General features: G+C 36.6%; 2 protein-coding genes, 1 long non-coding RNA gene and 1 pseudogene across 7 annotated transcripts; 2 read left to right on the top strand and 2 right to left on the bottom strand.

Moving 5' to 3' along the window:
* Positions 1 to 22,177: 22,177 nt before the first annotated feature.
* On the top strand, positions 22,178 to 28,488 carry LOC145806777 (G-type lectin S-receptor-like serine/threonine-protein kinase RLK1; annotated as a pseudogene).
* Positions 28,489 to 29,634: 1,146 nt separating this feature from the next.
* Positions 29,635 to 33,063, bottom strand: LOC145807419 (aspartic proteinase 36-like). The gene is made up of 5 exons (XM_082905580.1): positions 32,969 to 33,063; positions 30,987 to 31,185; positions 30,294 to 30,456; positions 30,058 to 30,199; positions 29,635 to 29,898 (listed from the first exon to the last, which is right to left on the bottom strand). Exons 2-5 carry the CDS (start codon positions 31,019 to 31,021, stop codon positions 29,852 to 29,854), a joined length of 387 nt encoding a protein of 128 aa, XP_082761706.1. The 5' UTR covers positions 31,022 to 31,185; positions 32,969 to 33,063; the 3' UTR covers positions 29,635 to 29,851.
* A 402-nt stretch (positions 33,064 to 33,465) lies between these two features.
* On the bottom strand, positions 33,466 to 35,279 carry LOC114293857 (uncharacterized). The gene is made up of 4 exons (XR_014350488.1): positions 34,945 to 35,279; positions 34,662 to 34,773; positions 34,018 to 34,077; positions 33,466 to 33,652 (listed from the first exon to the last, which is right to left on the bottom strand). It is a non-coding gene; the product is annotated as an uncharacterized LOC114293857 (long non-coding RNA).
* Positions 35,280 to 45,331: 10,052 nt separating this feature from the next.
* On the top strand, positions 45,332 to 51,672 carry LOC145788717 (uncharacterized). Of its 5 annotated transcripts, none has more exons than XM_082904504.1 (5): positions 45,347 to 45,566; positions 48,833 to 48,979; positions 49,697 to 49,807; positions 49,942 to 50,325; positions 50,769 to 51,672. In XM_082904504.1, exons 3-5 carry the CDS (start codon positions 49,777 to 49,779, stop codon positions 51,485 to 51,487), a joined length of 1,134 nt encoding a protein of 377 aa, XP_082760630.1. In that variant the 5' UTR covers positions 45,347 to 45,566; positions 48,833 to 48,979; positions 49,697 to 49,776; the 3' UTR covers positions 51,488 to 51,672. The 5 variants fall into 5 exon arrangements, with proteins under 5 accessions (XP_082760629.1, XP_082760626.1, XP_082760630.1 ...); XM_082904502.1 differs by having other exon boundaries at positions 45,368 to 45,566; positions 49,710 to 49,807; XM_082904501.1 differs by having other exon boundaries at positions 45,398 to 45,566; positions 48,800 to 48,979; positions 49,710 to 49,807.
* The last annotated feature ends 20,417 nt before the right edge of the window (positions 51,673 to 72,089 follow it).

Consider the following 72,089-nt stretch of genomic DNA (forward strand, 5'->3'; position numbering starts at 1 on the left):
ACTGAAATTGCTTTTAATGGACTAATTATTCCTAAGTGGCCAAATTTATCATTTAACCCTTGTAAGCTCTAAATTCATTAAATAATCTAGAAAATCCATAAAAAAAATTAAACATTAAAATAATCATGAAAACATATTTATTATAAAAAAAAACTAGTGAGCGAAACTAGTTTGAAAAATATGAGAAAAATATCAAAACTCAACTAAATCACACCATCTTTTTAACTAGGTTATTTAGTCCCATAATTAGTCTAACTACATTATTTTTCTCAAATTTTCAACACTTGGAAGATTTTTTTTTTTTAAAAAAAAATCTAACGTTGTCCAAAAATTATGTTCTTCACATCAAAAGTCCTAGAATAAGGCATAAATTAAACTTTTTAAGGTTTAGCAAAAAGTCCCATGTCAGGACCAGGCCAATTTAAATTTTTTTATTATTATATTTGAGACCCTTTCTAGATGTTTGAAACTTTCATTAATGTCTTAAAGTGATGTTTAGGCAAGGTTGGACCAAAGGCCCCAAATTCGGATTTTTGTTTTTGACTAATCTTCACTCTTCAATTCTTTTCTCTCTCCACACTTTGAATTTTGATGTGAGGTTCAAACAATTAGAAAACTTACTTTCTGGACTTCAATTTAGACACAAATTTGACCTAATTCCAACTCTAGGAAAAAGAGATATGCCTATTTAAAGTTTACATAGTAAATTTGCTTAGGGCAATCCACACATGCAGAAGATTTGTTTTGCATGAACCTATTATGAAAGGTTGCGAGAAAAATTTATTGGACAAATCAGCATAAGTGGATTGTGTGGGATTAGAGTATTCTGAGCGACGTGGTAGCCTCATCCAAGTATTTGGAGCCTCATTTTCCATTTTAGTTGAGATTTCTCTCTGTAACACCCGTAAAATCTACAATCTAACACGCAATAAATAAATTCAAATAATGTTAACGTGGCATTAATAAGCATGATCAACTGAAGTCTCACTCATATAAATATGGATATAATAATCATTTGATACATTAGATCTTTAAGTACGTCACGAAATATAAAGCAATAACGATTAACTAGAATTAAATGCCCTTCGGCTTATATCAACAAAGGATAAGAGTGTAACCCTTTTAAAACACCTGACATTCCACCTACAAATAAAGGTCCCGTGGCCACAATTAAAGAAGCATTTCTAGCTTATCTCATCTCCCACGCTAACTTGTGGTCATGGTGCACTGTTGGTACTTGAAAAGATTTTAACGTGGGATGAATATATAGTCCAGTAGGCAAAAACTTTAATTTCAATTGATGTAATTTGATACATGTATATGATCATGATGCTCCACATTGTACATACATATATAATATTACATTTATCAATTTCATCCAAAAGACTCAAATATTTCCATAACTCCTTCATTTCCATTCCAAAACTTATATCCATATTATTCAACATGAGTCTACTCAACCATAATGCCTTCCAAACACTTACATGATTCATAACAATTTCCTCCCCACAATTCATAACTCACAAAATAATTTAATATACACATATATGCGTACAAACAATGAATCACAAACACTTGCACACATCTATGTCTTGCCAAGCCCCACATAAATAACCCCACTTTGCCGGTTACTAGCTGGAAGGAATGCCGTACCTCTATATACCAAGAATATGGTACCTATTTATAGCTCACCCCCACTTTACCAGTTGCTAACTGGAAGAAATGTGGTACCTACATATGGCACAACCCCACTTTACTGGGTGTTAACCGGAAGGAACTCAATACCTCTATGTAGCACAACACAAATCATAATACAAGTGTGCCTCTGTTTATTCGCAATTAACACCATTCCCACTACACAACATAACAAATCATCAAAATAAACTAGTTATCATCATATTAGTTTCCAAATCACGAAACAAATGGGTTTCAGTTGTTGAGATATTTCTACAACAATGCAATCTTCAACTGATTACTAACAACAATTATCTCTATCTAAATATTCCAAACAGGCAACATTAGAGCATAACTAACAACAATATATAATGATACTCAACGAGTTCAACAAGGTATAAAATGGAGCAATTTCAAATCATTATTCATCTAAATCAATTGTTCAAATTCTCATCATTTCATCGAATCACATTATACCTAAACTCCCAAACCGAGTTCTTTGGTCGCGGTGTATCTGTGGCCCATATTGGTAGAAGTCAAGATTTTCTAATTTTCCCAAAAAGATTAGATGGTGACTCCAGGTCTAGTGATACGGTCTTTATTTGGCATTTTGATAGATTAGTAAATTTTCTATGAATTTACCAAATTTAGACCCTCACTCGTTTCACATTGTACATTATGAACAAGTCGGGGGTGAATTGTCAGTGTAAACACCTCAATTTGACTAACCATAAAACTTAGTGTAGTTTGACGAAAGATTGTGTTTGGGCCACTATTGGGCTCGTTGAACCTCTTTTTATCCCCAAAAATCATTTTCCATCAAAACCTTCCATTTCAATATCTTTCAAAAAGAGAAGAAGGATAGAGGCCCAATTAAATTCAAGTTGACAAATTTTACAAATAAAAAACTATTTTCATGATCCAAAGCATCAATTAGAGTTTTATTGAGCTGTCTTGTGCAACTAGATAGTCCAAGAGTTAAAGCGTGGACCCACATGTCCAGTAGGCACGCATGTTTTTTAGCCTCTGTTGCATATCTTTGGTCCACCTGCACATCCCACTAAGGGTCACAAAACGGGTTCACAGTCGCAGTATGTATGTTCTGCAGTCATGCCACCATTATGCGGGCACATGCACGGAAATGCGGCCGCACAGGGATCTTTGCCTCAGTAGATTCAATTTTCGAAAGATCTTGTTACCTTATCGAGAGAGAGGCGCTTCGAGATGAAGTGTATAGACATTAGGTTTAGCACTAACATGAAAGTAACAATTAAATAGATATAAATAATAGTTAGCCAATAACATTTAAATAGTAATGGTTAAACTATAACTGTAAAACTCAAGGCTACTAGAGTCCACCAAAGAGACTTGTCCTCCCAACCATTAAGACTAGACATCAGACTATTTAGAACTCCCTCTTTTGTTATTTCGCAAATCTTACCACGGATGTCTACAATGATTATATACCGTGCAACGCCATCAGTAGACCTCAAAAGAGATGGTAAAAAATTCTATAAAGGCTAAATTACCAACATGTAGCAATTAACTAAAAGCCACGCTTTGTTTTTTACCTTCCATATTTAAAATTTTTCTCAATTTATTTAAAATTAGATTTTTTTTTTAAATTAGACAGAAAATGACACATTAATAGTCACATGATATAAAAATATTTTATTATATATAATTCACACCTCTGACATAAATTCAAATTTCAATGTAATAATATTTTTTTATGATATGTGGTAATTATTGTGATATTTTCTATCTAATTTTGAACAAAGTTAACTTTAGGAGTAAACTGGAAGAAAATTAAAATATGAAAGGCTAAAGTAGAAAAAAAATAAACTTTAAAGACCAAAATATAAAATCGACCAAATATAAAAGGGCAAATTGTAATTTACCTTTTACTGTCTATGACATTTTGTTCCAGGTGCTCGCTCGAGCGAAGAAAGTTGCGCTCGAGCGGAGAATTACAGCTCTCTGAATCTCACGAGTTTGCAGGTGAGTTGCTCAAGCGTAGAAAGTTGTGCTCGAGCGAAGAATGTTGGCTCCCAGTTGTTTCCCTGTAACTTTGCAAAACTTCTGGGACTTGTCATTTTACGCTCGAGCGAAAGAATTGTCGCTTGAGCAAGCCTTCCGAGTTTGTCTCTTACGCTCGAGCGTAGGAATTTGCTCTCGAGCGGACTGCACGATATCAGTAAATGAAAAGGACATTCCAAATAATTTCTTCACCTTTTTCATTTATATCTCCCTTCCTCTTCCCTCTTCTCCCCTCATTTCCAAAAACCCTTTATTCTCACTCTAAAATACCTTCCATTTCACTAAGATTTGGCCTAGAACACTTATCAAAAAGTAAAGAACACTCGAAGCTATCACTTTTCTACCGATTGAAAAGTTGATTTGTGAAGGATTCTCTTAGGAGCTTTGCTATCTTGCCTGATCATTGAGGTAGGGTTACCTTTAACCTTGTATTTCTTTGTTTTGAAGAAGATATTGTGGTATTGTTGTGGCTTAAGAGGAAATATTGTGTTTGGGGTGAAATAAACTCTTGATTCACATAAAATAGACTTTTCCTTCACTTTTAATTGAAATTTCCCAAACTCTTTTCATTAAACATGCATTTTATGGTAATGGAAACACGTATAAGTGAAGAAATGGAAAAAGCCCCAAATGTAGTAAAACCCTAATTTCAAATTTGAGTAGAGAATGTCATTTTAATTGAGGATTTCTTTAAGTACTAAGACATTATGAACAATAAGGAAATAAGATATATGGATATTGTTGTGATGATGGAATTGTGATTTGGGTGGTGATTCCCTTTGCATGTTATGTGATGTTGCTTGCTTGACCATGTAAGTGTTTGATAACTTAATGGAAATTTGATGAAGTGTTCCTTGAGCATGAGTTCGGGTAAGAGTCGGTTTTGTTATTGTGCTAGTTGTGTTGGTACCCACGTGGAGGAAAGTTAAAGGTGCCTAATTGCCCTGTCTAGGCTTATTGCTGGACGAATGTAGGAAAATGTTTTTGAGTGTCCACTGGTCCTGCCATATTGTAGTCGGCAAAGGTGGAAAAACGGATGATTTTGGGTGCCCACTCCCTACCATATAATAGTCAGCAAATGTGGGGGCGGTTTTTAAACAAGAGAAGCTTGTGTTTGGACTTGGACTCTCACATGGGACTCATGGGTTATTCTCTTTGATGTGATGATGAATGTTGTGGGGTGTAAATGTGATTGTTCAATTGTTATAGTGTTTACATGATTGACAATAATTACCTGTGTACCTAAACTCCTTAATGTGTTTTGTCTCAATGATGTCACATGCTTATTTGAATAATTAAATACTTGGTTAAATGTATTCCTACTGGGCATATAGCTTAACCCTATTTTATTTTTTAGGAGTTGATGATACACCACATCCTTGATGGGTTAGAGAAGACAAGTAATAGTTCATTTTGGGAAGGTTTTGTTGAAGAATATTATGTTGTTGATGTGGAAGACAGTGTACCTAAAATTTTGAATTTGTTTTGTTATTTTGTATGCCCTTGAGGCTTATTATTTTTGTAAGGCTATCTAGATTATTGAACTAGAAAGTGAAACCAGGATGTTTTGTAAATGTTGAATTGTAATCTCTAGTTCAATGAGAAAGATGACCTTTAGTTTATATTATGGTGTTTGTTTTGGTATGTTCATGTATGTTTTAAGCAATGAGTTACATTTTCTCTTTGTTTTCTGAGAAATTCTACTTATATCCCCAATTTAACTCCTTACACCCTCAAAATTTAACTTTTTTATTTTTATAATTTCTGTAATTCCTTTATTACCCTTGTCCCTAACCTTCCTCCTCATCCTTACACCCAAAACCTAAAAAGCCCAAATCCTAATTCTCTCCCACCATCACCTCCAACCACCATCTTTACCACCACAAGCCCTCCAACCACCTTATTTTTCTTCTGCCCCAAACCTAACCCTGATTTTGTTATTCGTTACCGTCTTCTGAAAGTGCCATCACTGACACCACCACGCAATCACCACTGTTAGGTTTTTGTTCTTGGAAATCCCGTTTGACAAAACTCCTTTTAGTTGTAATTTTATTCACTCTTTTATTTCAGTGAGGCTATGAGTTTTAGATGTGAATCCAACCCAAATTGTGCCTATGCAGAGAAGTTTGTCATTTGAATCTTGTCATGTTTGCCACTTCGCTGGCTTTGAGTTTTAAAAACAAAATTGTAGTCGAAATTGTTTTTTCGCTCGAGCGGTCATTCCTATGCTTGAGTGAAGATCGCGACCCTTCAGAAGTTTCACTTGCCTACAAAAGTACTGGGAGTTGTTTTTCTTTCGCTCAAGCAGCCATTCTTACGCTCGAGTGGAGATCACAGATCTGTTTGCTATAAAAGGTGCAGTTCAATCAGATTTTAGTGTACGGCTTCCAGATCTTCTTCTTGGGTATTAGGGCTTTTATCTGCAGACTTGTTTCCTTTGATATCTGTGAGAGTTCAATCATGAATTGAGTGGATTATTTCAAAGGGTTTGTTTAGTTTGTTTTATTCACAAAAGAGAGAGTTGTTCTTCGGTGGATTCCATGGAACTGGAGTCTGAAGCTTTGGTGGATTCTGGAGTGGCTCTTCGTCGTGGATTCGACATCGGCGCTGTGGATTCAACGTTGGGCAAGACAATTCTGAGGTGAAGACAGGACTGGAAGAGGCACATAGGGGTTGGTTCGATTCGGGCATGGATTCGCTAGGTAATTAAGAGTACACTTGTATAATTTCTTTGTGTCTTCTTAGTGGATTTTATTTTGTAGCTTTGGCCCGTGGTTTTTTATCACAATTGGAGGCGCTCCAATTATGGTTTTTCCACGTTAAAATCGTTGTGTCGATTTGTCTTGATTGTTTGATTGAGATAGTTATTTACTGCTTGAAATTGATACATAATCACAAATCAATATCGAGGAGTTTTCTAGATTTTTCAACCACCCTCTCACTGTCGCTGCCATCGTATAGAGTCGTTGTCAAAGAAAGTGCCACTACCACTTTTTGTCTCTATGATCTTCATGATGATGAGGATTTTTGGTATCAGAGCTAGGACTGGTGAAATCCATGGCAAAATTGTCTGTGATCTCTGTGGTGATTCTTCTATTGACCCAAAAGGTCATGTTTTACAAGGTATGTCCATCTCTCTCTCTCCCTCTCTCTCTCTCTCTCTCTCTCTCTCTTTATTTGTAGACATATGTATGTAATGGACTACAAAACTCATGGATTGTTTGTTCCTCAATCAAATTATTATCCATCAAAAAACCTGATTGAATTGAATTGAATTGAATTAATTGTGATGTTGCTTCGTGATAAGAAAAGTTGACCTTGATCTTGATGCTATCATTAATTCATTTCAACTTTATGGTTTTGGTTGCGATTTATGATAATCTTTATAAGTTACCTCCATGTCTATGTTGGGTAAGGTTGGGTTTTTCTTTACTTGTTGGGCTGTAATTGCAAAGAACTGATAAAATTAGGGTAGTGGAGTGGTGGAGTGGTGGCGCTGGTAATGGGCTAGTGGAGGTGGTTATGATGGAAGAGAATTAGGGTTAGGGTTTTTCAGGTTTGAGTGTAAGAACAAAGAGAAGGATGAGGGTTAGGGATAAAGGTAATAAAAGAATTATAGAAATTTAAAAAATATAAAATAAAATAAGAGGGATGCTATTAGCACCTGCGTAAATTCTTTGGACCCCTTATTTCTTTGAGCCCCCATCCTAAACCCTAAATTTCAATAAAATTTCTTTGAACACCCCACTTAATACCAAATTTACCCTTATTCGTACTATTTTCACACTTAAGACACACCCACCTAATTTTGCACACCCTCTCTCATTCTCCTTTTGATGACCGTCCATCTCCTATTGAAAAGAAAGCTGACGGTCACTACATCTATAAGCACCATTGCCTCAGTGAAGAGCATATTGCATCGACGGTCCATCATTGAAATTTCTATCAACTCTCAACGAAAGGAGAAATCGACTCGATGGTGTCCAAAGAATATCGTCGGAAAACTCATCGAAAATTCATGTCCACCATTGTAGAAAACTCATCGAAAATTCCTCTTAGGTAAATATTGACTTCCCATCTTATCAATAGCATTGCCTCTTATCTTTCTATCACATTTTGTTTTTTTTGGTTTATTTAAGCAAAAAAGGGATTTTTAGAGGGAATGTTAATATAAAATAGATAAACTTACCAATGGAACGCCAGCCTCGTCAGAATTGTTGTCATCATTCTTCATTGCTCTACAAGGTGAAATAACTAATGAAGACTAATATGTTGGACTTGAAAAGAACTTTCTGGTTCAGGGTTTCGAATGCAGGAGGGTTTATGATGGTGATGAAGAGGATATATTCAGGGTTTAAGATGGTTATGAAGAGTAACAGGTTTAAGGTTTATGTTGGTTGGTCATGAAGAGTAACAGGTTTAGGGTTTAGAAAGGTGGAATACATATAGCTGGAGATGGAGGTGGGGGTGGGTGTACAATATTGTATAGTGTTAGTTCTTATTTGATAGGTGAGTGTTCCATTAAATGATCTTTTTTTATGTAATTTGATTTTAGGGTATAATTATAATAAACAAAAAATTAGAAATGGGGGTGTCCAAAAAATTTAAGCATGTGTTAATAGCAGTACTCTAAAAAAAATTGAATTTTAAAGGTGGAAGGAATTAAATTGGTGATATAAGTAGAATTTTTCTTATTTTCTTGCACGGATCTTAATGAATTTTTTATATGTCGTGTCCCTTTAAGGAGAAATTACCGATAAATCCCAAATTAGAGAATGATGATCCATTTAGTCCTGTGTTTTTACTTATGAACCATTTGGTCCTATTTAATTGGTAAGGAATATTTTCCTTTGATTTGGCAAGGGTGGAGTTTACACATTTACCCTTGTTATGATTTTGGTGGAATCTTTTTTGCTCATTTGTGTGTAATGATTGAGAGGGTAAAGTTTTATATTTTCATTTTTGTGTGTTTGATTTTTGTAGAGTGATATACAGTGGATGGGTTTCAATTGATGATGTTGTTTTCTTGTAATGTGAGAATCAATTTTGTTTTTTCTAGAAAACATCACAACGTACCGCATCACACAACACGCATATTACAACATGTCCACCATAAATCACAAACATTACGAATTGAAATACCATACTGTAAGACACACACTTATAGTACACAACATATTTCCACATTGAACATATTGGTACGACACACAGGAAACATAACCACGTACCCTCCGATCTCACTCTAAAACCAACATACACAACTAATGTCGGGAAGCAAAACCTTGTTGCCTACATTGGATGGATGATGTTAACAACACCCACAAGTATAAATTACCACAACTATAGCGATCTCGGTTTTTACCTGACCTTTGTTGTATTCCGAACTTGGGTTTCGCGGTTTAATGTTGTTATCCATGTCTTATTTTCCTCCTTTAACTCTTTGAATTTCAGTTTTGAAACATATTGGGTGTGTTTGGAACAAGTTGGTTGTTAGTTGGTCTAGATTAGTGTTGCCCAGATTTTGGCCTCTTCGCTTGAGCGAGGCTTTTTGCGCTCGAGTGAGCCTTGTGAAACTTGCTTCTTCACTCGAGCGAGGTTTCTTGCACTCAAGCGAGATTTGAGAGTCTTTAAGTTTCTTTTCCAGACGCAGAATTTCTGGGAAGGTGAAGTTTTTCACTCGAGCGAGGTTTCTTGTGCTCGAGCGAGCGTGTGCGTCTGCAAAGCTTCTGAAGCTTTGCATTCTGCGCTCAAACGACTCTTCTTGCGCTAGAGCGGGGTCACTTGTTGTGACTGGTCACCCAAACGAAGGTCGCATATATCAGTTCACAGCTGAACAGTTTTATATCACTTTTTGATTTCCTTTTTGCTAAAAACCCTAATCCAACACTTTCTGTCTCTAAAACTCTCTCTCTCTCTCTCTCTCTCTCTCTCTCTCTGTGTAAATACTCCTTGATCCAAGCACCACTACCTTACTTCCTTTGAGAAAATGGTGGAGCATCCTGTGGGCTTCCATTCCATCCGAACCAAACTTGGTTTGGTGCACTTTTGAGGTTCTCCTTCATCTCCTTTGAGCTTCTACACTTGAGGTAAGGATATTCTACACCTTGTCATGGTTTTTAACCTAGGTATTTGTCATTTTGTATATGTGGTGGAAATTAGGAGGATTTAGGTGAAGTTAGGGTTTGAGTTCAAAATTTAAAATAGGGGTTTTATGTTGGGTTCCATGAATATATATATATATATATATATATATACATATAGGGTATTGAATATGAGATTATATGGGTTAAAATGATGAAATTTGGACTTGGGATTAATATTTGGAAAAAGGAGAAAATTGCCCTAATTTTTGTTAAATAATTGTTTTGTATAAATAATGAAATTGATATGGGAAATATGAAATTGGGAGGATGTGTGAATGAATGGTGTAGTTGGATTTGATAAATCACTCATCTATGAAAGATTTGATAAATTATCTGTTTGATAAAATTGTACATCTGTTTAGAAATATCAATTTTGGGCTATCGGTGGAGGACAAGTATGATTGTTGAAGAAACTGTATGAGGACTACGTGAATTGAAACTGGTCATTTGAATTATGTCATTGAATATGACGGTTTGATTAAACCATTGAATATGTGATTTGGATAGTCATTGTATATGACAACGCTTTTAAATACATTGTATATGTATCATTGTTTGTGAGGAGATAGGGGATGTACTCCATTTTAAATTAAGTTGGCCGGAGTGTCCAGGGTGAAAGTCCTGAAACCTTATATGTGTATATTTGGGTGCCGATTCCCTCGGACGAGAATCTGTAAAATGGCAAGACGATTGAAGTGTTTGAATAATGAATGTTATTGAATTGTGAATGAATGAGTTGTAGTCTTATTTGGGATTGTTTAGATGATAAGGAACTATACTTATGCATTGATTTGAAATGAATGAATGGAAATGGATTAAGATGTGATTATCAATATTGAATGTTAATGGGGAGAATGTCAGTTGGCCTTGAGCATTGAACATTTACTTGACATTTATATCTTAGTTAAACTTCATATATTGTGTTAGTTTATTTCTACTGGGCTTTGGCTCACCCTACTTGGGAAAACCATTTTCAGGTACAAGTAACATGCCTCCTCCAAAGGCGTAGCTTAGAAGGACTTAGGAGTTGGAGGTTTTGTTTTGCTACTTTTGTGTTTAAATATTAATTCAAGCCAAGGGCTTTACCTATATAGAGCTTAGGACTCTTTTGTTGTAACCAAGTCCTATCTTGGAAAGATGAAAACCCGTAGGGCATTTATTTTGTGAGTTATTAACTTTTATTACATGCTATAGATTCAGAATGAATGTTTGTGAATGTATAACACATGTAATACCTTTTTGTAATATAAACTCTGATGAATGAAGGTATATCATTTTCATTAAACCAATGGATCTTATTAATGGATTACTTATATTGTTTTTTTTTTTTTAGGGTGTTACAATAACAATAGAATGCATATCCTACATCTAAACAGGGCATTATTCTGACTATAAATACATACAACAATATCAGCATATCCCTTCTACCATAAACTAATAGATAACTCTAACTATTAACATTCAATACACAACACCATAACATTAAAACCATGCTAACAACACCTCTAATCATACACATTCGATGTGCGTAAATCATCATATATCAAAATCACAATGTTAAATTTACATGGAATCTCACATTGCCCATTACATCAACCAATTAGGGCATACAACAATGACTCAAACCACAAAACCAAAATCGAATACAAATAATGGGTAACAAATTGTAGTACAAATCAACAATTAAAGTGTCAAACATTACACACCTTCGCCTTTCATTGTCAACATTTGAAATTACGACAACGGTGTAATTGGCGCGTACGATGACGAACACTGTCCATTGTGTCTGCAAGTATGTCTCTGGAGACGATGATGTCAAACCCCATTCCGCCCCTAGTAGAATGGTGCCATGATGGCCAGTAATCCGAGATTACCGAAGGCCAACTTTCAAAATTCACACACAATCAGAGTATTACATATGGGGCTAACATGTGCGGAAGCAATATATACAAATCTAATTAGTCCATAAGAGTTGTGCATAAGTCAAATGAAATGGCATACATCTTTACATAATATTACCACTTGGATACAAATACAATAAAGTACAAAATACATTTTACATCTTGATCAAAAGGCTTCTTCAACCGACATGTGTAAATTACATGCATTATAAGCCGAGAAGCATAATTTTCGAGACTGCCGACGTGTATGCAAGTTAAGCCGACATAACAAAACCCAAAACAGCTTGCGAGTCACACTTAGGCGTCACCGCCTTCCTGCTCATCACCTACATATATATAGAGAGGGTGAGCTTGGATACTCAGTGAATGGTATAAGAAATAAAGGGGTTTGCATGACTGGTATTCCAAATCTTTATCAAACAATACATAACATATTGGTACAAGTCAAGGGATGAACCAAGTCCATCTTCCAAATCTGTCAAGTTCAAAGGATGCTTACTAACATCGTTATATTACAAGTGATGACATCTCGGCAACAAGACCCACGCGGTAAACCGTCCGTGGCAAACAAGACAAGACAAGGCAAGACAAGGGAGATACCTCAATTCAATGGTGTCGTTGCATTATAGTCCCCGGACACTAAGGACTTGTACTACTAATGCTTAAAGTCCCCTAGAACGTACGGACTTCCAAACTTTGTGCTACAAACGCTTATAGTCCCTTAGCACATACGGACTTCCAAACTTTGTGCTACAAACGCTTATAGTCCCTTAGCACGTACGGACTTCCAAACTTTGTGCTACACACGCTTATAGTCCCTTAGCACGTACGGACTTCCAAGAATGTCATCAAAACAAGAATATATATATATATATATATTTTTCAATTAGGACTAACCATTCATGCTTACAAATACTTTCTCAAAACAGAGCAAAGCGAGACTTTATCAAAACATTATAACATAGCTTTATTAAAAATACCACTCACTTAGTTCTTGAGACGTCGGGGTCAAGGCAAGTCCAAACCCTACAAACACATGGCAAAGTCGGTTGAATGCACTTTCAAACAAGTTTCACATGCATGCAGATGATCTCGGCATTTCCCCAAGACTAAGTCAAATCAAAACAAACACAATTCTTTATCTCGGGAAACATGCTGGGTGACTACCAGATCTAGGTCGAGGTCCCACACCTCCTTGCCGAGGTGTTGCCTCGATGGCCACATTCAGCGGAATGAAGTCGGGAAAAATCTGGGTTTCCCTTTCTTGATGAACATGAAGAACATGAACATGAGGGAGATGAATGCAAGGATCGTGATTTGTTATTACAAAATCTGGGATTTCATGCTATGAGCTCAAAAACATGAACCTGAGTACCCATATTCAAGGATCTTGTGAGAACGAACACAAAACATGAAACTTAAAAGCAACCTTCCAGATCAAACAAGACCTTTCTTTCAAGAATACGTGAACACCATTTTCTCTTTCCAAAACCAACTTTAAATCGATGCATGACATGCAAAACAGGTTCGATCATGCAATGCAGCTAGGTGATTAGTAAGAATGACAAGAGTAGATCAAGAATCTAACCTCAATACGCGAATCTAATGGTTTGATCTCTAGGAATCAAGCTCGAAACCCACTCTCTCACTCTAAACTTCTTCTTCTTCTTCTAGAGCTTCTCTCTCCTCACAACCAAAGACATATAGTAAAATGATTCATTTCTAAGTCTGTTGGCTGACTTAACCCTCTACAGAGGCACGTGGCAGCGGCTGGTTGGTGCTAAACAAAAAGGTGACTGAATGACAAGACAAAACTATGACAAAGTGTGTTCAACAAGAAAGACGGCATGGGCACTCTGGCGAGTAAGGACCTCGGCTAATATCAAGACATTGGCAAGTAGGGAATGATGACCTCGGCTAGGAAGGACAACACTTGACTAAGTTGTGCCACACCTTGGCCTAGATGTGCCACACCTCGGTCTAGGTCATACCACTCCGGGGCAAGATCACTTGGGTGCAAAGGTAACATCTCGGCCTAGATGATTCACACCTCGGCCAATATGTCAGGGCGAGGGTGGAGGTCAAACAAAGTGGTTCCAAGATAACTGAAAATGACCTCGGCTAAACTCACACCAAGCAAGATACAAAACATGCTGTAACATTTAAACGAACAAGGACAAGACTCGAAATGCAAGATTACAAGACGGAATCACATGAATGCATATGAGTATGGTTAGGATAGCATGAGGGTTATTACATCCTACCCCCCTTAAAGAAGTTTGGTCCCCAAACTTGAGTTACCTTGGTTCGAGAATAACTCCGGGTATCGGACTTTCATTTCCTCATCCATTTTCCACGTAGCATCCTTGCCGTAATGCTCTTTCCATTCAATCTTCACCATCGATATTACCTTATTTCTCAAACACCTTACTTGCCTATCGATGATACGTATCGGTTCTTCTTCATAGCTTAGGCCTTCATCAACCACAATCCTGAAATGATCGATCACGTGTAGTGAATCCCGTATATACTTCCTCAACATCGAGATATGAAACACATCATGAACTTGACTTAATCTCAGTGGTAAAGCTAGTCTGTAGGCAACCGGGTTAACTTTCTCAAGAATTTCAAACGGTCCAATGTAACGGGGTGCCAATTTACCCTTCTTCCCAAATCTTGAAACTCCTTTCATCGGCGAGGTTTTCAGGAACACATGATCCCCTACTTCGAATTCTAACTCCTTCCTTCTCTAGTCGGCGTAACTCTTTTGTTGGCTCTGAGCGGTTCTAATTCTCTGTTGGATAAGCTTAATCTTTTCGGTTGTTCTTTGAACTAAATCCGGGCCGATCAAAGCTTTATCTCCTACTTCGGTCAAACATATCGGCGATCTGCACTTTCTCCCATACAAGGCTTCATACAGCACCATGCCAATGCTAGCTTGGTAGCTGTTGTTGTAAGAGAACTCTACTAACGGCAAGTGCACTTCCCAGCTTCCCTTGAAGTCCAATACACACAGTCTAAGCATATCTTCAAGTGTTTGAATGGTTCTCTCTGTTTGGCCATCGGTCTGCGGATGAAAAGCTGTTCTAAACCTCAATTCGGTCCCCAAAGCCCTTTGTAAACTCTGCCAAAATCTAGAAACAAATTTTGGATCTCGGTCTGACACGATGGACATCGGCACACCATGAAGTCTAACGATCTCATTCATATACAACACAGCAAGTCGGTCGGTATTGAACAAAGTCCTAACCGGCAAGAAATGCGCTAACTTAGTTAACCTGTCGATTATAACCCAAATCGAATCCATTCCTTTCTGTGTCTTCGGCAGCCCAATCACGAAGTCCATGGAGATGTCTTCCCATTTCCACTCAGGAATCGGCAAAGGTTGGAGAAGTCCTGCTGGCCTCTGATGTTTCGCTTTCACCTGTTGACAATACAAACACTGAGACACGAACTCGGCTATCTCTCTTTTCATATTCGGCCACCAAAAGGTTTGTTTCACATCCTGATACATCTTGGTGTTCCCTGGGTGAACTGCAAATCTGGATCCATGAGAGTCTTGTAAAATCCTTCTTTTCAATTCCGGGACGTCGGCCACGCACAATCTTCCTTCAAACTTAAGCACTCCATTCTCAAGGGTGTAACCCGACCTCGGCTTGGTGGTAATCTCGTTAGCTACCTTCTTCAGGAATCCCTCCTCCATTTGTCTTGCCTTTACCTCCCCAATAGTAGTCGGCTCCACTGGAATCATGGCTAGGCACGCCAAACTTCCCGCTGACTTCCTACTCAATGCGTCGGCTACCGAGTTTGCTTTACCTGGGTGATACTGAATCTGCATGTCATAATCCTTCAATAGTTCAAGCCATCTTCTCTGCCTCAAATTCAGTTCCTTCTGGGTGAACAAATACTTCAAACTCTTATGATCTGTAAAAACTTGGCAAGAGGCTCCATACAGGTAGTGGCGTCAAATCTTCAAAGCAAACACCACGGCCGCTAGCTCTAGATCATGGGTTGGATAGTTCTTTTCATGAAGCTTCAACTGACGAGATGCATAAGCTATGACTCTGCCCCCTTGCATTAATACACAACCCAAACTCTTATGCGAAGCATCGCTGAAGATCTGAAATTCCTCATTACCCGATGGGAGTATAAGAACTGGTGCCGTAACCAACCTCGTCTTCAACTCTTGGAAGGCTAATTCTCTATCATCAGTCCATTCATATGTTGTTCCTTTCTTAGTTAGTTGTGTCCATGGTACTGCTATCCTTGAGAAATCCTTCACAAACTTTCTGTAATAACCTGCCAAGCCCAGAAAACTACAAACCTCGGACACGTTGGTCGGCGTCGGCCAATTCACAATGGCCTCAATCTTGCTCGGATCAACTGATATGCCTTCTTCATCGATCACATGCCCTAAAAATGAGATACTGGAAAGCCAAAACTCGCACTTGCTCAACTTGGCGTACAGCTTCTTGCCTCTCAAGATTTGTAGGGCAAGCTTCAAATGGTTCTCGTGCTCAATTGTGCTCTTGGAATAGATCAGTATGTCGTCAATAAAAACAACTACGAACTCATCCAGATACGGCTTAAAGACTCTGTTCATCAAGTCCATGAACGCTGCAGGAGCATTGGTCACTCCGAAAGGCATTACTAAAAATTCATAGTGGCCATACCTTGTCCGAAAGGCAGTCTTCTCAATGTCCTCGGCTTTAACTTTCAGCTGGTGGTAGCCCGACCTAAGGTCAATCTTGGAAAAGACTCGTGCCCCTTGTAACTGATCGAGTAAATCGTCAATCCTAGGCAATGGGTACTTGTTCTTGATGGTTACCTTATTAAGTTCTCTGTAATCAATGCAAAGGCGAGGCGTGCCATCCTTCTTCTTAACAAATAAAACAGGTGCTCCCCACGGTGAAGTGCTCGGCCTGATGAATCCCTTATCCAACAATTCTTGTAACTGTAGTTTCGGTTCTCTAAGTTCAGCTGGGGCCATCCTATAGGGTGTTTTGGAGATAGGTTGCGTTCCCGACACGAGGTCCACAGTAAACTCTATTTCTCTATCGACTAAGTGGCCAGGCAGCTCATTTGGAAAAACGTCGGGAAATTCCCTAACAACTGGTATGTCGGCTAACTCAACACTTCCGTTCAAATCACTTAGTATACTGCACAAATAACCCTGACACCCTTTTTGGATCAACTTATAGGCTTTCATGGATGAGATTAAGTAAGGTGGGGGTACTACTCCCTTACCTTGGAAAAAGACCTCGATTTTGTTTGGGGTCTTCAATATAACGCTCTTAGTAACACAATTAATGAATGCATGATGCGCTACTAACCAATCCATTCCCAATATGACATCAAAAGAAGTCATGCTAAATGGCATCAAATCAGCTAATAATTCTATATCCTCAATCATCACAACACACGCCCTATATATGGATGCAATAAGTATAGTTCCCCCAGATGGAGTAGATACAGATAGCACATAATCAAGGGGTTCTAACGGCCTGTTCAACTTCTCGGCAAACTTAACAGATACAAAGGAATGCGTAGAGCCCGAATCAATCAAGACGTATGCAACTTGGGAGCAAATTGAGAGTGTACCTGACACTACCGTTTCAGCATTCTAGGTGTCTCCTGGCACTAAAGCAAAAACTCTGCCCTGTCTCATCTGTGTCCTTCCAACTTTGCTTCCTTGTGCAGAGCCTGAGGTGTTCCCACTTTTCTTACCATCACCAGCTCTTGCCTTTGGACAGTCCTTCACGCGGTGGCCTATCTCGCCACATTCAAAGCAAGCTCCTGTCGCCCAGCGGCAAACCCCGGTATGCAGCTTCCCACAACTCGCACACGTTGGCTTAGCATTCCCATCCCGATCTGAGTTGCTGGAACTGCCCAGATTCGCCTTCTTCTTGGCATTAAACGGTATCCGACGACCCTCATAATTCTGTCTCTTCCTCTGACTCTCTCCTGAACTTTGATATCGGTTTAGGTTAGCTTCCGCCAAGATGGCCTTGTCTAACACCTCGGCGTAAGTCGGCATATTGAGCATGTTGACCCGATCATGGATTGGTCCTCGTAGTCCACTTTCAAACTTCCTGGCCTTCCTATACTCATCACTGACCATATGAGGCGCATATCTCGCCAATTCGGTGAAGGCACGGTCGTACTCCGCCACTGTTCTGCTGCCTTGTGTCAGAGTCTAGAACTCTGTGGTCTTGCGATTGCGGACGCTAAGCGGAAAATGCTTGTTGTAAAACAGTTCCAAAAATCTGGCCCAAGTTAAACCAGGGTTAGCCTCCCGGATCATCATCCACCACCTTCGAGCGTCATCGTCTAATGTGAATGCTGCTAATGTCACCTTCTGAGTGTCGGTGCTAGGGAAGATCTCGAACAGCTTTTCCATTTCCAAAACCCACGCCTCGGCCTTCATCGGCTCTATGCCTCCTGCGAATCTTGGTGGGTTCATCTTCTTGAACTCATTAATCAAAGTCATCATCCCTTCCCCATACAAGGCTGGCTGTAGAGGCACTTGGGGCACTGGAAGAGGTGGAGCTGCATGTCGGCCATCCGTCTGTTCGGCCGGGGTTGATGTAGCACTTGCATTCTGTTGCCTCATCTGCCTCAACTCGTGAGTTAAACCTTCAACTAGTCTCTCTAGTCTGTCCAATCTATCCTCTGGTTGATCTCGGCCAACTAATGGTCTACCTCTCCTCATTATGCTATGAGTAGTCAAAATGCAACCTTAAAACAAACTGAACCAAGAAGCATGTATGCAAATAACAAATGGTTATGCCGAGATGATGCACACCTTGTCAAGCAACAAGCAATATGATGCAATCCTAAAATTATTCTAAAGGACATCCTATGCTCTTTAGGACTCGAAGTGTGTGAATAACGTACTACAAGGAATGCGTGCTCTGATACCATTCTGTCACGACCCCATTCCGCCCCTAGTAGAATGGTGCCGTGATGGCCAATAATCCGAGATTACCGAAGGCCAACTTTCATAATTCACACACAATCAGAGTATTACATATGGGGCTAACATGTGTGGAAGCAATATATACAAATCTAATTAGTCCATAAGAGCTGTGCATAAATCAAATGAAATGGCATACATCTTTACATAATATTACCACTTGGATACAAATACAATAAAGTACAAAATACATTTTACATCTTGATCAAAAGGCTTCTTCAGCCGACATGTGTAAATTACAAGCATTATAAGCCGAGAAGCATAATTTTCATGACTGCCGACATGTATGCAAGTTAAGCCGACATAACAAAACCCAAAACAGCTTGCGAGTCACACTTAGGCGTCACCGCCTTCCTGCTCATCACCTACATATATATAGAGAGGGTGAGCTTGGATACTCAGTGAATGGTATAAGAAATAAAGGGGTTTGCATGACTGGTATTCCAAATCTTTATCAAACAATACATAACATATTGGTACAAGTCAAGGGATGAACCAAGTCCATCTTCCAAATCTGTCAAGTTCAAAGGATGCTTACTAACATCGTTATATTACAAGTGATGACATCTCAGCAACAAGACCCACGCGGTAAACCATCCGTGGCAAACAAGACAAGACAAGTCAAGACAAGGGAGATATCTCAATTCAATGGTGTCGTTGCGTTATAGTCCCCGGACACTAAGGACTTGTGCTACTAATGCTTAGAGTCCCCTAGCACGTACGGACTTCCAAACTTTGTGCTACAAATGCTTATAGTCCCTTAGCACATACGGACTTCCAAACTTTGTGCTACAAACGCTTATAGTCCCTTAGCACGTACGGACTTCCAAACTTTGTGCTACACACGCTTATAGTCCCTTAGCACGTACAGACTTCCAAGAATGTCATCAAAACAAGAATATATATATATATATATATTTTTTCCAATTAGGAATAACCATTCATGCTTACAAATACTTTCTCAAAACGGAGCAAAATGAGACTTTATCAAAACATTATAACATAGCTTTATTAAAAATACCACTCACTTAGTTCTTGAGACGTCGGGGTCAAGGCAAGTCCAAACCCTACAAACACATGGCAAAGTCGGTTGAATGCACTTTCAAACAAGTTTCACATGCATGTAGATGGTCTCGGCATTTCCCCAAGACTAAGTCAAATCAGAACAAACACAATTCTTTATCTCGGGAAACATGCTGGGTGACTACCAGGTCTAGGCTGAGGTCCCACACCTCCTTGCCGAGGTGTTGCCTCGATGGCCACATTCAGCGGAATGAAGTCGGGAAAAATCTGGGTTTCCCTTTCTTGAAGAACATGATGAACATGAAGAACATGAACATGAGGGAGATGAATGCAAGGATCGTGATTTGTTATTACAAAATCTGGGATTTCATGCTATGAGCTCAAAAACATGGACCTGGGTACCCATATTCAAGGATCTTGTAAGAACGAACACAAAACATGAAACCTAAATGCAACCTTCCAGATCAAACAAGACCTTTCTTTCAAGAATACATGAACACCATTTTCTCTTTCCAAAACCAACTTTAAATCGATGCATGACATGCAAAACAGGTTCGATCATGCAATGCAGCTAGGTGATTAGTAAGAATGACAAGAGTAGATCAAGAATCTAACCTCAATATGTGAATCTAATGGTTTGATCTCTAGGAATCAAGCTCGAAACCCACTCTCTCACTCTAAACTTCTTCTTCTTCTTCTAGAGCTTCTCTCTCCTCACAACCAAAGACATATAGTAAAATGATTCATTTCTAAGTCTGTTAGCTGACTTAACCCTCTACAGAGGCACGTGGCAGTGGCTGGTTGGTGCTAAACAAAAAGGTGACTGAGTGACAAGACAAAACTATGACAAAGTGTGTTCAACAAGCAAGACGACATGGACACTCTGGCGAGTAAGGACCTCGGCTAATATCAAGACATCGGCAAGTAGGGAATGATGACCTCGGCTAGGAAGGACAATTCTTGACTAAGCTGTGCCACACCTTGGCCTAGATGTGCCACACCTCGGTCTAGGTCATACCACTCCGGGGCAAGATCACTTGGGTGCAAAGGTAACATCTCGGCCTAGATGATTCACACCTCGGCCAATATGTTAGGGCGAAGGTGGAGGTCAAACAAAGTGGTTCCAAGATAACTGAAAATGACCTCGGCTAAACTCACACCAAGCAAGATACAAAACATGCTGTAACATTTAAACGAACAGGAACAAGACTCGAAATGCAAGTTTACAAGACGGAATCACATGAATGCATATGAGTATGGTTAGGATAGAATGAGGGTTATTGCAACGTGCATGGAAGAGGACAGATGTGTCAATTTGGTTGTTTTAGGACCTGTTGGTTTAACAAAAAAAAAAAAAAGGCAAGACTAACTAGTGCACAAGTTCAAAAACTTGGATTTATTAGTGCTTCACCCATACAAAAAAGCTAAAAACTATGTGGGCTATTTCAATTTTGAACTTACGAAACCGTGTGGACTATTCAACGAACACAAGGTTTTGTTGGTAAAGGTGTCAAAATCAAATGATCAAAAACGGTGCAATGTGCCCATCAAATGTTGAGAATTCCAGAAATAATCAAATGTTGAGAATTCACTAATAAAAATTTTAAAAAAAAAAACACTTTTAATACTTATCAATTTGAAGATTTAACTAATATATGATGTAAATATAAAGTAAAACAATTTTAATACTTGATTAGCGCACTTAAGAATGCGTGACTAACCGGATACATATGAGAGCACGGCAAATATTTATTTATTTATTTATTTTGCAAGATATTTAATGATTTAAGAAAATATAGGCTTGAATCTTATTTTCAAATTTTTCCCACGTCTAAAAAGTTAATCCTCCCCACTTAGTACATGTGTATTGATCTGTTCACCATACTAATTGATTCATAGCCCAGTTAATACCTAATTCACTATAGATATGATGAATTCACAATCAATACGATTATTATAAAAGTTCTTTTCTCATTAATTCTTTAAAATTACAAGCTAACCAATTTTTATTTTTATTAATTGTCATTCCATTAAAACTCGTCCTTTTTGTATTGGGCGTATCATGTGAGGTGAAAATAAGTCCAACATTATGACAACTATCGGTATTTTATTTTATGGACTTTTAATGGTCCGGGCAGCTATATATGTGGCTCTGATAGAGTCATTAAAGAATGGTGATCAAAGACCAATAATGCTATGGATGTAGAAGTCTTTGCTGAAAGGTACAGGTTGACTTCAAAGTCTTTTCCTTTGCCTAAAAAAACACTTTGATCTTTCTTTTTTTATTCTTTCATTTCCATCTACCCAATTCGAGCTTGATCTATCAATCAATGGCTTATGCTCTACCTCATCATCCACTCTTCCACTTCTTGTTACTCTTCCTCCTGTAATTTTCTATTGTTGCTCAGACTAATGGTACCATGGTTGTGGGTACATCTATCACTGTAAATAACAAGGACACCCCATGGCTATCACCCTCTAGTGTTTTTGCATTTGGGTTTAAACCACTTGAGCAAAAGAATCTCTTCTTGCTTTCCATATGGTATTACAAAATACCAGACCAAACCATTGTCTGGTATGGGCATAATGGCGTCCCTGTCTCAATTGGATCCAAACTGGGCCTAACTATTGACAGAGGGCTAGTTCTCAATGACCCTCAAGGCAAAGAATTGTGGAACTCTCAGCTTATTCTCAACACTAATGTTGCTCATGGTTTTATGAATGATACTGGCAACTTTGTACTTGTGAGCAGCGATTCTGTCAATCTGTGGGAAAGTTTCAAAAATCCAACTGATACCATGTTGCCTACACAGATTATGAAGTCCGGTGGGGTAATATTTTCTCGCCTTTCGGAGACTAATTTCTCGCTGGGAAGGTTTCAACTCTGTTTGCTCCAGGATGGGAATCTTGTCCTTGATACCAGAGACATCACTTCCAATTTTGCTTATGATGCTTACTATATCAATGGCACGTATAATTCCTCTAATTCGTCCAATTCTAGTTACTGAGGGATCTTCGACGACACAGGATTCATGTACATATTGAGAAGGAATAACCAAAGATTCTATATCTCACAAAGTACGCTGTTCCCAGCCACTGAATATTTTCTGTCACACCCCAAATCCGGGTAAGACTGGCCATGGCCCACATGACCCTAGCCCAAGGCACATGTGAGCCTAAATACGAATCCATAAACACATTGAATAACTAAACAATAGTCCAATAATAAATAACCAAAACTTAATCCAGTGACATACCACAAGTATAAATGGCAAAACCAACCGTAATCAATACCGTCCAAACATATGGGATATAAACAACCCACATATCAAAATAATCCTAAATGAACCTCAATAAAAAATAAAAAGAAATATGCACAAACTTGACATAACAATCTAAAACAAAATAAATGAATGTCCTAGAGGTCCATGCAATCGAGTCCCCGCTATGCCATGAGTCCACTCTAAGTCTTTCTAACACCTAGAAATGGTAAACAACTAAGTCAGCTGATAGCTCAGTGAGTATCAACACGGGTAGTATATACAGTTTTGAAAACAGGGATGAATTCCAAAATAAGATATATATATCACAGAAACTAGATTGACATACAGTTTTGATAAAGATAATCTGTTTCAAAAAGAAGGTTCCACAGTTCAACGGTTAAAATATTCATGCCTCTCAAAATCATGATAAATGACATTTTTCACTTAAAACAGATTACAACATGGACACCAATAATGTTCTAGGTACCAAGAAATAATAAGTAACATGCCACACAGTTATCAAGGCTATAAGCCCAGTTGGATCCAATACCAAACTAAGAGTCATCCTCAGGGTGGCAACCTGGGCCTTTTCTGTAAGACGATCCAATTGAAGGTCACCTAGCCCAACCCAGGTCTTTTCCTTACAATCGTTGAGCACTAGAGTCATCACGGTCCAACCCGGATCTTTTCCCTAGTGACTAGAGTCACCATACACAGTGGAATAATTTCCCTGGGCAAAAATACACAAATGGTCCTGATAATCAATACAATTCAGTTTCGCAAAACATGGTAGTTCACTATTATAAACATAAGACCATAACAAGTAGTCCACAGTATACCAAGTTTACACATGTTTCATAAATAATTTAATTCCATCGATAATATAATAATTTATCAAAACAGCTTAGTCCTGCAACAACAATTTAATAGGGGAACATTTATAAAAATTTGTAGCATGCAACTTCTCACCTGGAAATGGAATAATGTAATCCTCAAATAGAGTATAAAAGTCTAACTAGTACCCTGAACCAAGTATGAAAACTACATGTCACTACTAGTTTAAAAATACTAAAGAATAAGAAACTAAGTAACCCCAAACTAAAGCGCCCTAACACGGCTCAACCCAACTCACCGTTACTCTTAAATGTTACCTAAGCTCATGTTCTTCAAGGTCTAAAATCACCCAAGGCATGGGTTCAAATTGAAACTTAATTAAAAGTAACTTTAAAATAAAACAGAATTTTAAACAAGCTTTCCCAATCTATTCACTAACTTTGAAAATTACAAAACCCACTCCACGCTATTCAAAAAATTTCAAAATCCTCCAGAAAACAACTAATATATCCTAAGTTTCAAACCTAATTGGTTTCACTTGATTTGCTTATCAAAATAATTATTTGCAATTAATTATATCCAAACAGGTCGCTTTCTGCAATACTCTAAAGAAATTAATGGTTCTCTTAGTATACATGAGCAATCAATGCAAAGCCAAAAATTTGAGAAACTAGATTCGTAACTGGTTCTAATGATGCTAAATTGATAATTTTCGGATTTATACCCAAAGAGGACGACACTTTCGAAGTTACTGTTTTAAACCAATTTTCTAGACAGATTTGAACGCAGCAGTTAATATAGATTTTGACTCCCAAAAATTATAAGAAAATTCTGGTATACAATTCAATATGTAATTAATCTACTGTAAAAATTTCAGTTCAAAATTCATCCGTTTAATATGGTTTCTTGATTTTTAAAGTTTGTGACTCTGTATAGAATTTTTAAACTAAGAATTTCTCCCATTCTTTACACACAATTTATTTCCGCAGGTTTCTTAACAGTGTTTATATACAAAATACATAAACCTACACCTCTCCATCGATGAACTAAATAATAATAGAATAAGGATAAAAAAGAAAAAAAAAAAGAAGAAAGCTAGAAACCTACCACACATCCAAAAGTTTTTCCTTGTTTGCAACCTTTTTCTTTCTTCTTCTTTTCTCTCAACTTCTCTCTCTCTCTCCCGTGGTGGCTCCCTCACGGCTGCTGCTACTGTTTTGAACCGAAAAGAGAGTAGGGTTTGTGTTTATTTCATTTTGTACTAGTGGTGGGCACAAGTCAAATAAATAGATAAATATACAAAAAATATATGTAAGTTATATGCAACTCAAATGATAAGAGCTTTATTTAATAATTTTGTGGTCTAAAATTCAAGTCACACCCACTTCTCTATTTTTTTTTTTAATAATAATTATTGCCTCTAAATTAAATAATTTCCCCATAAATTTATGTAAGTTTAAAATTAATTAAAAGACTTTTCAAATATTTAATTTGCACTTTAAGATTCACAATTAAAATATTTGAGATTGTAAAATTATTATTATTTAATTGTTTACTTGATTTGTATATTCGGATTCACATTTCCACAAAGCAACTCTGAATTTTGATGGAGTTTTTACCCAATATTATCATTCAAAGACTTTCAATAGCTCCGTTCAAAAAAAAAAAAGACTTTCAATAGCAGTACAAAGTGGACTCCTATTTGGTCAAAGCCCGATAATATATGTGTTGATATTGGTTGAGGTGAAGGCAGTGGGGCTTGTGGGTTTAATAGCATTTGCAAACTCAATGATAACCAAAGGCCAGATTGCAAATGCCAGCCAGGGTATTCCTTACTTGATCCAAACAATACGTATGGAAGCTGCAAGCCAAATTTCACACAAAGCTGTTTAGAAGATGACATCAATTCTGCGGAAGATATCTACGATTTTGAGACACTAATCAATACTGATTGCCCAACATCTGACTATGAACATTCCGTGCCTGCAACTGAAGCGCAGTGCAAAAGGTCTTGCATCAATGACTGTTTTTGTGCTGTTGCCATTTTGGGAGAGGGTAGTTGCTGGAAGAAGAAGCTGCCACTTTCAAATGGAGAGAGGACAATGTTGTTAATCGTCATGCTTTCTTGAAGTTTAGTAAAAGCGGTCCTCGAACTCTTCCTTCTCCTCTGGTTCCAGAAACAAAGAACCAGGGGACCTTAATTCTCGTTGGATCGGTTCTATTAGGTAGCTCTGTGTTCATCAATTTTTGTAACACTCCATATTTTGAGGTATTAATATTTAATGAGTGATATTGATGATTTATTATGATAGTTTAGTAGTGAAATTTTTAGATAATAATTATTTATTTTTATTTATCTCATCTCTTTTATATCTATCATATTATTGTTTATTGTTATTTAATAATAAATTAAATTTTCTTGCCATTTCCCATCACATAGGGAAAAAAAAAAAAAAAAAAGAAAAAGAAGAAGAGGAAAAGACAAAACTGTGGGCTACCCACAGTTTTCCCACCTATCACCCTAAACCAACCATTTGCTTTTCTTATAAATTGAACCCCTCTTCTCCTCCTTTCTACGAACACTCAATTTCATTTGTCTCTTATTTTTTTCCTTTTCTCCTACTTTCAACTCTCTCTCCATTTGTGATGTAAATTTTAAGTTTAGACATAGGAATATTTAAATTGAGAGTTAGTAATTTTACAAGATATCAAAATTATTTTTGGAGATCCATGGAGCAATTTCGGATTTATGGTGATGAAATTAATTATTTTGAGGTAAATTCGGGTTGTATACAATATGCTCTATTTAAATCTCTTTGCAAAGAGTTCTCTATTTTTAATTATCCTCAATTTGTAATCCACTTGATTATTGTGGTTATTGATAGATTTTGTAAGATCATTTGTTGTCAAATCGTTGATAATCTGATCATTTGGCAAAATTCTCTACAAATATTTATGTGTTAAAATAGTGATTTGTCTGACTGAATGACATGGAAATACTCCGTACATGGATCGAGTGAATTTTATTAATTGTTTACACCAATATGCCCGGATAAGCGTGGAGCTTGGATGAGGTGGGTGAATAAATGAATTTATTTACTGATCATGTACTGAGTAGGACCGGGTATTTGGTCCTAGATAAATTATAGTTGATTTGTTGTGCAATTTGGTAAATTGCTTTATTATCGTATCGTTGATTTAATGTCATAAATTATTGGATTCCTGTTAATTTATTCTATATCCGAGCCTTGTATTCCTGTCGTATTGTATACTTCCCGAATTAATTTACTTTTTAGGTGCGGAGCTGATTTTAGTGGAGCTCAAAATTGAGATTAAAAAGATTTATTAATATAGAGATTTGGGACCCACCACTGTAATTATTAAATTTGGAGATAGTTGCAATATTGTTTATTTTGGAGGTAATTAGAATATTTGGAGGATATTGTACCATTTGGAGACGATTTTGTAATTATTATTTGTGGGAGCAAAACTTGTATTTTTTTTTAGGCTATTTTAGTGTATTTAACAACCCGAGAGTGGGGCGATACAATTTTGTATTGATTGGTGTTGTTTGCTTGGGCTTTTTACTCATCTACCACAGGAAAAGCATAAAAAGTCATCATGGCAATCACAGTGCTGTGGAGACTAATATTCGTTGTTTTACTTACGAAAAGCTTGTAGAAGCTACAAATGGTTTCAAGGAAGAACTGGGAAACAGAGCTTTTGGTATTGTTTACAAGGGGGCAATACAAATGGGTTCCAAAGTTTTTGTTGCAATGAAGAAACTAGATAAGGTGGTTCAAGAGAAAGAGAAGGAATTCAAAACTGAAGTAAATGTAATTGGGCAGACACATCACAAGAATCTGGTCCGAATGCTCAGATTTTGTGACGAAGGACAACATCGGATGTTAGTGTACGAGTTCATGAGCAATGGGACTTTAGCAGGCTTTCTTTTTGGGGGAAAAGAAGCCAAGTTGGAACCAACGGACCCAAATTGCATTGGGGATTGCCAAAGGACTTGTGTACCTACATGAAGAATGTAGTACCCAGATCATCCATTGTGATATAAAGCCTCATAACATACTTTGGATGATTATTACAATGCTCAGATTTCTGACTTTGCGTTGGCTAAACTTCTGAAGTTAAATCAGAGTAAGACCAATCTTGCTACCATTAGAGAGAGAAGAGGGTATGTTGCTGCGGAGTGGTTCAACAATAATCCAATCACTGCAAAAGTTGATGTCTATAGCTATGGTGTGTTGTTACTGGAGATTATTTCTTGTCGAAAAAGCATCAGCGATATGGAGGTTGGTGAAGAAGAGAAAGTAATTCTGACTTATTGGGCTTGTGACTACTTTTAGGAAGGAAGATTGGATACTTTGGTTAAAAACGATATGGAAGTGTTAAATGACTGGAAGCGGCTGGAGAGATTTCTAATGGTTGCCATTTGGTGTATTCAAGAAGATCCATCTCTGAGGCCAACAATGAGAAAGGTCACCCATATGCTTGAAGGAGTTGTTGAAGTTGATGTGCCTGCATGTCCATCTCAAGTTTCTTTTACTAGTTAGGCTTGCTTTTGTTGCTCTGCTATGGCGGTTCTATTGTGTACGTTGTTCACTAAAAAATAATGTATGGTCATTTAATTTGTGTGTTGTCTACAGTGAGAGAGCTCTTTAATTGAACAAATATAGTATATGGTTAACGTAACAAAGTTTTTGAGTACAAGCAGGTTCATTGTGTATTGCCAAGTTCTGTCTTGTGTGGTTTCTGTTATATGGCATAGACTCCCATTTATATTATTAGAAAGTACTCACTAAAACTCTCTATATTTCAAAGGAAAGACTAAAAACAATTTTTGGGATAGTCAGACAGGATGGTTTGATGACCTAACACAATTGAAAGATTCTGTTAATACTCGTAGAGAATGAAAACTTCAACATTTGGTTTTGCTAAAGAGATAGTATAACCGTGGTATCACTGTAGGAAATCATGCTCTTAGCATTTCAAAAATGCCGTCGTAGGTCTGAAAAAATGCTACCATAAGAAAATATGACATTTCTAAATTGCATCACAGATGCAACTGCCGTCTTAGGCTTGCGGCATTTAAAAAACGTCAATAATGTCTTACAACGACGATTATGAAAAAAGTTGCTATATCCTAACGTCTATCACCTTCTTTTCGTCTCTGTTAACTAATGATGTCATATCCAACATTTAGCGACACTTTCAAGAAATGCCACATTTTTTTATTTTTTTGGAAACCTCCAAGCCCTTATCATACCAATTTTAGCCTTTTGGTTTAAAAATAAAAAATAAAAAATTCTAGTATTCCACCAAATCAAAAAATCATTTGAAAATTCTCACCAAAAAAAAAAAAAGAAGATCATTTGAAGAAGAAGAAGAAAAATCATAGGGCGACCATTATTCCTACAATACCAAATATGGTCTTGAAAACACACAATCCATTGTTTTAGGCTCAAAATGGAAGAAAATTGGAGGGGGGGAAAAAACAGTGGGTGATGAAATAAAAAACCTACTCTTATATATATATATATATCACTACAAAAAAATTGATTTTTTGGCGACGGAAAATTACACCGTCGCTAAAAGTCCTCATTTTCAACCAAATGCCATATCTTTTGCGACAGCATTACTACCGTCGCAAAAAACCCCTATTTGAGACGGTGAGTGGACTGAAAAAAAAACTGTAATAAAATTATTAAAAATATGAAAATAACCTATATTAAATGAAAAATAACTAAAAAAAAAAATCAATAATTACATAATAATATAAAAAGTCCAGTATATAAATAAAAATTCATCCATAATTAAAATATTCTTCCATTCATAACAATACATCAGCAAAATTATCCCAATACATAATGTTGCATAATACATGCATAATGTTATTTACAAATCTAAATAACATAAATCAAAAACAAAAGTTTTCGTCATGCTTCTTCCGTGGGTTATAAAAACAAAAGTTAGTCATAATCTTTACACGCCTGCATTCCATAAGAAGCAAACTGCTACTCCGGAAATATCTGAAAATAACAAAATAAAAATAATTAATGACAATATAATTGTGTTAATATTTTAATTACAGAAAAACATAAAAAATTAACCCTTGTGCACTAGAGTGCCCTTTTTCCACCAAATAATTTACACCAAATTTGATTTAACAATGATTATGGACCAGCTACCTGGGGGGAAAGATCCAATGGATTTGCATTTGGTCCAGTCGAAGGAACAGGTGCTGGTTGTGCAGGCTGAGCCAGAGAACTTAAAACATGTGAACTGCTGCTGAACCCTAAGCAATTTCAAATTGGGTTGTGCAGCCAAAATCTAATAACAAAAATAAATAAATAAATCAATAAAGAGTACATACATCCTTAATTAACAAACTTTAAATAAATATACTTTGACATACTTGGCATACCTTTTTCATTAGTGGGTTAAACAATTCATCCCCGAGATATGCCAAGGTTGTACCACTATCCATTATCATCGGTTTTCCATAATCAGTGTCAAATCCATCTGATGGAAGTTGTAGAACAGAATCACCCACCTCAATTGACTTCAAAATGACATTGTAATGTGCCCTAAGATAGCAATAGAACTGTACTTTTAAATATGAGGACAAATAAGTTACATTTTGTTCCAACTCCAAGTTTCTATACTAAATGAGACATAGGCATAGCGTACTCCAAAAGATTAATTCATGTCAACAAAAAAATTTAAGCTTTTCCATAGCATTGAGTGCTGGATTTGTGGGCAATTTAGAGAAAAACAAAAACAAAAACAAAAAAATGTTTTCCACTAAACAATTTTCAAAAAATGTATTCAACCAATGCAAACAAAGCATGATATTAAGAAAACCTCCAAAAAAATGCACATATACTGGCTGGAAGACAGTCCGGCATGACCGAAACAGGATGATATAGCTGGAACAAGACAGAAATTAAGTGATGAACATAGGCATTTCTAACAGATTCAATAACTATGCCCCTAATCACAGTGTGCTTGCACAATTATCATAAAAACCACACAAAACCAGAAGGGTCATTGTCAGTCACTCAGTTTTCAAGTCTTATAATTGGAACTTCCAAAGTAAAAACAATTGCTACCTCACCTCCCTTGCTGAACTTGCATCACGACTTCATACATTCCAACTTTTCTGAAGTAATTTATCACTTTAAGCTTTGGTTTCCTTCTATGTCTGAACTCGCACACCACCTTCTCAGATGTGTGGCCTATGCATAGTAATTTAGGCTTGCTTTCTTCTTAGCCTGAACTTGGATGATACCTTCATTGAAGTCCTCATGGTTCACCTGCATAAAGGTCAAGCCATTGTTTTTATTAGCAGTTGCTCCTAACAAAAAAAAATTCCACATATGTAAATGCACAAATTACTCTCTTTTCTTGTTCTTTTTTTTTTTTTTTTTTGGGGGGGGGGGTACTACTTTTCAGCTTCACCTCTCCAAAAAAGGGGGAAAATAATTAGTATTTATCTTTGTACTTGTAACACATTTAGCCTCTTACATGTGGAGATGGTGGCTCTCTTCACATCTCACCCCCTCTAATCCCCTCTCTATCTCTCTCTCACATCTAGGGTGGCACTAGCGTTAGCGATTGATGGTGGCGATGGTTGTGGTATCTCGAGTCGACCAACCCATTAACACCCCTATAGAGTAGCATTAACACAACCGCCATGAAACTACATAATTTTGGATAATAAAAATGAAAAAATAATTTTGGATAAAAATGAAAAGAATCAAAGGTGAAGGTACAATTATAAAAGTAGGCTAACCCCTTCCTCCAACTAGACAACTTGTGCAATAAAAATTGACAAGTCTGCTAGCTGTAGCTTCCAATAAAACTGTATAAATGCACATAAGCATGAGTGGAAAGGTTGCATGAATGTAATCAAAAAAGAATTGTGTGAAGATGATTCTACCAATGAGCAGTAATACGTGTAATATTGGAGAATTAGCATGTACGTTAAAAATCAGCTTAGAATCCTCTAAATACTTGTCCTATTATTGAAAGGAACTTGACATATAATCAAGTACAAAGAACGCTAACCCAATGGGACACCAAGAAGAAATTCCCATTACTTCGCTTTTCATAGATGATTGATCAGAAGAATCACAAAAGACTACTTAGCAGGCTATGTTTTGACCTCTATAAGAATTTTAAGATGCATAAGAAATTTGCCTGTATAAGTTATCATTTCTCTTACAAATCCTTTTTGTATAAGACTATTGATGATCCAATTATTCTGTTGTTTCCTACTCATAAGTTCATTTGGGATGCTATGTCCTCTTAAAGTTAAAATATTTGCATGGACTTTGGCTCACAAGAAACTTACTACCCCAATGTTTCAAAAGAGAAGGCTTAGTTGCACTTCACTTCCAGAATAGGGCATAATGCATAAGAGTGAGAAGAGTATTGATCATTTGTTTATACATTGTCCCATAGCTTTGACACTTTAATATAGATTGTTTCAATTAGCAGAGATTGATTGGGTAGTTCCAGATTCTTGCATCTAGCTACTACTCAATTCATTATAGAGGCTTTGGTCCTAATATGAAGGCCCGTGTCGTGTGGACTTGTATTATTTGTGCAAGGGTTTTCTTTTCTTTTCTTTTGGTGGACTGCATGTCCACCTATCTTTGTTGTACTTTTTTTCCTTTTATTTTCAATAAATTTGTGTTTCTCATCAAAAAAACATATTTCAGTTTGTTACCTTTAAATTGATAAATTTTAAGACCATTTAACATGAAAAGATAAATAATATGGTCCTATCTTTTAGATTCCAACTTCATGTTTAACTCCGCCACCCCAAAGCAAAAGAGATTTCAGGAAGTGTCTGGGCATTTATAGACATGGTATCGACGTAATAAATGTTGCTTTCTGTACATGGAGAAAGCTAAGCCTCTCAGAAACATAACTATAATTTCTTGACATCATTAATATTATAAAATTTTCCCAAGGGGCGTGATTGGAGATTTTAGCAGACAACTTTGAGTGCGAAGTAGTTGTGATTATTGAAATGTATTACTGCCAAATAAAATACTTCAATGAAAATTCTGATGAAATTTTTAGTCATACCGATGATGTTATTCCACACAAGCACATACATAAGAATATCTGAAACAAGCCCCCTAAAATAGCAACTGCTCGGACAACACGAAGCTGCAGTTTAAAATGAAGAATCAACCACAGCCTGTGACATTAATTGACAAATCCTAAATTAAGAAAGAATAAAATAAACCAACCTTGCTACAGAGAACTCCAGACCCAATGCAAAAAGAAGAAAAATCACACCAAACTGCGCTACTGTTTCGACCTACAATATCAATGAGAAATTGAAAGCACAACATTATGTCATATAAGATGACAAAATATATATATATATATATATATATATGAATAGAAAATCTATAAATAAATAATTAAAAAAAAGCATAGAACCAAAATAACATAATAACATAATAACATGTGCAGTTCAACAAGAAGAACTCCTAAAACAACAGGGCACCATGAAACTTTGTTGTAAACAGATAAATTACATAAGGCCAAATAAGCAATTTCAAATTCTAACCTCTCTTATTGCTGTAACCTTAGCATGTGCAATTGGATCAGTGTTTTTCAATACCATGTTGTGACAGCTCACAACAACTTCATCATTACGAACAACAACTGCACCAAATGGGCCTCCATCTCCACATTCTGCCCCCTTATATGCTTCTTTAACAGCTTTTGTTAAGAATTTGTGGTCTCTATCCTGCACAGCTGGTAGACAAACACGGAAATCAAAACCACAATAACATTAATAAAGATGCATATCAATATAATCTTCACCAGGTGCGTCATATTATTATTTCCTCATCAAATGCCCCCCAAAAAAAATCACAAAACACTCATACAACAGTTTCTCTAGATGACCAAACACTAAAATTTGATTCAGAAGTATAATATGAACAATCTAAAACAACAACAATGGTTCAAATGGATTATATAGAATGACACATTTGATACCATTATTGTTCATAGAGTTGTATGTCTTGAAATATACATATGTACGTATACAGATCTAACCTTAATCAACTAATGCGAATAAAAGAACATTTCGAAATAAGACACAAGATGGACTTCACCTTCATGGTAACCAGCAAATGCAGAAGCAACAGAAATGTTTCCATCCTTAGCTCCCAACACTAGTGTACATGGCAAAAAAGACGAGTAGATAAACTTTAATGATGCTGAGTAGGTGAAACAAATGTAAAAAGATACTACCACTATTAAAAAGAACACAATAAAATTAAACTACAACTACAACCTCCAAATATTATAGAAAAATAGCGGGATTATATCAATTAGGTAAAAGGCTGCTAATCTGGCCACTTGCAAGTTCAAAATTCCGTTTTTTATTCAAGAATTTTACTATTCAAATTGCAATGGAAGTAATCTATATCCACCCAGAAAAAAACTCACTCTGTTCAGAAGAACCCTTCTTCAAGAAGTTCACAAGAAACCTTAATGTTTGTGATCAAATGGGTAATAAAATGGTTCTTTTGCCTATGTTCCACATATTGATGTAGAAAACCATAATTCAAAACGAACCAATTAAAGAAAATTGGAACACTATCAGCACCTAGTATGGTTCAAGATTTGAATACTTATTTGTGAATAAAACATAAATAAAAAAGAGAGTCAAAAATTTATTTATCATATTTTCAGATTAAGAAACCTTAGTCTATTAATTGATTTTGTAAAAAAAAAGTCACTTAGTTCGAATTACCTTAGATCATATGAGATGTTTTTCAAGGAGATCAGCGCCGAAGAGAAGATCGACACTGAAGAGCTGAGACGCCAGAGAGTGATTCATGCCAGTGTCTTCTTTATGCCGGAGGCTGATTCACGCCGAAAGTGAGAGATTGAGGATCAATCGATTAAGAGAACACAAGGTCTTGAAATCGATTGTGATTGCGTGATAGATTGAGATCGAAATCAAGAGACAAAAGATGAAAGAAGATTGAGATAGAAAGATTGAAATGAGAGAGAGAGAGAGAGAGAGAGCATACTAACTGAGGTCGCGCGAGAGAGAGGGATCGTACTACGCCGTTGCCGCACCACCGCTAGCCATCGTCGCTCGTCGACAGAGAGATCATCGTCGGTGAACAATCGAAATCTCTGTGATTGGGAACTCGAAATTTCTGTGATCGTCGGTGAACATGAACTCGAAATCGTCTCTGAGATTGGGAACTTGAAGTCTCTGTGATTGTGAGGGAGAATGTGTTAGGGATTTGGGGATGAAATTTTTGGGGTTTTGATCGACCGCCAATTTGGGCGAAAGGAGGGAGTTGAAAATTCATTACCTTTTGCGACGGTATAGATAAACGGTCGCAACTGATAAAATCCAACTATTAAAACGACGCCGTTTTAATAAGGTTTCTTTTGCGACAGTCAATTGCCGTCACAAATGCGCTCTATTTGCGACGGTGATTTCAACCCGTCTCAAAAGATTTTTTTTTTGCGACGGCACACAATGTGTCGCAAATGCTTCCGTGTTTAAGGCACTTTTTCTTGTCTGCTTATTAGCGACAGGGAGATTACCGTCGCAGATACATTTATTTGAGACGGCTTTGAATGCCGTCGCAAAAGCTGACTTTTTGCGACGGTATACACACCGTCGCAAAAAGTTCCGTGTTTTAAAGTCACTTTTCTTGTAGTGTATAGTAAGTTGAGTCAACCTTTTTAGACATTTAGATAAGAGCTAATTGACTTGTAAGCAGATTTCTTGTACAAACTTCTTGCATACACTCCTAAAACTCCCATTAGTCATCACCTGCACCAAAACCAATTAAAACCAAAAGATCTGTTAGGTTCACAAACCAAGAAAAAGTGAAAACTAACACACACACACACACACACACACACAAAAGGGCTAAGAATGTAAACAAAGCAAAGCTGATGTAGGATAGTATGTGCATAAAATGTGACAATTAGTGATGGGAAAATTATAGCCTATATCTGGAAAAGGATAACCACTTTGTAACTAACTTTTAAATATGAATATTGATTGATTGAGATATTTCTCTCTAAATTCTCTCTCATTCTTGATTGGGCTCTTCATCATTTGGTATCAAAGCACAAGAGTTAGTTACTAGCCTACTAATTATCACTGACCATTACCTCAAAAATAACATGATCTTTAAAACCCCAATCTTAGTCAGATTTATGAATTGATCTCTAGAATTGTCATTAAAGATTGAATTGAAGCCCTAATTTGATTGGCAATTCTGAAACTGGTTCATTCTTGCTTCGAATGGAACTGCGATTGGAGTTAACTCTCAGAAACAAATGTCGCGGAACCTGAGTTCATTCAAAAACTAAGATTGATACCCAGTCAAGATTTCGATTCATCATCACGATTCATCATGGTGATTCGAGTTGTGGGTTCAACTCTAAATTTGGCTTCGCTAATTCACTATTGATCATGCGCTGGAACTTTCGATTCAAGTTCGCTGATTGAATCTTCTCTTGGGTTCTTCGCTAGGAGTTCCTCTCAAGAACATTGGTGGGCAGATCAATTTTGATTTGACATCCATACAATCGATTTTGTGATTCAATCTAGTGCCATAGTGCGACTTTGTTGATTCAAGGCTTCAAGGCTTATTGTGACTTGCGACTAGGATATAATGTCCGACTTCTAGGTCGTTAAATAAATATATATAAGTTTTGCTCCCAAAAATAATAACTATAAAGTTGTCTCTAAATTGTACAGTATCCTCCAAAATAAACAATATTACAATTATCTCCAAATTTAATAATTACATGGTGGCTCCCAAATCTCTATATTAATAAATCTTTCTAATCTCAATTTTGATCTCTGCTAAAATTTGCTCCGCACCTGAAAAATAAATTAACTCAGGAAGTATACAATACGACAGGAATACAAGGCTCAGATACAGAATAAATTAACAGAAATCTAACAATTTATGACATTAAATCAACGATACAATTATCAAGCAATTTACCAAATTGCACAACAAATCAACCAGATATATGATAATTTATCCAGGACCAAATATCTGGTCCTACTCAGTACATGACTAGTGAACAAATTCATTAATTCACCTACCTCACCCAAGCTCCACGCTTATCTGGGCATATTGGTGTAAACAGATTAACAAGATTGACTCGATCTATATACAGAGCATTTCTATGTCATTCAGTCAGACAAAACACCATTTTAACACATAAATATTTATAGAAAATTTTACCAAATGATCAGAATAGCAACGATTCAACAACAAATGATTTTACAAAATCTATCAATAATCACAATAATTAAGTGGATTACAAATTGAGGATAATTAAAAATAGAGAACTCTTTGCAAAGAGATTTAAATAGAGCATATTGTATACAACCCGAATTTACCTCAAAATAATTAACTCTGTCACAATAAATTTGAAATTGCTCCATGGATCTCCAAAAATAACTCTGATTAAACTTCCAAGACATAAAGTATGTATGATTTAATAAAATCTACAACTCTCAATTTTTTTTATAAAATACTCACTTTCACTCTAAACACTCCCATATCTAAACTTAATAGTTTTACTCTACACAATCTATGAGAGGGGGAGAGTCGAATATAGAGAATGAATGAAGAAGAAGAAAGGAATGTGAGGTGCTCCCCTCACTGTGCTCATTTATAAAGGAAATGAAGGGGAGAAAGAAGATTAAAATATTAAAAGTAAATGAAAAGATGAAATGATGGAATGATGGGTTTGGTGTGGGAGGCAAGGAAAACTATGGGTTGTTGCCCACGGTTTTGTTTTTGTTTTTTTTTTTTTTTTTTTCTCCTTGTGAAGGGGGAAATTTAGGAAAATTTGACAAATTTATTATTAAATGAAAATAAATAACAATGAGATAGATATAAAAAAAAGATGAGATAAATACAAACAAATAATTTTAAATTAGATTCCTATCTAAAAATCTCACCACTAAATTATTATAATAAATCACCAATACCACTCACTAAATATTAATACCTCAAAATACGGGGTGTTACATGGAATGCTTTTGAGTTTGGGACTTTGATTCTTAATCTGTAATTGGACTATGGTTCTACACAGGTATTTTCAATCTTTGCTTTCAATTCTTAGGCTGTTCAAATTCCTTATACAAATTGTTTGAATAAATTCTTAATATTATAGTCTTGTTGTTGACTTTTGAATATTTGAGACTTCATACTGCTGTGAGTTGATAGTTACACTGAGTTATCCTAATCCGTGAATCGGATCTGAAATCTATATATCTTGACTACTTTGGAAACATACTAGGTTATTGTTATGGCTAATCGGGGTCAAGGTTGTAGGGGTGGTTGTGGTAGGGGTTATGCCTCGAATTTGGGTAATGATACTGAGGTTAATGGGGTTCCATATCTGAGAGATAAAATGGCCGAGATGAGACGACAAATTGTCATTCTTACCGAGACGGTGCAACGTCTCATTCCTTCTTCTACTGATAGAAGAGATGGTTCTGATGATATCGAAGGTGGTACTCGTCATTCTTTTGATAATATCTTTTGGGCTCTGCCAGGTCCCTTAGTCTTGTCAATCCCATGAACAAAAATGTTTTTATTGAGTTGTATTTTTTCTAAGTTTTTTTGTCTTGCTCGCTCGAGCGAAGGAGTTCTCGCTCGAGCGAAAGTTGCTTCCGTAAAAAACCTGAGAAGGATGATTGTACACTCGAACGCAAGTAGTGTGGCTCGAGCGAGGCCACTTAAAGGAAACACACATTTTTGGTTCCTCGCTCGAGCGAGAGAGTCTTCGCTCGAGTGAGCTTCGCTGTCCTAGTTTTCTATAAGTACTAGTTTCAGTCCAGAACTAGGATTACGTTTTAGACATCTACTTTAAGGTTTTTGGGGTTTTTTATTTGGAGTTTTTTGTGAGTTTTCCTTGATGATTTGATTGAGTATTAAACTCATGTTTTGATAAGCACACATCAAGGAGGTTGATTGTTCATATTCAAGAGTGTTCTTCTTCAGTGGAATCCAGAGATTCAAGCGTGGAGTGTCAAAGGAGTTTGATTTTGTACGTGGTCGTTGATTCGACAATAGAAGTTGTGGGTTCAACTTCAATCTAATCAATTCCGAGATGAAGGTTGCAGTGAGAGATATATAGAAGATTTGAAGACAAATTGGAAGTGCTTGGGTAATTTGTTTATTATCTTTGTAATCTTTCTTTCTTTAGTAGTGGATTGATTAGTGGCATTTCGCCCGTGGTTTTTTATCACAATTGAAGGTGCATCAATTGTGGTTCTTCCACGTAAAAATCGTTTGTGTCGATTTACTGTTTTTCAAAAACAACAATCTAAATCACTCTCGTAAGTGCTTCATGATTTAGATTGTGAGTTTTATTTGATTGGGAATTGGAATAATTAAACCTTGATCTAATCACGAATCACTTAGGTTTTTCAATTTGGTATCAGACCGGGTCACTCTTTGTTTTTATCAAAACTATAGGAGTGTGATTTTGTGTGATTGGTGATATGGATTCAATTCGTGAAGGTAACTCGACCCATAGACCTCCGTTACTTGATGATACAAACTATTCTTATTGGAAAGCTTGTATGAGAGCGTTTTTAAAATCTATCGATGAGACAGTTTAGCACTGTGTGATCTATGGGTGAAGTGAACCTATTGTTACCATTGATGGTGTTGATATTCCCAAACCTCTTGATAAATGGGACGCATTCGATTATCAAAACTCGAGTTGGAACAGTAAGGCTCTCAATTCCCTTTTTTGCTTCGTCACACCTGAAGAGTTTCATCGTATTTGCACGTGTGAGGTAGCAAAAGAGGCTTAGGACATTCTTGAAACGATTCACGAGGGTATTACTTCTATTAAAAGGTCAAAACTTCAATGTCTCACCTCTACCTTTGACCCCCTTTTTATGCGTGATGATGAGGCGTTTGATGATTTCTATGCTAAACTTAGTGACATCATGAATTCCTGTCTCACACTCGGTGAAAAAATCACTGAAGCTAAGGTTGTTGGAAAATTTTTGAGGTCTTTATCCGAGAGGTTCCAATCAAAAGTGACAGCTATTGAAGAGGCTCAGAATGTTGATGCCCTCAAGCTTGATCAGTTGGTTGGAAACTTGCAAACTTATGAAGCCCACCAGATTTCTAAGAAAAAACAAAAAGATAGTGTGGCTTTTACAAGTGCTCGTGAGACTACAAAAACTCCTAAGACTGAGTGGCATTTTACTTAATTAATACAAATGCCATTATGTTTCCACCATATTTCTTCTTTATTGTACCTCCAAAGAAGTCTTTAATATGTTTAAGGCATAGAACTCAACGCTAAGTCTGATATATTTTTCTATCGATTGGCTTCTATTGATTGATCGGCACGCCCAGTGGGACATTTCTAATTTAGAGTAATAGTGAAGAAGAAGTAGACCGACCATGGTGATACTGTCAAGAAAACAGTCGAAGATGTTGGTCTTCTTGGAAACCCCAATAAGAGAATGTCTCGACCCAAACCTGCCCTATAGGTTAAGTATCATAACCGATTAGTAGTCCTAAGATTACCGAAAACCTTTGAAACAAATTCATAATATAAAGGGCTAGCAGAAGCAAATATCAACACACATTGTCCATAGAGATGTGCAAACTTATAGGGGACAGAAAATTTAAAAAACTTTATATTTATATTAACGTATCATCTTTACATCATCTAAATACTGATAACCAAAAACTTGTCCAAAAGACGTACGAAAATAAAAATTGTTCACTTGACATAACATTGAACACAAAGACTTTCGGGAACCTCCACGTGAGGCACATTAGTTGGTTTGACAGAAATAGATCCAGACTGGAAGTCTCAAGCCTAGTCATGCGCATGATCACCTATATAATACAAACAATGAGTTGGAACCCAGTGACTAAAAACAGAGTAAAGGTTTTATTAATGATGTCCATACAGATTCAGAAATCAGAGTTCAGATCAGAAATTGATTCATATTCGTATTTAGAATTTACAAATAGTCATACGTAGTACCTCCATTAACGCTAGCAGATCAGATTGGTCATAAAAGACCAATATACAGAGCAGATAAACGGTTATGCATAACCAGTTCCATAAATGGAACCCACGTAAAAACCCAAGTACCAGGTAACAGATGATAGATATCACACGATGCTAAAGATGCCACGAATACATTTCAGAGAACTGGACAATCATTCATGATTCATAAAATAGCATTTCAAAAAATAGATCATATCATATTGTTTAGAAAATACTTAGAGTCAAACATAGCTTTATAGAGTTGTTACTCACAAATAGCTCCAGATGCTAATCAAACGAATTAGATAGATCAGATGGACTATGACGCGTGACCTACACAAACACGTGGCAGATACACATTGAAACACACGCTCAGTAACACTTAACTTATCACTTTTCTTTCTTGGTGTATTTCTAATTCATTTCCTCATTAATGTAGCCTAAATCATGTCTTTAGAATACCTCAAATGAAATAAGGTTGCAAAAATGTACTTTGAAAACACTTGTAAAATTTCATAAAATAAGACAGTTCGCTCGAGCGCAACTTTAGTCGCTTAAGTGGTTTGAAAAGTCTATAAAAGTACTAGGAGCTCTCATTTTACGTTCAAGCAACGGTTCCTTCACTCGAGCGAACTCTGCGAACCCTAAAATTTCCAGATTTGTATTCTAAGTTCAAAACTCAACTTTAACACATCAAAACTCATTATTTTGGGCCAAAACTTAGACACTTGAAAACTTGTATAACATCATGAATTGAAGATTATTTTGCAAAATCAAGGCCCAAAAACATGTCAATTCTTCAAAACCAAACCTTAAACTTAATGTCTAACACATGCATGCATTGTTTTGAGTTCAAACTCTTCGAATCATGAACAAATGAGATGTTTTGTACAAAACCATGTTGGTTTCTCAAAATTTAACAAAAATAACTCCATGCATGTGAGATATGAGGTGGAATTCAAGCTCAAACTTCATGAATTATGCATGCAAGCTTATGATGATCTCAAATTCTACATTCTTAACTTATTTCTCATGCTAGTCTCTTAATTCACTTGAATTCCCACATTTGATGTCTTAAATACATTGTTTATGAGTTAAATTCTTACCTACAATCCTTAATTGGACTCTATGTAGCAAATTCCTTGAGCTTCCAAGCTAATTCCTTACTATTTCCCTTCAATCTCCTCTTTTTCCCTTGATTTGAACTCTCGCCCTCACTCTTCTTTCTTCTATACATTTTTGAGCTCAACAATGGTGATGAGACTGTGTTCACGAAGTTATATTGGCCTTATATAGGTCCAATTAGCTTAGGTTAATTAATTGTGATTAAGGCTAATTAATCCCACTCAATTTTAATTAATTTATTCTAATTATTTGGATCCGAATCGAATTATAATTAAACTTACCATACAATTGTAAAAATCTAAATTAACACATTAACGTAGTCAATTTCATGTTCGAATGTCGATAAGGTCTTCAATTAACAAAACAAAACAGAATTCTGAACAGATGTTCCTACGGCTAATAGATAGGAATGCAAATCACATACAAAATGCACAATTAACACATAATCTCTTTCTTAAAACTTAATTAGCATCCTTAATTACAAATTATGGGCTAATTACGGATCGAGGTTGTTACAGATGACTATCAAACACAGTGGTTTTCGTATTGATCTTCTTGGGTATGGAGAAGATATGGAAGTCATTGGTGACAGCCAAGCAATGAATGCTATGGAGAAAACCAAGCCCTATTCAAGTTAGAAATCCCTAATCATAAATCCAACCTTGGACTAGGTTCATCGGTCATGGCACGCCTACATTCATAACACATTAGCCTATATGTTCACTCTCATTTTATGAGGTGCTAGGTTTGTAATTTACTAACGTCGTCATGGTTGGTAGAGGTAGAGGAAAACATGTCACAATCAAACAAGAAATGCATCCCATCTTGAAAGTCTAGGATTTGAGCAATCCAGACCTTTAGAAATGCAGCGCACTCTTAAAGGATTAACTAGATGATGTTAAAAAGTTGAAGAAATGCACCATTGCAACCAACATTGAGCTTTCCTAATAAATTTCTCATTCTTTGGCTACTCCACTACGAGAGATAAGGTAGTCCCAATCTGTTTTGGTGAAGGCCATCACCAACATGGTAGCTACTTTGGGTGAAATGGTTTTTGTGTCCCTTTCACTAGCTTTAGTTCCACTTGCAACAGGACCAACCAATGTCTTTGTAGAACATAATCCACAAAACAAATCATTTACTACTTTTGAACCACCCATAGAGTTTTTTAGATATCTTCCTCTAACAACCCCATTCTCAAGGGAGTAAGGGGGCAAGGTGTTGAACTTAAGGGCAACCTCCTAGGTTTCAGCCATTAGAAATCAGAGACAGTCAGAACTCTCAAAACTTTCAAAATCATCTTCAAAACCAGAACCTCATAATTAGTAGAATGCCCAGGGAGTTTGTCCTATGCCTGTTCCAAATGGCCAACCCCACTTACCTCCCCTGTGTATTCAATAATTACCCTAACCTCTATTGCTTTTGAAATTATTATTAGGATTCTTCCACTGTTACCCTCTAGTAGGTTATTTAATAGAATTTGCTGATGTCATGCTAATTTCATAGGTTATAATACCAAAAATGACAAAATTATCCATTAATTACCTTATCTATTCAAATGAGAAATTTCACTCACCTCCCCTGAGGTTTTACATATATATTATCAAAGACCTATACATATTTTAGCATTATTTAATAAAATTCTTAAATTTCATGTAATATTAAATAAAGCCTTAAATTTAAGGCTTTATTAAATCATCTAATGAAAAAAAATAATTAATTTCTATTGATAAAATATTTAAAAATAAACAATCTCTCTAAAATTAATGTGAGATAACATTCTAATAATTTTATATAAGACTTATTCCACACTACGTAAATAACGTAAAATTTATCATTTTAAGTAATTCATTTTTTATTTGAATTTGTTTTTAAAAGTTGAAATAAATTGATTTATTTTTTTCCCGACAATTTACATTACCTATTTATTCGTATGTAAAAATATATATATATATATATATATATATTATTTTATCTTTTCTCAATCATAAATTATTTTCAAATTTTAACTTTTATCTTTGAGTCATTAAACTTCTACTTAGGCCTCGTTTGGCATGTGTCTGTTTTAGCCTAAAAGTCAAAAAGTTACTTAAAAAAGTCTATAACGGCTTCGTTTGGAAAGAAGGGTTGGGGCTATTTAGCTACAAAAAGATAAAATAGATTTTTTAGTCTAATAAGACAAAACATCGCATCCAATCCATAATCATTACATTCTTTCTCTCATAAAAAGTTTTAAAAAGGCCAAAAAGTCCTTTCCAAACAAGACTTTTTAGTCCCAGGCTAAAATAGCCAAAAAACTAAAAAATCAACCCACTTCCCAAACGAACCCAACGTATACTAAAAAGTCAAAGATTCCATTTTTATCTCTACTTTCCGCACATTCTTTTCGTAAAAAATCAAAAACTTATTCCAAACATACTAGGCTCTGTTTGGTAGAACTTTGGAACTTTAGTTCCAGTAATTGGTTCTCACATGGTGTTTGTTTGCAGCTTTCAAAAATTAATTCCACGCTCACTTTTGAAAATTCGGTCGAATGCAGAAAAATTTGGGCTAACCAGTCGTCCCACCAGATGTCTTACCGGACGTCCCACCGGTCGTCTGTCCAGTTGACCAGAACAGTGAATTTTTTTTTTTTTTTTTTTTTTTTTTTTGTAATTGACACATGTTAATTTTTATATATTCAACAAAAAATATTTTCCGAATTTTTTTAAAAAAAATTATGGGCTTTAATAGAATTTTGAGTTGTGTATTTGGTTATGAGCTGTAAATTTTAGTATCAAATATCATATGTTACGTCAAAAATTCTCCACTCAATTCAAAACTCATTCACCAAATAAATTTTTCACACTCAAATCATAATTTCAAAACTCAAAAACTCAAAATACAACTCTTACTCTCAAATCATTTTTAGAAAGCTCTACCAAACACTACCCTAGTTTTTTTTACCTTATATTTTAACCAAAAAACTAAAAAATTACTAAAATAGTTTATCTCCAAATACAGCCTTAATACATATTTAAAAAAGAAAGAACTACATGTAGGTAGGAGAGAAAAAAAAAAGTTATCAATATATGTGAGTACAAGTGTGTCTATGATAAAATACAAATAAAAGACTGTAGGTGCAACACACTCCTCCTATGGTGGTAATTTTTTTTTCCATTTTCTCACCTACATATAATTTTTTTTTTTAATGCAAGTTAATATTTTTTTATATGATTTAAAAAATAAATAATAAATAAATAAACATATATTCTCAATCATATATTATTCTCTGTCCCTCTCTCCGTTTGGCATATAGTTTCCGTAGTTTGAAGTGAAGAATTTTGCAGGGGAATGGAATCACTTTCGATGAGGCATCTGATTTCTGCAACACACAATAGCATCCTCACTAGATACCCATCATCATCAACATCAACACCCATTCGTATAAACAGATTCAGAAATCAAGACACCCACTTGCGCTTTGTTCTTTGCTCCCAAAAATCTGCTTTCCAAGGTAGATAAATTTTCTTCTTCTTCTTTTAGCTTCATTTGTTGAAATTTTCAATTTCTAATTCATTTCTTTTGTGCCTTCGACTCCTATTCACCTGAAACCAATTGCATGTGTTTCTTTGAATAGTTTATGAATTCATAGGAAATGCATGTTTGTTGTATATGGAGTAGCTTATTTGTGTCATTGTGAAGCTGTCCCTCTTTATTAATTTTTTCGTTTTCCTCAAAGCTTTGGCCTTTGGTGGCATTGGATTGCCAAATAATGGTTAAAATTGCTTATTGATGATGAGATAGATGCATATGGATCATGTTTGGAGTTTAGGGATTTTTAAGAATTGGGTAAATTACACTTACCTGCCCTCTCCTTTAAGTTTCTGACAATTAACTGTTATTTCAATAATAACACTAATCTCCTTTACTTTTGAAACTATTATTAAGATTCTCCGCTGCTAATTGTCTGTTAGTTCATGTAATAGAATATGCTTATGCCATGTATTATGAGTCAGAAATCTCAATATTGCGCTTACATGTTCAAATAGTAAATTTCACTCACCTCCTTGAGGTTTTACAAAAAAAAATTAACAAAGTCCCATATATATTTTAGTAATGTTGAACAAAATTATTACATTCTATACAATATTAAAAAAAAAAAATCTAAATTGTTAAGATATTATAAAAATATTTAACCAAAAAAATATAATTTTCATTGATAAAATACTGAAAAAGAAACCATATCTCTAAAATTAATGTTATTATAGATAATATCTTAATAATTTCACATAAGATTTATTTCACACTACATAAACAACTTAAAATTTATCATTTGAACTAATGTATTTATTGTTTGAACTCTTTTTTTTTAAGACAGTTAAAACAAATTAACTTCTTTATTTTTTTATTTTTTAAACAAAATGAACTCCTTGGATCCATGGAGCAATCCTTGAATATTGCATATATTTGTAATTGGGTCATAGTTTACTCTATAATTTGGATATGTTTTCACTGCTCTATATTTTGCTCTATAATGTGAGAGAATCTTTAGCCTTTTGTATTCGGCTCATCAATATATATAAATTTATAATAACAAAAATAAACTTTAGAGATTAACATATTATGTCTTACATGTGTTATTAAACCCTAACTTATATCAATAAATGTGTTTAAACAATAAATAGAATTTCAATCTATTGTAAAAAGGGAATTATTGCTCATTTCATTGCATAGAACCAAAACCCCTATAATGACAAGCATATATATAGTAGAATAACCACACATTAAGAGACAACAAATTGATCACCATCAAACGTTATACTAAATTAAATACAACCTTTTTGCAAATTACAAAACAAAATATAAAAGATGACATTGTGGAGTCTTGATCTTCCCTAGCAAAGGGGTCGCTTGATTTGCAAATATTTACCATGCTTCTGTTATCAGTGTAAACGGTCATGTGTTGGGGGCATTTAACATAAATGTTACGACTAAGCAACAAAAATATTTTTTACATAATACTTGTAAGGATTTTGAGAATTCAGTCATTGTATTCATCTCAATAGAGGTATATATAGCTGTTGCAATGAGTATAAAAAAGGCATTATAGAAATTAGGTGTAATCATAATCAAATGTAATCCTAAATCTAGGCCTACATATATGTAATAGAATATTTGCAAATATACAAATTAGGAAAGAATCAACAGACAGCTAAGGGGGCTGCCTAACAATACTATTTATTAATGCTCCTCTAAACGCTCCCTATCTTAGACTCTTCTATGTGCCTTGCCCCTAACCCTGCCTCATGGATAAGTTTTAGACTCAAATTGCGTTATTATATATGATAGCCTGAGTGTTTCCCAGTGCACCCATCAGCAGCCCCTAAGCTATACTTCCAAAGATATGATAATAATTAAAGAAATTTAAAAACAACAACAACAACAACGAAATATAAGAAGAAGAAGAAGAAGAAGAAGAAGAAGAAGAAATAGAAAATAAATGAAAAATAAGAAACACTGTTCTTCTTTATTCTTATGATTATACATTCACAACCTAGTCTATTGAACTTACACTAGTCTTTTATATAAATAGTTTGGGAACATACTAAAATAGTTAAAAAGTCAAAAAGTCACTGCCAAAAAGTCAACTCTTCTCTCTATTTTTTGCACGTCTTTTCATAAAAAGCCAAAAAACCAACTAAAATAACTAGTTCCCAAAACAACCTAAAAACCAAACGATAGTGATTATAATTGTAGGGGTTACTAAGCAGGTAAATACAGGAGATGTGATCTATAATGACCGGTGGAAATCACCAAGCCTTAACTTCTGTTTTCCCAAAGTGTAGACATAGGCTTGCTGTTAGTGCCTTAAAATGGGTGATTTCAAATAGTTTAGGGTTATTGTTTTGTTTCTGATTTGTCACCACTATGAGTCTATGCTTTGGAAATTACTACAGTATACAACATCTTTTTGGAGAAGTACCAAAACTAAAAAGCATTTATTATATTGCATAACACAACCGCGTCAATACATTCTAGTGTCTATCTAAGCCTTTGTTAGGATTTCTGTTAACCAAAACGTTTGGAGTCTGTAATCTTGGGGTGTTTGGGTTGGCAATATTTTTAGTGTGTTAGAGTGATTGAGTTCACCACTTTGAGAGATTTATTTCGAAAAATGTTGCAGCGGTTCCATTGCTTGAAAGCTATATGACTCTATCTAAACCCGTGCATAACATTGTTTTTGTCTCTCTCATTTTTAGGCACTAACCCATTTCTAGGATTTTACTTAACTGTACTTCAAGCCTCTTTTCATAAGGCTTTTGTAGAGATCCTTGGTCCCTGCTTGATTTGAGCCTCACAGTAGCTGAAGTCCCTCATGCTTTATTTGAGCTTGACAGGAGCTCAAGCACCTGAGATCTTGGAGGCAGCGCTTGATGTGCACTTGACAAGAGCTCGAGTGCTTGAGATGCTGGGGATAGTGCTTGACAGGTGCCCGACCTAGGCTCGAGCAGCTCAAGCGTTGTCGGCATATGTTTGGTTTATTTTATGACCATTTTGCCACTGAATTGTTTTAAAATGTCAGATTTCATCATTTCCAGATATGATAGACGGTTATACATTTCTGAGATCTATTTTCTCTCTCTCTACAAGCTTCATGGCTTGTACATCCAGACTTCGTTGATGAGTCTTATTTGCTCTGGAATCTAAATCTTTGAAATTTGGTTTGAAATGAATTGTTCTACCTAGATTGATTCTATACACATCAAAACCTTCAAACAGCTTTTCATAAGCGTCGGAGCCGTTGAAGGCAGAGATTGGAGTGAGGAGCTTCACGATTGCTATTGAATCAATGGAGGTTGACATTGTCAAAGCCGCTTTGGACTGGAGATCAAGCTTGTTGAAGCTTGTGGTGAACTCAATGGTTAGGTAAACTTGCGTAAGGGTTGTAATTCCTTGATCTTGAGTCTTGTAACTGTCTGATTCATTAGTAGATTTGTTGAGGGTGTTGGGTTTGTGGTTTTCATCCCTTTCTCATAGGGTTTCCACGTAAATTCTTGAGTCTCATGATTGATTGCTATGTGTTTGATTAAATGACTCAATGGGTGAATTCATGGATTAGATTGTTTGATTTCCACATTGTTAGCTTGATTAATTGATTGGTTAATGATTGTGTTTTGAATTGGCGTGAAATCAATTAATCATTTGGGTAATTTCATAATTAGCATCGACTGTTAAAATTGGCCTATTCACCTTTTCTAGGCCCAACTCTGTTGGTGCTTTGTCATTTCTATTGGCATTCGGTCTTGATCTGGATTTGCTGGATATGTTAAGAAACTTATTGTACTTCAACATTTATCCTTTATTTTTGCGTAAAGTCATTGAACCTTTTTTCTTCACCATGTTCTATGGAATAGAAACTAACTTTAGGGGTGTTATCAACCTGAATAACTTTTGCTTTTAAAATCAAAATCGGACCATGTGACAGTAAATGAGCATGAAAGACTGTAATTTTATGAAAGAGAGATAAACAGAGACAGAGACAGAGACAGAGAGATGCATGCATAACTCCTTGTCCTTGTATCTTTTGGCTTGAAATTGCATTTTAACACAACCTAAATCATATCTGATTCATTGACGACCTAGGTATCAACATCAGGTTACAGTTTTGGACTCCAAAATTCCATGGTTGCGTGGAAATAAAAGGGAACATTCTTGACGACACCATGTTCATCCAAGCACCCCACTATGCTCAATGTAATTAACTAGCATTGGCACATATAAATTATTTATTTCTGTATTTGTCCTATTTTAGATTCTGCAAAATTTGTTGATTTTTCTCATTGTTGAATTGCCACTCATTTTCAGTAATATACTACTTTCTGATTCAGATTTTCAGGGCTATGCAAAACCTTCACGTCTTTTTCTAGCTGCAGAACCTGAAGTTTGTGCAGATTCTTCACTGGAGAGGATTCTTACATCTTTCAAAGTGGGGGGATGCAAGTGTTTATACAAAGTCAAGCTACATACAAGTAATATCTATGGATCAGGTCTTAGTGATTTAAATGCTGGCATACTGCTTTGTTTGATAGATGAAAATGGTGACTCGATCTTACAAAGGATACCGGCAAGTCTGATTAAAGAACATTGTAATCAATTAGAGGACAAGATTGTTTCTGATGTACTCCATTTCCAAAGGGGTTCTGTTGATGAGTTCGCCTTTGAGGGACCTAAACTGGGGCAAGTTGAAGCTCTATGGATCAGTCTTGAATCAGGTTTGTCTCTTCATGAAGCAAGGTGTTTCAATTCAATGCAAGCCCGATATCTAGCTGGCTATAGGCCTAGCTCAGGATAATAGAGAATTCCAGGACTGTCAAACAAACACATTCAAGGGTCTAAATGCATTTATTTTATATATATGTATATATATTCTTGAGCTCTATATGCAATAATTATGAAGGGAAAACAAATAAATAATAAATAAATAACCCCAACAACGTAAATCTGCATTGGCAAATCCTTTCAATACCATTAGTTGGATTGCTCTAGTATTCTAGACAACGTGGGTTGAACAACCAGCTCCAATTTCAAACACTTTATTTAACAAAGACAAGCCTTGTTGAGAAGTAAGAGATTAGAGTTTAACATGAGTTATCTTGGCCTTCTGAAATTTTAAGCATTCTCTTGTTTTTCTCTCTCTTCCTTTTACCAATGTCAGGTCAGTGGAGACTAGGAGATGTTAGCTTAATTGTCACTTTCCTGTATCAACCGACATCGGAAGAAAATGGCAGAAAAGAAATTCAATATGTTGGTTTTGAATACAGATTTGCGGTCGAGGATACCTTGCTTGGTGAGGGAAGTGACATTTCCATGGCAGAACTGAGGCCTGGCCTAGTTAGAGAGTTTTCTTGGGGCAACTTGACCTTGCTAAGTGAGTACCTCTTGCAACCTACATCAATTGTGAGTGACAGTGGAATAACAAATGAAGAAAGCATGAGAGAGTATGCGGATTTGAAGTATTCTTTGTTACTTTATGATGGTTTGCTTGTACTTGCTGGCTCGTCAATTGCATCCTTTTCAGTTGGGGAAAATGCTGCATTTGCATTCTTAGGCGGTGGGATTGGTGGCTTTTTATATCTGTTATTGCTGCAGAAGTCCATTGATGGATTACCAGCTCCTGCTGCATCATCAGCATCAATAAACAGAAGAGGGAAATTTGCTCAAATATTCGGAAGATTTAAGGGTCCAGTTTCAAGCCTAGTACTAGCATTTGTATTTGCTACTATTGCAGTGAAATATGGTTCTGGAGACAGTGGTGGCATGGTGTTAACACCGAAAGAAGTCGTGTTTGGGATGCTGGGATTTCTTGCATGTAAGGTGGCTGTGGTGTTGGCAGCATTCAAAACCATGCCAATGGGTTTAGAGGAGAACGAGTAACAGTATATATTTTTTATATTTTATCTATTTTGTGTGTGTGTGTGTGTGTGTGAGAGAGAGAGAGACAGAAATGTCATATTCAAGAAAATGCTTGACTTACCAGCAGTTCTGAGCAGTCAGTCATGGTTGATATTTAAGGCAGTAGTGATATTCAAATGATCAATTAATTACCTTTTGAAACAAAATGATAATTCAAGTCCACATCAACCGCTTTAGGAATCTGATAATGTATGTTGGCCAACAACTTGTGTGTGTAACAGGATCTTTTGTTTTTTCTTATTACTTTTAATAGTTTGAGACCAGGCCATTTTGTATGGTGCCCTTACATGGACCAGAAGCAGGAACTTGTGCAATTCACACTGCAAGGGAGTCTTGTTTTTTAAAGGCTTCAAATTTGGCATTCTATTGATAAATAATTCCAGTTACTGTCTTGACCACAGCCGTTGCTGCAATCTCCTTCCTAGACACTCCCGGTGCTGCGACCCTCCTTCCAAATCCCTACCCTGCAACCTATCTCATCTTCTCTGCTTCGAATGGAACCCCCACAGTTGCCTTTCTATCTCATTTTCTCTGCTTCGAATGGAAACCCCACAGTTGCCTTTCGTGTGAGAGAGAGAGGGGTTTCAAATCTAGGGTTTGAAGTAGGAGAAGAAGAAGAAGAATAAAGAAGAATGAGAAGAGAAGGTGGTTGTGGCAGTGGGAAGGGGAAGAAGGGGGTGGAATGGCGGCGAAGCGGGTGGCAGTGGAGGCAGGCAGCGACAGGTGGTAGTGGTGGTGGCCCGGTGAAAGGGATTGAAAAACTGGTGGGTGAAATGAGAAATTAAGGTTTGTGTTTTTATGGTTTACAGGTTTTTTTAGTAATTTTAGTTAGGATTAAAATTATAATAAAATTTTTTGAAAATTTTGGAACGTAATTAGATAGAATGGTAAGTAGAACTACTCAAACATTATTTGTTTCTAGGTCTGGTATTAAGGGGGTGTTTGGGAAACCAAGGTTTGGCTTTTTTTGGGCTAAATTCTACAAAATTACAAAATAGGTTAAAATAGTCAATAAAACAAAATGTCACATTAAACTCATAATCATTTCACTTTTTCTCTCACAAACATCACATCCAACTACAAAAAAATCCAACTCTCTTTCCAAATACAAATATTTTAGCCTACTAAAATAATCAAAAACTAAAATAGTCTACTAAAATAGCTAACTTCCCAAACAAGGCCTAAGTGTTGGACTTAATTGGGTTTTGGTAAGTTAAAATTAAAATAATTGATTCCTCTACTGGTAAAAAACAATTTTGCTTTGGGGTTTGATATTGAGGCCAAGACTTAGATGAGTTTTGCATAGCTTTTTGTTGGGGTTAAACATATTTGTTAATGCTTAAAGCATGCAGAAGTCTTTAACTTCGGCCCTAACATAGGTACGGTGGGATTATTTGCAGATACGTTGTGAGTGTTAAGGGACAATACTCTCTAACAGATATGTTGAATAATCTATTTACATATCCATTGAGTGAACCAAAAAAAAAAAGGCGAGTTTTGCTAAATTAAAATTAAAATAATTGAGACCCTTTTTTAGTTGAGGTCTAACATAAGCCTTAAGCATCATTTCTAGATGGGACCTTATCTGTTGGCTCAAAAATGAATAAAAGTATAAAGCGATTACTTTGGCAAACTTTGTCTATGGTAGATTCTTGTCATCTGTTGTAATTTTACTATAATCAATAATGTGGAGAGCAAATTGTTAAAAAGTCTAAGATAAAGAGGGTATAAAATATTAGATAAAGTATATATTTTTTATTAGTTAAAGGTCCACCCTTTGTGAAATAGTTTAGTAAGAAGTCCTTTTATTAGTTTTGAAAGACAATTTGTTTCTAATTTTGTCCCTATAGCTATCTTAATTTCAAGGGTTTGTGGACTTTGGAGCAGAAGAACATGGTGATTGGTCTTCCTCAAATCAATGCTCTATCAGAAATGTGTGAGAATTGTGTTGTTGGTAAACAACATCGTTTTTTCTTTCCAAAAGGGAAAGCATAAAGAGCTAAGCATCCATTGCAGCCGATTCATTCAGACCTCTGTGGTCCAATTAATTCAATCTCAAATAGCAACAAAAGGTACTTTATTTCATTTACAGATGACTATAATAGGAAGACTTGGGTTTATTTCTTGCAGGCAAAGAGTGAAGCTTTTGGTGTATTTAAAAGCTTTAAAACATTAGTTGAGAATGAGTCAAGGAGGGATATCAAAATCCTTCGAACTGATCGTGGTGACAAATTCAATTCCTATGAATTTGTATCCTTTTGTGTAATACATGGAATCCGGAGACAATTGGCAGTAGCCTACACACCACAACAGAATGGTGTCAGAGAAAAATAATCGCACAATCCTGAACATGGTACGAAGTATGTTGGCAAAGAAGAGAATTCCAAAGAGTTTTTGGCTTGAAGCTGTTAATTGGAGTGTCCATGTGCTAAACAGAAGTCCTACTTTTGCTGTCAGGAACATGACATCGGAAGAAGCTTGGAATGACCACCAACCAACTGTTGATCATTTCAGAATTTTTGGGTGCATAGCATATGCACACATTCCTGATGTGCAAAGGAAAAAGCTTGATAACAAAGGAGTGAAATGTGTTTTTCTTTGGGTTAGTGAATAATCTAAGGCATACAGATTGTATAATCCAATAACTAAGAAGATAATCATAAGTCGTGATGTCATTTTTTATGAAGAGCGTGTATGGGACTAGAATGATGCAGGGTAGCAACAAATTTTAGTAAATTTTGATAGTGAAGAAACCGAAAAAGGGACTAAGCAATCTAACCAGCAGCAGCAATTACCAAATGAAGTGCTCTCCAATCCTTCTACAAGTGGTTCAAATGAAGAACACCCACAAAATGCATTCAGTCCACAAGTTCAACGCCAAAGAAAAAGGCTAGCTTGGATGATTGACTATGTAAGTGGTGATGAGTTGTCTGATGATGATACCATTGCTTAGTTTTCCTTATTTGCAGATTGCAATCCAATTGCATTCGAAGTTGCAGTGAAAGACTCAAAATGGCAGAAAGCCAAGGATGCAAAAAGGCTATTGAAAAGAATGATACATGGGAACTGTCTGATCTTCCACAATGGCAGAAAACTATGACACCCGAATTTTTAAATTTAATTCAATACTGCAATAAATAGAATTCCTTATTATTATTTTTTAATAATAATAAATAAATAAATAAAAATAAAAATAAAAAACAAAACCATGTTAGATTTCTGTGAGCCAAGGTTACTTCTGAGCCAAAGGTTAAAATTGGCCCTTGGTAACTTCGTGAACTTAAAAATTAAAAAATTAAAAATTAAAGAAAAAAAAAAAAAAAAAAGAGGCCGAAGGCCAAAATAGGTGGCATTACTCCTTAAGGCCAGCACAAAACAACGTGGCAATATTTGGCTTAGGAATCTTGCGTGGGAAACAAGTTGAGAGCTTATAAATAGGGATTCCGTAGGATGTAGGAGAAGCAACAAAGTAGGAAAGAAGCAAAAGGCAACAAAATAAAAATGCACGGATAAATAGAGGGAGCGCAAGGAAATAATAACAAAAGTGAGTTATATCATACTTTGAGTTACTATAATATATTTTCTATATGTCTTGAGTCACTATAATATATTTTACAAATATTTCGTGTTACCACAATTTATTTTATATAATTTATGTTTTGTAGTTATATTAATGTTTCAATTGTGTGGATTATTTTCTGAACTCTATTTGCTTAAATGGAAACCCATAGATATGTATGTTTAAATTTTAGAAAGTATTTGACAAAGATCTTGTAAACAATTATTTTTTGTAAGTATCACCACAGGAGTCCTATGCTTTGGGGGACTTAAATAACCATTGGTTCCTGTTTGGCCACTTTGTGGGTCTCTGTTTGTTATGGATCCATTGACCCCTGTTCTGATTGTCACTCCAGTGACCCATGTTCTATTCTGTACCGTGGTTATAGTTGTTCATGTGATTTCTGTATTTTAGTTTCTGTCACTTAATTAAATTATTTATTCAACTTAAATTATGTTAATATTTTAACTTAAACAACTATCCATAGCTATTTTGTGCCCCTATACTCACAGTATAATATTTTTCACTCTGCTATGTGCTTATAGTTGTTACCCATTTCAGGTAACGAGATTTAGCGGGATCAAGATGGGGGATAAATCGTAGTGTTTTCTTTTTTTTGTACTATTTGTATTTTTTATTGGACTCTTGAAATAAAATAAAAACCCAAATGACTAGTTTTGTTTCTTTTTAATAAACTTTTGGTACTCAATTATTTTATTTTAATTTATCTGTTGCATTACTACTATAGAAATTTTAGAATTATTTTATTTTTATCTTGTTGCGACGCCAAACCTTTGGGTACCAGGTTTGGGTCGTGACAAAAATGATATCAGAGCAATGTTTTTTTTTTTTTGAAATAAAAATAGTATATTCTTTTGAATTTTTCTGTACAATTATCCACATTATTTGCAATTCACATTATTTGAATTGAAAATTAGTTCCAAAAAATATATATATTCACCAACTAAAACAAAATTTTAGTTTGTCTAATGCAAGTAAACCATGTTATATATATGTCTAGGCTAAGTTTTCTTGTGTTGTAGGAAATAGCCAATCTAATGGAGTTATTCTGGTTCGAGCCCCCAGGAGCTCATCTTATCCCAAACCTATTAGAGGGCTGGGGTGATTCGAAGAGTCTTGTTAGGCAAGCCCATCTGATACTTGATCTGCTCATGGGGAGACCCATATATTTGCAGGCCTACCCGATGAGGATTTCTTATTTTGGAGACTAAGCCGAGGCAGCACTCGTGAGAGGTACATAGGGCTGACCCACGTTGTTGGTCTTGCTCCAGACCTAGGATAGCCGCACTTTCTAGTCGCACCTCTACCCTTGGGCTTTGCAGAGAGGAGAGGACATGCATACCCTAGCAGCCACATTCGCACTACGACATCTCCTCCACAGCATATTGTCCATACCCCAGTTGTGGACTTCACCGATAGTGCATTATACTTGGAGATACTGGTACGGATTACCGGACAGGAGTTTTGGGGTTATGATCACGGTGTTCCTGTCTACATAGTCCAGGTAGTATGGAGTTGCTTTCGAGTAGAACACAGTAGGTAGGAGTTTGAGTCCCTCATGCAGGGGGAGTTTGTGAGGTTATTTCATGGCCTAGTTTTCCAAAGCCAGTTCTCATGGTGGCCTAACGGTCCCTTCTAGACGTCTGACCAAGAGATCTTTTTTGTGACCTGACCATGATTAGTCTAATTCTTCTGTTTTTGTATTAATAGGATTAGACACTAACTCTTAACTGTATTCTAAGTACATTGTACTATTACCTTTTCTTTTGCATAAGTGAAAATTATATATATATTGTTATAATATCTTGTGAATCATAGATGTCATATTGTGATAATTAAATTATTCAAAAAGAAAGAAAAAAAGAAAAAGAAAAAAACGAAGTCCACTAACCGTTTTCACCTTGTAGTAATGGCTAATGATGGAAATGAAACTGGATCATCGGTCAGCGGTACCAACCCAATAGAGCAAATTATGGAAAGAGCAGTTACCAGTTTTCTGCGAGCCTTACAAACCAACATAAGTAATGGAATGCCGGAACGACGAGAAGAGCCAATTACAATAAAACAATTCTAGGACTTGAAACTTACCATATTTACTGGCAGTACAAACCCACTGGTGGTAGAAGCTTGGGTCAAAGATATGGAGAAAATTTTCCGCGCACTACCTTGCACAGAAAGACAGAAGATGACTTTCGCCACATTCACCTTCAAAGACGATGCACAAGAATGGTGGCTGCTTACCTTGGAGAAAGAAGATATTATGACTTGGGCAAGATTCTTGGAGGTATTTTATGGAAAATACTTTCCATATTCACTGTAGGAACAAAAGGCGGCAGAATTCATACATCTAAGGCAAGGGACCATGACGATGGCCGAATACAAAAGCAAGTTCACACAACTAGCTCGATTTGCGACATACGTCATCCCTACCAAAGCTCAAAAAGCCAGGAAATTCGAAGCAGGATTGGATGCTGAAATCAAGGACATGCTGGAGGTTTTGAAATTACCAATCTATGCGGAGGTGATAGATCGAGCATACATTACGGAATAAGTGATTAAAGCCTTGCGCTCCGGGGAACCAAGCCAAAGTAAGTGATTTTGGGAAAGAGATAACAGAAGACCCAGTGTCGCGCCTCCCAAGAGGGTAAATATGGACACAACTAGTTTAACCAGTTCAAGCAATCAAGGTCCTACAAATCCGAGATGTGGCACCATTCCAACTTGCCCTACTTGTGGAAGGACTCATTCGGGACAATATTGCCGAGATACGAGAGCATACTTTAGATGCCGTCAAGTTGGCCACTTGCTAAGAGATTGCCCAAAACTTATCAATCCTACAGCCAACCCCTCTGGACTAGCCCTAAAACCCGCAGTACCTGGAGGAATGAGGAAGGACTAAAAATGCCAAGGAAAAGCTTTTGCCTTAGTACTTGGAAACTCGGAACTTACCGAGAATGTTGTGTCAAGTACGCTTTCTATCTGTAGTCATTTAGCTCAGGTTCTCTTTGACTTTGGTTCCACTCATTCTTTTTGTTGTACCACACTTTGCTTCAAGTTAATTTCAACACCCGAACCCTTAGGATACGTATTGTATGCGTCTTTTCCTTCTGGTAATTCTACCCTTAGTACTAATGTGTACAAATCTTGTATTGCATCCTTAAAAGGCGAAACCTTACACGTAGACTTGATTCCCCTCTACATTAGTACCTTTGATATGATCTTAGGAATGGATTGGTTGGCTACCAACCATGCCTCTATTGATTGTGAAGCCAAAAAGGTCTTCCTCCGGTCACCAAACCAACTCGAGCTTGTCTTTGATGGAACTAGAGTATCTCCACCTCCATGTGTTATATCCTTCATGACAACCCAACGACTTCTAAGAAAGGGTTGTTGTAGTTATATATGTTATGTGATCAATACTCAACAAGAGGCCCCCACACTTGATGCAATCCCTGTGGTTCAAGAATTCGCGGATGTATTTTCTGAAAACCTACCTAGTACCCCGGTTGATTGAGAAATCGAATTCACCATTAAAAACCAACCTGGTACACAACCAATCTCAAAAACCCCTTACCGCATGTCCATAATAGAATTAAAAGAGCTGAAAACTCAACTCCAGGAACTACTAGACAAAGGTTTCATTCGACTAAGTACCTCACCGTGAGGAGCTCCAATACTATTCGTAAAGAAAGAGGATGGCACGATAAGGTTATGCATCGATTACCGGGAGCTGAACAAAGTCACCATCAAAAATTGATACTCTCTGCCACGAATCGATGACTTGTTTAACCAACTGCAAGGTGCTCAAGTGTTCTCAAAAATTGACTTGTGTTCTAGCTACCATCAACTAAAAGTCAAAACGGAAAGCATCAAAAAGGCTGCCTTTAGAACCCATTACGGGCACTATGAGTTTCTCGTCATGCCATTAGGCGTCACCAATGCTCCAACGGCCTTCATGGATCTCATGAATCGAGTGTTCAAACTCTATCTTAACGAATTCGCCATTGTCTTCATAGAAAACATTCTTATATACTCCAAATCACCAGAACATCATGAACGCCACTTGCGAATAGTTCTACAGATACTACATGATCACAAACTCCATGCCAAGTTGAAGAAATACGAATTTTGGATCACCAGTGTGCACTTTCTCGGTCTCGTCATCAATAAAGATGACATCTCTGTTGACCCCCAAAAGATTGCAGCAATCGTGGATTAGCCACGACCAACTAACGTGTTTGATATTCGAAGCTTCTTGGGTCTAGCTAGCTATTACCGGCGCTTCGTGAAAGATTTCTCGAAGATAGCATCACCCTTGACCCAGCTAACTCAAAAGAGCACACCTTTTGAATGGACCGACAAGCAGGAATGTTGCTTCCAAGAATTGAAGAACAGACTCGTGACGGCTCCTATACTAGTTTAACCAACTGCAAGGTGCTCAAGTGTTCTCAAAAATTGACTTGTGTTCTAGCTACCATCAACTAAAAGTCAAAACGGAAAGCATCAAAAAGGCTGCCTTTAGAACCCATTACGGGCACTACGAGTTTCTTGTCATGCCATTAGGCGTCACCAATGCTCCAACGGCCTTCATGGATCTCATGAATCGAGTGTTCAAACTCTATCTTAACGAATTCGCCATTGTCTTCATTGAAAACATTCTTATATACTCCAAATCACCAGAACATCATGAACGCCACTTGCGAATAGTTCTACAGATACTACATGATCACAAACTCCATGCCAAGTTGAAGAAATACGAATTTTGGATCACCAGTGTGCACTTTCTCGGTCTCGTCATCAATAAAGACGACATCTCTGTTGACCCCCAAAAGGTTGCAGCAATCGTGGATTAGCCACGACTAACTAACGTGTTTGAGATTCGAAGCTTCTTGGGTCTAGCTAGCTATTACCGGCGCTTCGTGAAAGATTTCTCGAAGATAGCATCACCCTTGACCCAGCTAACTCAAAAGAGCACACCTTTTGAATGGACCGACAAGCAGGAATGTTGCTTCCAAGAATTGAAGAACAGACTCGTGACGGCTCCTATACTAGCACTTCCTGTGAAAATAGAAGGATTCGTAATTTATAGTGATGCCTCACACAATGATTTGGGTTGCGTTCTTATGCAAAACGGGTAGGTCATTGCATATGCCTCACGTCAACTAAAGACCCACGAGAAGAACTAACCGACCCACGATCTAGAATTAGCCGCAGTAATCTTTGCCCTCAAAATCTGGCGTCATTATCTGTACGGAGTAACCTGCGACATTTACACAGATCACAAGAGTCTCAAATATCTGTTTACATAGAAAGAACTGAATATGAGGCAATGACGGTGGCTAGAATTTATGAAAGACTACGATATAGAGATCCATCACCATCCAGGCAAAGCTAATGTGGTAGCAGACGTGTTGAGTTGAAAAACGATCAGAAATTTGGCATGTACCCTCATTCCTCGCAGGATCAATGGACTGCTCGCTAACATAATCGTAGAACCCGCGTTGATTGAAGAAATTAGAGCACGCCAATATGAAGATAAACTTTTGAAGAAAAAGTACGAGGAGCAAGGAAGCTCGCCCAATCCTAACTTCACGATAAGCAATGGGATGCTAAAATTTCAGAATCGAATTTGCATACCCGACCTTTCAGAACTCAAGAAAAAGATATTGGTAGAAGCTCATAACTCGAGGTTTGCGATCCACCCTAGCAATACGAAGATGTATCACGATCTGAAGGAACACTTCTAGTGGACAGGAATAAAGAAAGACATAGCAGGCCATGTCTTCAAATGCCTGCATTGTCAACGAGTTAAAGCAGAACATCAGAGACCTGCAGGAATGTTGCAACCACTCTCTATTCCTGAATGGAAATGGGAGCACATTACAATGGACTTTGTGGTCGGGCTACCTCAATCAGTCTTGAAGAATGATGCAATATGGGTTATCGTAGACCGATTGATGAAGTCAGCATATTTTCTACCAATCAGAATCACATACTCTCTTACTAAGTTCGCCATTCTGTACATTAAGGAAATCATTCGTTTGCATGGCACCCCAATTTCAATCGTATCTCATAGAGACCCCCGCTTCGTGTCTCACTTCTGGAACAAATTACAAGAAGCTTTGGGAACCATTCGGAAGTTTAGCACGGCTTATCACCCGAAAACTGATGGGCAATCCGAAAGAATAATCTAGACTTTGGAAGTTATGTTACGTGTGTGTGTGCTAGACCTCAAAGGTAATTGGGACGATCACCTACTGTCACGACCCCAACCCGCCCCTAATAGGATGGTGCCGTGATGGCCAGTAATCCGAGATTATCGAAGGCCACTTACAAAATTCACACACAATCAGAGTATAAATATATGGGGCTAACATGTACGGAAGCAATAATTTACAATACAAGTGGTCCATAAGAGCAGTGCATAAGTCAAATAAAATGGCATACATCTTTACATAGCTTTAAAACTTGAACACAAATAAAATGAAGTACAAAAATACATGTTACATCTTAATAAAAGGCTTCTTAAGCCGACATGAACAAAATACATGAAATACAAGTCAAGAAACATAATCTTCAAAATTGCCGACATCCTCACTACCGACATAACATGCATACAAAACACACATCTCGGCGAAGCCGACCTCTTGCTTGTTACCTACATACATACATAGGGAGGGTGAGCTTGGATACTCAGTGAATGGTATAAGTAATAAAGGGGTTAATGAATGATACCCGAGATCTTTTCAAAACAATACATAGTGTATCCTTGTCAAAACCATACATAACATAGCTTAGCTTGGCTTGAAATAAAACATCAATCGAACCTTGGTCTTTCAAAACAAAAGCATAACCTCAGCATAACCTTGGTCCTTCAAAACAAAAGCATAACCTCGGCATAACTTTGGTCCTTCAAAACAAAAGCATAACCTCGGCATCGAGCACACCCGTTCATAGTCCGTCGGTGGCCGATATCTTAACAAGGGTGTTACTTAGGCTTAACGTCCCCTAGCACGAAAGGACGGCGCTACCTAGGCTTAAAGTCCCCTAGCACGGAAGGACTTGTGCCACAAATGCTTAAAGTCCCCTGGCATGTATGGACTTTCAAAGATTGTACTACAAATGCTTATAGTCCCCTAGCACGTACGGACTAGTGCCACAAATGCTTAAAGTCCCCTGGCACGTACGGACTTTCAAAGATTGTGCTACAAATGCTTATAGTCCCCTAGCACGTACGGACTATGTTACCTAGGCTTAACGTCCCCTAACACGAAAGGACGGTGTTACTTAGGCTTAACGTCCCCTAACACGAAAGGATGGTTCCAAGAATGTCATCTAAAACAAAGCTTATACTTGATACATAAAATAGGGATATCATTCATGCTTAACAAATACTTTTCAAAACAAGGCAAAGCAAAGCTTATCAAAACATTGTAACATAGCTTTATTAAAAATACCACTCACATAGTTCTTGGGACGTCAGGATCAAAGCAAAGGTCCAAGTCCTACAAACACATGGCAAGGTCTACTGAATGCACTTCTCAAAACAAGTCTACATACATGCAAATGATCTCAGGAAAACATGCTGGAAGTCAAAACACTGTTTTACATGTCAGGAAGACATGCTGGGTACCAACCAAGTCTTTGTCGAGGTCCCACAGCTCCTGGCCGAGGTGTGGCTACCTAGGCTTCGGCATGCAGCTGCATGCCGAGGTGCGCACAGGACAAACTAAAGGTGTAAGTGATCATGCAAGGTAGGCCAAGGTGAGATACGATGCTTGGCCTAAGTGTGAGGTCTAGATAAGAGTGATCTCGGCGACTACACCTCAGGAAGTGAGGTCTGGAGATCTGGGTTTCCACCCGTGAAGAACAGGAAGAACATGAACATGAAGATCATGAAGAACATGAATGCTAAAATCATAACTTCTTTATTTACAAAATCTGGGATTTCATGCTATGAGTTCGAAAACATGGACCCGGGTACCCATACTTAAAAATCATGTGAAAACAAACACAAAAACATGGATCTAGGCATGAACTTTTGGATCAAAACATGACTTTTCTTGAAAAACACATGAATGCTACTTTCTCTTTCTAAAATCGAACTTCAAAGCAATGCATGGCTTACAAATCATATTCAATCATGCAATGTAATAACATGAACATAAAGAACACCAAGAGCAGATCAAGAATCTAACCTTAGAACGCGGATCTAACGGTTTGATCTCTAGGGATCAAGCTTCGAAATCTACTCTCCCTCAAGAACTTCTCTCCCTCTTCTAGAGCTTCTCTCTCCTCTTCAAAACAAGGATATAACAAATAATGGTTTCTCTCTCTCTGCCGACTGACTTAACACTCAACTCGGACACGTGGCAACGGCTGGTTGGTTCTCCTAAAAAAGGTGATAGATTGACAAGACAAGACTATGACAAAGTGTATCTAACAAGCTACCCGGTAAGGCACTCCGGCAAGTGATGACATCGACTAAGGACAAAGCTTCGGCAACTAAGGTGACAATGACCTCGGCTAGGAAGAACAACACTTGACTAAGCTGTGCCACACCTTGGCCTAGATGTGCCTAGGTCATACCACTCCAGGACAAGATCGCTAAGGTGCAAAGGTAACATCTCGGCCTAAATGATACACATCTCAGCCTTGGTGATGAACACCTCGGCCTAGACAATGACATCTCGGCCAATATGTCAGAGTGAAGGTGGAGGTCAAACAAAGAGGTTCCAAGATAATTCTAGACTGAAGATGGCCTCGGCTTGGGATGATCTATGCAATAACTTAGGCTTGGCAAGACCTAGGCTTAACATGGCCTAGGCTTAAGACAGCAAGGAAGGAACAAAACATGCATACAACACTTAGGCAAATCACATAATCACAAAACAAGACATGGACCTTACTTAGGCAAAACAAGTCACAAACATACAAATGCAAGCTTAACGAGTCATAATCATACAAATGCTCATGAACATGACTAAGACATAAATGTGGGTTGTTACACCTACCTTTAATGGAATTTGTCTATAATAATAGCTATCATGCAAGCATCGGTATGGCACCATACGAGGCACTGTATAGAAGAAGATTTCGATCACCTCTGTGCTAGACAGAAGTCTGAGACAAGAAACTGCTAGGACCCGAGATCGTGCAAATAACAAGTGATAAGATTCAGCTCATCCAACAGCGAATTCGCACTGCTCAGAGCAGCCAGAAAAGCTATGCAGATACACGGAGACGAGACTTAGAATTTCAAATAGGCGATCATGTGTTCCTAAAGATCTCACCAACAAGAGGGGTTATTCGATTTGGGAAACGGGGAAAGTTAAACCCACATTACATCGAGCCATTCGAGACACTAGAAAGGATTGGTCCTGTAGCATATCGCCTTGCGCTTCCACCCGAACTGTCCAATTTCCACAATGTGTTTCACGTTTCGATGCTTCGTCAATATCTTTGGGATCCAGAGCATGTTGTCGAATATGAGAACCTGGAAGTTCAAGAAGACCTCTCTTATGAAGAGCAACCTGTACAGATTCTCGATCATCGTGATCAAGTTCTTCGAAACAAAACTATACCTCTTGTAAAAGTCTTATGGAGAAATCATCGTGTCGAAGAAGTAACATAGGAAACTAAAAGCCAAATGCGAGCCAAATACCCACACCTCTTCAAAAACCAAAGTACGTCAAGTTTGGGGACAAATTTCTTTAACGAGAGGAGAAATGTGACACCCGAATTTTTAAATTTAATTCAATACTACAATAAATAGAATTCCTTGTTATTATTTTTTAATAATAATAAATAAATAAATAAAAATAAAATAAAAAATAAAACCATGTTAGATTTCTGTGGTTCAAGGTTACTTCTAAGCCAAAGGTTAAAATTGGCCCTTGGTAACATCGTGAAGTTTAATAAAAAAAAAAAAAAAAAAAGGCCAAAGGCCAAAGGCCAAAACATGTGGCATTACTCCTTAAGGCCAACACAAAGCAATGTGGCAATATTTTGCTTAGGAATCTTGCGTGGTAAACAAATTGAGAGCTTATAAATAGGGACTCTGTAGGATGTAGGAGAAGCAACGAAGTCGGAAAGAAGCAACATGCAACAAAATAGAAAGGCTCGGATAAATAGAGAGAGTGCAAGGAAATAATAACAAAAGTTAGTTATATTATACCTTGAGTTACCATAATATGTTTTCGATATGTCTTGAGTCACCACAATATATTTTACAAATGTTTTGTGTTCCCACAATTTATTTTATATAATTTATGTTTTGTAGTTATATTAATGTTTCAATTATGTGGATTATTTTCTGAACTCTATTTACTTAAATGGAAACCCATGGTTATGTACGTTTAAATTTTAGAAAGTATTTGGCAAAGATCTTGTAAACAATTATTTTCTGTAAGTACCACCCGGGAGTCTCATGCCTTGGGGACTTAAATAACCATTGGCCCATGTTTGGCCACTTTGTGGCCCTCTGTTTGTCAAGAATCCATTGACCCCTGTTCTGATTGTCACTCCAGTGACCCTTATTCTGTTATGTTCTGTTCTGTATCGTGGTTATAGTTATTTTCGTAATTTATGTATTTTAGTTTCTGCCACTTAATTAAATTGTTTATTCAACTTAAATTATGCTAATGTTTTAGCTTAAACAACTATCCATGACTATTTCGGCTCCTATACTTGCAGTATAATATTTCTCACTCTGCTATGTGCTTATAGCTGTTACCCCTTTTCGGTAACGAGATTTAGCAGGATCAAGATGGGGAATGAATCACAGTGTTTTCTCTTTTTTTTGTACTATCTGTATTTTTTATTGGACTCTTGTAATAAAATAAAAGCCTAAATGACTATTTTTGTTTCTTTTTAATAAACTTTTGGTACCCAATTATTTTGTTTTAATTTATTTAATTTATCTGTTGTGCTACTACTACAGAAATTTTAGAATTATTTTATTTTTATCTTGTTGCGACGCTAAACATTTGGGTACTGGGTTTGGGTCATGACAAAAACCATTAATGTGAAGTAGGTTTATAAAACCAAACTGAATGAGAAAGGAGAAGTAGACAAGTACAAAGCTCGATTAGTCGCAAAAGGTTACAAGCAGGAGTTTGAGGTTAGTCATAAGGAGGTCTTTGCTCCTGTTGCTAGGCATGATACAATTCGATTGGTAGTATCTTTTGTAGCACAAAACTCTTGGCCTATTTTCCAATTGGACGTGAAATCTACCTTTCTTCAGGGTAAGCTCCATGAACAAGTGTATATCGATCAGCCTCCTGGTTATGTGCAACAAGGTAGAGAGAAGAAAGTGTACAAGTTGAAAAAGGCTTTATACGGATTGAAACAAGCACCTAGAGCTTGGTACAGTTGTATAGATTCTTATTTTTCCAAGGTAGGCTTCCAAAAATGTTCATATGAGCATACTCTTTTCATTATATTTGGACTCTTAGGGAAACTTCTTATTGTTTGTTTATATATAGATGATCTGATCTACACAGGGAATAATCAAGCCATGTTTGAAGATTTTAAACATTCCGTGATGGTTGAATTTGAGATGACAGATCTAGGTATGATGCACTATTTTCTTGGCATTGAAGTAGTGCAATCTGTAACAGGGATTTTCATTACTCAAAAGAAGTATGCTTTGGAGATTCTGGACAGATTTCAGATGATGAATTGCAATCATGTTGGTATCTCAACTGAACCAGGATTGAAGCTAACTAAGGATCTTGAAATGAAGAAGGTTGGTAGCACCTTATTTAAGCAAATTGTTGGAAGTTTGATGTACTTAGCAACCACCAAGTCGGACATTATGTATTCTGTTAGTCTCATTAGCAGATATATGGAATGTCCAACAAAGTATCATCTTCTTGCTGTAAAAAGGGTGTTACGTTACATGAAAGACACATTTGATTTTGGAGTTTTTTTATAAGAAATAAGTAGCTTCAGATCTCATTGGTTTTTGTGATAGTGATTATGTAGGTGATTTAGATGGGACAAGAAGCACTTCTGGCTATGCTTTTATGATGAGTTCGGGAGTTGTATCATGGTCATCAAAGAAACAACAAGTTGTTACCTTGTCCACAATCGAAGCAAAGTTTGTTGCAATAGCTTCTTGTGCATGTCAAGCTGTTTGGTTGAAAAGAATCATTGATATGTTACACAAGAAACAGTAGGGACCTCTACAAATTTATTGTGATAACAACTCAACAATCAAACTCTCCAAGAATACAGTTTTTCATGGAAGAAGCAAACACATAGATGTGAGATACCACTTCCTTCGTGACCTTGCTAAGGATGGAATCATTGAAATGATATATTGTCGAAGTGAAGATCAGATTGCAGATATGTTTACTAAGCCTCTCAAGTTGGCTACATTTGTGAAGTTACGCGATTTGCTTGGAGTTTGTTCAGTTTGCTCTTTAAACTAATTGTATGAATAACATTTAGTTTAAGGAAGAGTGTTAATATATTAGTTTGTTATTTTCAGCTAGCTGAATAATAGTGGTAGACCTATTCTTAAGGGAATAGGTTCTTTGTTGACCATTTCTCTAGGAAAATCTCATAAGCTTAGGATTTGTTAGTTGTGGATTAGTTATTGCTTATTTTTAGCAAAGTTTGTTTTTTTAATTGTTATTTATTTAGACTTTCAGTCAATAAAGTTAAGCACTTGAGTTATTGTAGGCACCCCATTTTTGACCGCCCTTACGACTTGGACGTCCTCACATGTACACCGATGATGAGTCTATTTGCTCGCTAAGTGCTCGAAGTCTTCAACGGAATACCACAACTTTGAGTCTTTCAAACCCTACACCCTTTTTGTCTCATTTTTTGACCTGTCTTGGTTTTTCCAGCCTGCAACCTCTGGTGGCCTGCCGGCCATCCCTAGAGGCTGTCGGCCATCACTTTTGGGCTGCCGGCCACCAGTGATAGCCGACCGACCACCAGTGTTTTCTACAGATATTTTATGCCAACTGTTTGCACAGATGCACCCATCTTTACCCACATGTAGGGCTGGATCTCCTTGAGGGAATTTCATGTTTTCTATAAATAGGGACTCTCTCTCTCTTGTAGCAAGGTTAGAAAATTTTAAACTCAAAATTTTTCCTCTCTCACAAATTTTATACACTTTTGACTAGAATCTCTTAACCTTTGTCTATACACCCTTAACCAAATCCTCTCATCTTTGAGCTGAGGTGTTCTTGAGTTTAGTTTGAGCTCTAGATGGTGTACTTGCTTGGTTTTGTTGCTTGGAATTACTTTTTGCTTCAAGAGGTGTAATACTTGTTTTATTAGCTTGCTTTGCATACTTGTTTTTCTATCTTTTTCCCACTGTTTTTGGGCTATAAAAACTCTGTCTTTGTGGGCTGAAATTTGTGGTTTTAGGCCATTTAAGGTTAGGGGGTGGTTGACCCTTCTTTATTCCTTGTTTATAAAGCCTTTCCACTTGTGTTTCCCACTTTCAAAGTATCTTTTTCCAAACTTTTAAACACTGATTTTTAGAGCTTTTTCAGTGGCCAAAATCATGTTTTGAAGTCCAAATTTGGAGGGGTTAACCTCCCTTTCTTGTGTCTTGTTTGCTAGCCTAGTTAGCTCTATGTTTTAGCTTATTTTTCTAGCTTGTTGTAGCTTAATTCTAGCATATTTTAGTCTTTGATTTGGACTGTTTTAACTCTTTTTTGGGTTGGTTGTTGCATTTGAATCTTGTTTTGCATGTCTCTAATGTAATAGTCCTCATAAGTTTGATGTTTTAGGTCTTAAACATCACTTATTTGAGTTGATAGCACTTATTTTGGGCTTTTCATACTTCATTTCAGCATTAATCATCTCTACAATCTCCCTCCTTTCTTGGCTTTTAATTTTGCTTTGAAAGTGATTTCAAGTCAGTAGTTTGCCTAAGCATGAAATTGAGGTTTTATACTTAATGGTTTAATCCCTTAAGGGGTTCATTACCAACGATATGATACTTCTTTCATACCCAAAGCAAACTTGTGGTTTTGAGCCCTCTTTCCATTAGAGGATTTGAATTCATCATTGGACTTAATTGAATTAAAAGATGGTTGGTAAACTAAAATGAGTAACCAACAAACTTGGGATTAAAAGTGAGCAAGATAACAACTTGTTGTGTTCAATCAGACGTTAATTGAACACATAGAAGCTTGAACCATTTTATACTTGCTAGTGATGAAATGATTCAAGTCTCCAAGGTCAATCACTTCCTTTGATATTTCATGAAAGGGAAGAGGTAAGAGTCTTGTTTTGCATTTATTGAACTTGCACACTTAGTTTCACAAGCCATTATGCAATGAAATTGCATCAATTGATGGTTTGTGAACGAAAGCTTACTACTCCTTTGATTTTCCTATGAAGAGAAAGGGTAGGTTGTGCAAACAAACCCTTGAAATACCCTATATATGCTCTATTTGTCCTCTGTTGTAGCAAGGTGAACCTGTCCATCAGTGGCCGGCAGGCCACTTTCCATGGCCGACAGACCACCATCCATGGCCGGCAATCTTCACCAGTGGCCGGCCAGCCACTGATGCAAAACACAGCAGAATGTTGGTAAGGCAGAGCAAAGTGAGAAGCAGTGTTGGTGTTCAACTATCCAAACAGAGGCATTCAGAAGCTAAACAGTGGCTTTTCTAGTAGAAACCAAGCAAGAACATCAGTATTCTTTGCATATCGAACCTGTTTAGCTTAAATATTTAGTTCACATAGCTGTTGTTATTAATTAGTTGTACCTAGTTGATTTTGTAACTAATTAGTTAGTTAATTAGCTATTCAATTTCGTTTTGTAATTAATTAGCTTAGAATAGTTAGTTTTAATTTAAGTGTTGTAATAATTAAGTAGCTTAGCTAGTTAGTTAATTCATTTGGTTTATAATAATTCTCTTAATTAGCTTACCTTAGTTAATTAGCTTAGCTTATTCATTCGGACTCTCCTTCGTGAGAACGTAATGTAATAATTTGTATATCTTCCAACCCCACTTCTTTCTCCCTTTTATTTATCCGCTTTCGATGGTTAGATTAGGGACATCATGTTTCGTTTCTCCATGCTTGCATTTATTCATTTGTATCGCATGCACAGAGGCTCGGTTCATCATTCTAACTGCATTGTTAGTTCAATACTTTTTTGAAGACGTGCTTAGACTGTATGTTCTTGAAGTGCTTCACATGTCATATTAGTAGCCGAGCCTATTAATTGCATTCTTTGTATGTGTTGCATTAGCCATATCGCATAGTTAGGAATCATGCATTTTTTCTAACTCTTTTGTTTTATCTTAGCTTGGAGTACTAGGTGAGTTTTTAGTGCTTTAGCATACTTGCATGAGTGTGAGTGACTCTCATGACTAGCATGCTTACCATGAGGCTGAATGCTTACTTGTTAAACTGTTTGAAATGCCTGTGGATGAAGGCTCGTTGCTTGAATTGGAATAATTCAATGAATGTAAGTTTAAGCCCATTTTGTTAAGTGGCAAATTTACAAACTTTAAGCCCACTTTGTTAAGTGGCAAATTCAAACACTTTTCGAAAAACAAACATGAAATTGAATTGTTCCAATTTAGGCAAACTAGTCTATACCTTGTGTGTGCGCATCACATAGCAAATGCTAGCCTAATAAACCAGAACAATAGCATATAATGTAAATAAAAATCATATCATGATTAGTAGAGGCCGATCTTTGATCGGGCGAGCGGGGTGCTCAATTCATGACCTTCTCCTCATGTACCTAAGTTCCCGAGCCGAGGTAACTTTGGTGATGACGGACACGTGGCCTTTGGCACAAGTCATGGGTTTCCTAAATTTCTCTAAAAACAAAATATTTAGGTGGCAAGTCTGTACCTGACAAAACAGTCCAATTTTGACATTTTTTATTCAAAATCAATTTTTCAAAAAAAATTGTCAAATTTAGACTCTTTGGTGTTTATCAATTTCACATTGTACTTGTGAGATTCAATTTAGAACCGTAGAAGTCTGAACTGTAGAGCTTCTTTTCGAACTTCCGAAAAGGGAGAGCGAAAAAGGTAAGCTACAATATACATATTCTTTCGATTTCTACTTCAGTTTATTTAACAAGAACATCAGAGATCAAAAAATCAACAATGGTGTATACATACATCATAGATCTGATGCAAGATCAAAACACCAACAACAGCAACACAAACCCAATCGAAATGTTCAAAATGCCAACTGATTTCACTATTTCTAAGTTCAAAAAAGTCATATCTGTGTTGCACCGGGACCAGTCACACACGATTCCACCACGGACCACCTTATTCTTTGTCATTCTCATTCTCATTTCTTTCCAATCAGACTCCGACGCCATCAAAGCCTCAGAAGAGGGACAAATCAGGAGCTACGATGATAGATCTAGAGCTGCGGTGATGGATCTAGAGCTGCGGCTTTCGGAACCCTAAGATCCATCATTCGTTCGCAGTGGAGTCGAGTATGGGAGATGAAAGATCTGAAGTGGCAGCAAAATCTGGACGATGGCAGAGCCTAGATCTGAGGCGATAGAGTCCAAAGTTGAAGAGAAAGAGGTGGTGCAGTAAGTGTTTAGGAAAGAGAGAGAGAGAAAACAATTGATGGCAGTGTAGTTGATGGAGAATACGCTGTCGACGATAGGATTAGAGTTGTGATGGTGTCGTCGTTGACAGAGGTAAAAACGAGAAGAAAGAGAAAGAGAGAGGCTGTGATGGTGGTGGTGGTGGTTGTGGTGGAATGACGGAGGGTAAAGGAAAGTGGTGGTGAGAAAAGGAGGGAGAGAGGAGCTACGAAGAGAAAGTGAAAGAGTATAGCATGATTAGAGTTTGGTTAGGAAAATAATATATATATATATATATATAGATATATAAAAGAGGCGTTTAGCTGTTTGAGATTCATTTTTTCTTTTTGATTTTGTCTTTTCATTTTAAATAATTTACTAATGATGACTTATATGTTGAATGAAAGTTTTTTTTCATAATTACGTCAGCA

This window comes from Camellia sinensis, chromosome 14 (genome assembly GCF_055761805.1).
Source record: "Camellia sinensis isolate YWXY chromosome 14, ASM5576180v1, whole genome shotgun sequence".
Classification (NCBI taxonomy): Eukaryota; Viridiplantae; Streptophyta; class Magnoliopsida; order Ericales; family Theaceae; genus Camellia; species Camellia sinensis.

Excerpts from the sequence above, each read along its gene's own strand:
- LOC145807419 (XM_082905580.1), bottom strand. The coding sequence starts at position 31,021 with ATGTATGAAGTCGTGATGCAAGTTCAGCAAGGGAG. Across the intron at positions 30,457-30,986 it reads ATGCAAGTTCAGCAAGGGAG|GGCACATTACAATGTCATTT; the intron begins GTGAGGTAGCAA and ends TTGCTATCTTAG. Across the intron at positions 30,200-30,293 it reads TTAACCCACTAATGAAAAAG|ATTTTGGCTGCACAACCCAA; the intron begins GTATGCCAAGTA and ends TTTTGTTATTAG.
- LOC145788717 (XM_082904500.1), top strand. The coding sequence starts at position 45,404 with ATGGAATCACTTTCGATGAGGCATCTGATTTCTGCAACACACAATAGC. Across the intron at positions 45,567-49,696 it reads CCAAAAATCTGCTTTCCAAG|GTATCAACATCAGGTTACAG; the intron begins GTAGATAAATTT and ends TTGACGACCTAG. Across the intron at positions 50,326-50,768 it reads ATGGATCAGTCTTGAATCAG|GTCAGTGGAGACTAGGAGAT; the intron begins GTTTGTCTCTTC and ends TACCAATGTCAG.